The 72,089-nt window shown below is 46.0% G+C and overlaps 2 protein-coding genes and 1 long non-coding RNA gene across 12 annotated transcripts; 1 reads left to right on the top strand and 2 right to left on the bottom strand.

Annotated features, from left to right (window-relative positions):
- The first annotated feature begins 27,479 nt into the window (after positions 1-27,479).
- LOC127299998 (uncharacterized) lies at positions 27,480-31,037 on the top strand. 8 transcript variants are annotated; one of them, XR_007850827.2, is made up of 10 exons: positions 27,480-27,672; positions 27,957-28,201; positions 28,361-28,425; positions 28,530-28,660; positions 28,730-28,828; positions 28,928-29,018; positions 29,085-29,140; positions 29,230-29,343; positions 29,418-30,492; positions 30,576-31,037. It is a non-coding gene; the product is annotated as an uncharacterized lncRNA (long non-coding RNA). The 8 variants fall into 8 exon arrangements; XR_007850834.2 differs by lacking the exons at positions 27,480-27,672; positions 27,957-28,201 and having other exon boundaries at positions 28,248-28,425; positions 29,418-29,762; positions 30,279-30,492; XR_007850838.2 differs by lacking the exons at positions 27,480-27,672; positions 27,957-28,201 and having other exon boundaries at positions 28,280-28,425; positions 29,418-29,456; positions 30,279-30,492.
- A 15,906-nt stretch (positions 31,038-46,943) lies between these two features.
- LOC127299971 (protein unc-13 homolog) lies at positions 46,944-50,620 on the bottom strand. The gene is made up of 5 exons (XM_051330039.1): positions 50,052-50,620; positions 49,077-49,955; positions 48,532-48,996; positions 48,265-48,451; positions 46,944-48,177 (listed from the first exon to the last, which is right to left on the bottom strand). Exons 1-5 carry the CDS (start codon positions 50,547-50,549, stop codon positions 47,189-47,191), a joined length of 3,018 nt encoding a protein of 1,005 aa, XP_051185999.1. The 5' UTR covers positions 50,550-50,620; the 3' UTR covers positions 46,944-47,188.
- A 280-nt stretch (positions 50,621-50,900) lies between these two features.
- On the bottom strand, positions 50,901-55,883 carry LOC127299982 (heterogeneous nuclear ribonucleoprotein 1). Of its 3 annotated transcripts, none has more exons than XR_007850818.1 (4): positions 55,541-55,881; positions 54,140-55,384; positions 53,203-53,395; positions 50,901-51,313 (listed from the first exon to the last, which is right to left on the bottom strand). XR_007850818.1 is itself a non-coding variant. In XM_051330055.1 (2 exons), the coding sequence occupies exons 1-2, from the start codon at positions 55,760-55,762 to the stop codon at positions 54,245-54,247; spliced, it is 1,362 nt and encodes a 453-aa protein (XP_051186015.1). In that variant the 5' UTR covers positions 55,763-55,883; the 3' UTR covers positions 53,889-54,244. The 3 variants fall into 3 exon arrangements, 1 of the variants encoding a protein (XP_051186015.1); XR_007850817.1 differs by having other exon boundaries at positions 50,901-51,263; XM_051330055.1 differs by lacking the exons at positions 50,901-51,313; positions 53,203-53,395 and having other exon boundaries at positions 53,889-55,384; positions 55,541-55,883.
- Positions 55,884-72,089: the final 16,206 nt, after the last annotated feature.

Genomic DNA, 72,089 nt, shown 5'->3' with positions numbered 1-72,089 from the left:
ACACGCTCCGCTGTAGCATATGGACAAGTATGTCCTTAGGCTTTACTCATAGTATTCATGGCGAAGTTTCTTCTTCGTTAAATTGTTATATGGTTGGAATTGGAAAATGATACATGTAGTAAATTGCTATAATGTCTTGGATAATGTGATACTTGGCAATTGTTGTGCTCATGTTTAAGCTCTTGCATCATATACTTTGCACCCATTAATGAAGAAATACATAGAGCATGCTAAAATTTGGTTTGCATATTTGGTCTCTCTAAGGTCTAGATAATTTCTAGTATTGAGTTTGAACAACAAGGAAGACGGTGTAGATTCTTATAATGTTTACAATATGTCTTTTATGTGAGTTTTGCTGCACCGGTTCATCCTTGTGTTTGTTTCAAATAGCCTTGCTAGCCTAAACCTTGTATCGATAGGGATTACTTCTCATGCATCCAAAATACTTGAGCCAACCACTATGCCATTTGTGTCCACCATACCTACCTACTACATGGTATTTCTCCGCCATTCCAAAGTATATTGCTTGAGTGCTACCTTTAAAATTCCATCATTCGCCTTTGCAATATATAGCTCATGGGACAAATAGCTTAAAAACTATTGTGGTATTGAATATGTACTTATGCACTTTATCTCTTATTAAGTTGCTTGTTGTGCGATAACCATGTTTCTGGGGACGCCATCAACTATTCTTTGTTGAATATCATGTGAGTTGCTATGCATGTTCGTCTTGTCTGAAGTAAGAGAGATCTACCACCTTATGGTTAAGCATGCATATTGTTAGAGAAGAACATTGGGCCGCTAACTAAAGCCATGATTCATGGTGGAAGTTTCAGTTTTGGACATATATCCTCAATCTCATATGAGAATAATAATTGTTGCCACATGCTTATGCATTAAAGAGGAGTCCATTATCTGTTGTCCATGTTGTCCCGGTATGGATGTCTAAGTTGAGAATAATCAAAAGCGAGAAATCCAAAATGCGAGCTTTCTCCTTAGACCTTTGTACAGGCGGCATGGAGGTACCCCATTGTGACACTTGGTTAAAACATGTGTATTGCGATGATCCGGTAGTCCAAGCTAATTAGGACAAGGTGCGGGCACTATTAGTATACTATGCATGAGGCTTGCAACTTGTAAGATATAATTTACATAACTCATATGCTTTATTACTACCGTTGACAAAATTGTTTCATGTTTTCAAAATAAAAGCTCTAGCACAAATATAGCAATCGATGCTTTCCTCTTTGAAGGACCATTCTTTTTTACTTTTATGTTGAGTCAGTTCACCTATTTCTCTCCATCTCAAGAAGCAAACACTTGTGTGAACTGTGCATTGATTCCTACATACTTGCATATTGCACTTATTATATTACTCTATGTTGACAATATCCATGAGATATACATGTTATAAGTTGAAAGCAACCGCTGAAACTTCATCTTCCTTTGTGTTGCTTCAATGCTTCTACTATGAATTATTGCTTTATGAGTTAACTCTTATGCAAGACTTATTGATGCTTGTCTTGAAGTACTATTCATGAAAAGTCTTTGCTATATGATTCACTTGTTTACTCATGTCATTTACATTGTTTTGATCGCTGCATTCACTACATATGCTTTACAAATAGTATGATCAAGGTTATGATGGCATGTCACTCCAGAAATTATCTTTGTTTATCGTTTACCTGCTCGGGACGAGCAGAAACTAAGCTTGGGGATGCTGATATGTCTCCGACGTATCGATAATTTCTTATGTTCCATGCCACATTATTGATGATATCTACATGTTATATGCACATTTTATGTCATATTCGTGCATTTTCTGGAACTAACCTATTAACAAGATGCCGAAGTGCCAGTTGCTGTTTTCTGCTGTTTTTGGTTTCAGAAATCCTAGTAAAGAAATATTCTCGGAATTGGACGAAATCAACGCCCAGGTTCCTATTTTGCCCGGAAGCATCCAGAACACACGAGAAGGACTAGAGGGGGGGCACTGGGCCCCCAGACCATAGGCCGGCGCGGCCCAGGCCCTGGCCGCGCCGCCCTATAGTGTCGGCGCCCCTTCGACATTCTGACGCCGCCTCTTCGCCTATTTAAGCCCCCTTGACCTAAAACCTCGATACGAAAAAGCCACGGTACGAGAAACCTTCCAGAGCCGCCGCCATCGCGAAGCCAAGATCTGGGGGACAGGAGTCTCTGTTCCGGCACGCCGTCGGGACGGGGAAGTGCCCCCGGAAGGCTCCTCCATCGACACCACCGCCATCTCCATCAACGCTGCTGTCTCCCATGAGGAGGGAGTAGTTCTCCATCGAGGCTCGGGGCTGTACCGGTAGCTATGTGGTTCATCTCTCTCCTATGTACTTCAATACAATAATCTCATGAGCTGCCTTACATGATTGAGATTCATATGATGATGCTTGTAATCTAGATGTCGTTATGCTAGTCAAGTGAATTTTACTTATGTGATCTCCGGAGACTCCTTGTCCCACGTGTGTAAAGGTGACAGTGTGTGCACCATGTGGGTCTCTTAGGCTATATTTCACAGAATACTTATTCACTGTTATGAATGGCATAGTGAAGTGCTTATTTATATCTCTTTATGATTGCAATGTGTTTTGTATCACAATTTATCTATGTGCTACTCTAGTGATGTTATTAAAGTAGTTTTATTCCTCCTGCACGGTGTAATGGTGACAGTGTGTGCATCCGTGTTAGTACTTGGCGTAGGCTATGATTATGATCTCTTGTAGATTATGAAGTTAACTATTGCTATGATAGTATTGATGTGATCTATGCCTCCTTTCTTAGCATGAAGGTGACAGTGTGCATGCTATGTTAGTACTTGGTTTAGTCATATTGATCTTCATGCACTCTAAGGTTATTTAAATATGAACATTGAATTGTGGAGCTTGTTAACTCCGGCATTGAGGGTTCGTGTAATCCTACGCAATGGTGTTCATCATCCAACAAGAGTGTAGAGTATGCATTTATCTATTCTGTTATGTGATCAATGTTGAGAGTGTCCACTAGCGAAAGTCTAATCCCTAGGCCTTGTTCCTAAATACTGCTATCGCTGCTTGTTTACTGTTTTACTGCGTTACTACTGCTGCGTTACTACTGCTTGTTTACTGTCCTGGGCAAAGCACTTTTCTGGTGCCGTTGCCACTGCTCATATATATTCATACCACCTGTATTTCACTATCTCTTCGCCGAACTAGTGCACCTATTAGGTGTGTTGGGGACACAAGAGACTTCTTGCTTTGTGGTTGCAGGGTTGCATGAGAGGGATATCTTTGACCTCTTCCTCCCTGAGATCGATAAACCTTGGGTGATCCACTTAAGGGAAAACTTGCTGCTGTTCTACAAACCTCTGCTCTTGGAGGCCCAACACTGTCTACAGAAAAAGGAGGAGGCGTAGACATCAGGGTGCAGCCAGAGATCAGTTTCCACCACCACCACCACCCATGACGCAGCAGAATTTCATCCAGTACATGCAGCTGGTAGAGGAGAGACAGCGTGTAACACTGGAGCAGCAGAACAAATTCTTCCAAGAATTGCTGCAGCAGAACAGGGTGGAGAGACCTGAGAACCCGGGAGTCACCTTAGCAGACTTCCAAAACACCAAGCCTATATCTTTCGCATACGCGCCCGAGCCAATGGACGCGGAAGATTGGCTTATGGATACTGAGAGAAAGCTCAATACTGTAGGATGTAACGATCAAGAGAAGGTCCGTTACGCTACCCATCTGCTGTGTGGACCTGCCGCATCATGGTGGGACAATATTGTAGCCGTTTATCCGGCTGGAAAGGTATTTACCTGGGAGGAATTCACGAGGAAGTTCAGGGAATCCAATGTCCCTGAAAGTATTGTGGAACTGAAGCGTCGAGAGTTTGAAAGTCTCGAGCAGAAGGACAAGGCAATCCTGACTTATGTCAGGGAATTTTCAAAGCTGTCCCGGTACGCTGTTGAAGAACTCAACACCGAGGACAAGAAGAAGAAGAGATTTCTGAGGGGGTTAAGTCCCCAGTTCAAGGTTCAGCTCCGTATGATGAGAGCTACGGAGTTTCAAGAGTTGGTGGATGCTGCCATCACTCTGGAAGATGATTTTAAACAACTGCAGGAAGAGAAGAGGAAAAAGGCCAAGTTTGAGCCTAAGAGGTTTGTTAGTAACAAGCCTAATACCAGCTTGAGTTTCAAGCCCAGATACAGCAACAACAACAACAACAACAACAGCAACTACTACGGTAGTAGGAAGAACCAAGCGTTCCAGTCTGCAAATCAAATAGTTTGCAGAAGCTGTGGATTCACAGGGCATTTTGCCAAGGACTGTAAGAAGCCAAAGATTATATGCTTTGGTTGTCGCCAGGAGGGGCACATGCTGAAGGACTGCCCCAAGAAAAATAGTGGAGGAGGTCAGTCAGGAGGAGGAGGAAATCGAGGAGGAAACACCGGAGGGAACTGGAAGAATAAGAAGCCCTTCGGCAAGCTGAACTGTACCAGTCTGGAGGAGGTGGTCAACTCCGATCAGGCGGTGATAGGTACGCTCCAGATACTCACTCATCCTGGCAAAGTACTTTTTGATACTGGTGCAACTACATCATTCATTTCTCAACAATTCATCATCAAACATGGGATTAGTTGCACTAAGTTAGATACACCCATAACCATACTTTCTCAGGGGAACGATAGTAGTAACCCATACCAAACAAAAACAAGTCATCATGATCAATAAGTGCGCGTTTGACGCGGACCTGTTCATTTTACCGATGAAGGACATTGATGTCATTCTTGGTATGAACTGGTTGGAAGCTAATGGAGCATTGATCGACTGTGTGAACAAGACAGTATCTTTGAAAAGCCCCGATGGAAGTAGAATGATCTACCAAGGCGACAAACACACACAAATTGAAGTTGAGCTACAGCTGAACAGCATGAAGGAGGTGAAGTTAGAAGATATACCTGTAGTGAATGAATTCCAGGATGTGTTTCCTGCGGAATTACCTGGTATGCCACCAGATAGGGAGATAGAATTCACTATCGACCTAATCCCAGGAACAGCTCCGATTGCTAAAGCACCATATAAGATGGGGCCCAAGGAGTTGAAAGAACTTAAGGAGCAACTGGATGACTTAGAACAAAAGGGATTCATTCAAGAGAGTGTTTCACCATGGGGATCACCTGTGATCTTCGTGGATAAAAGAGATGGAGGAAGAAGGATGTGCGGAGACTACAGGAATCTGAACAACGTCACAATCAAGAACAAGTACCCACTTCCAAGAATACAAGATCTATTTGATCAAGTTAGAGGTGCGGGAGTCTTTTCCAAGATTGATCTAAGATCCGGTTATCACCAGATAAAGATCAAGAAGGAAGACGTTCCGAAAACTGCCTTTGTCTCAAGGTATGGACATCATGAATACCTTGTAGTGCCTTTTGGATTGACCAATGCCCCAGCAATATTCATGAATCTCATGAATAAGATATTCATGCCATATCTAGACAAGTTTGTCATCGTATTTATCGATGATATCTTGATATATTCCAAGAACAAGGCCGAACATGCTGAACATTTGAGGTTAGTATTGCAAACACTAAGGAAACATCAACTTTATGCCAAACTTAGTAAGTGTGAATTTTGGCTAGATCAAGTGGAATTCCTTGGTCATGTTATTAGTAAAGATGGAATAGCTGTTAACCCGAGTAAGGTAGCAGCAGTTCTAGAATGGGAAGCACCCAAGACTGTCAAGGAAATTCGAGGATTCCTAGGAATGGCAGGATATTATCGGAGATTCATTGAAGGATTCTCTAAGATAGCAGGACCAATGACAAAGCTGTTAAGGAAGAACACACCATTCGTGTGGTCAGAGGAGTGTGAGAAGAGTTTTCAAACTCTGAAAGAGAAACTCACCACGGCACCGGTGTTAGCAGTTCCGGAAGTTGGCAAGGATTACACCGTGTACTGTGACGCATCCAAACATGGATTGGGTTGCGTACTCATGCAAGATCGGAAAGTGATATCTTATGGATCGAGGCAACTCAGACCTCATGAAGTAAACTATCCAACACATGACTTGGAATTAGCAGCAGTCGTATTTGCACTCAAAACTTGGAGACATTTTCTCTATGGAGCTAAGTGTGAGCTCTATACAGACCATAAAAGCCTCAAATATTTCTTCACTCAGAAGGAACTCAACATGAGGCAGAAAAGATGGCTAGAATTGATCAAGGATTATGATTTGACTATCAATTACACTCCAGGGAAGGCCAATGTTGTAGCAGATGCCCTGAGTAGGAAGAGCACCGGAGGAGTGGAACAAGAAATATCACCGGAGTTGAGGAAGGAAATAAGTCAAGCCCAAATACAACTTTGGGAGAAGGAAGCTCATGAAGGACTATCGGCTTTACAAGTAGCCGATGAGCTAAATGTCAACCTGAAGAATGAGATAATGATGGGTCAGTTGGACGATCCATTTATCGTTGAAGAGATGAGAAGAATAGATGAAGGTAGACCATCAGAATTTCACCACGGAGAATCTGGATCTTTATGGTTCCAGAAAAGAATTTGTGTTCCGGATATTGCTGAAATTAAGGAAGTAATACTCCGGGAAGCCCATCAAACACCATATTCCATTCATCCGGGAAGTACAAAGATGTACATGGATCTAAAGGAACTATTCTGGTGGAATAACATGAAGAGAGAGATAGCACAATATGTGGCGGAATGCCATACCTGCCAGAGAGTGAAGGCTGAACACCAGAGTCCGGCAGGAAAGTTACAACCTTTACCTATTCCAGAGTGGAAATGGGAGGAAATAGGGATGGATTTCATCACCGGACTACCCATGACTAATAAAAAGAAGGACATGATATGGGTAATCGTGGACCGGTTGACGAAAAGTGCACACTTCTTAGCGGTAAATCAGCAGGACAAAGGAGAGAAACTCATCGATCTTTACATCAAAGAGATCGTGAGTAAGCATGGAGTGCCTAAGAAGATAGTGTCGGATCGAGGATCCGTGTTCACATCAGCCTTCTGGAAGCAACTACACGAAGCTTTAGGATCCAAGTTGGACTATAGTACCGCTTACCATCCCCAGACAGGTGGACAAACGGAGAGAACTAATCAAATCCTAGAGGATATGCTTAGGGCTTGTGCCCTAGACTTCGGAGGATCATGGGAGGAGCACTTACCACTAGCAGAGTTTTCATACAACAATAGCTATCAAAGTAGTATCAAGATGGCACCATTTGAAGCTCTGTATGGAAGGAAGTGTAGATCACCGATATGTTGGTATGAAGCCGGAGCAAGCAAAGAGTTCAACCCTGATTATGTTAAGGAAAAACAACAAATCATTGACATTATCAGAGATAGGCTCAAGATAGCCCAAAGTCGGCAAAAGAGTTATGCCGATCAGAAGAGGAGGACATGGGAGCCACGAGTTGGAGACATGGTATATCTTAAGGTAAGCCCGATGAAAGGACTCCAGAGGTTTGGAGTAAAAGGAAAGCTCAGTCCTAGATATATAGGACCTTTCAAGATACTGAGTCAGAACCGAGGTTTAGCCTTTGAATTGGATCTACCGGGAAGGCTAGCTCAAGTTCACAATGTATTCCATGTGTCACAACTCCGGAAATGCTTAAAGACCCCAGATGAACCAGTATCACATGATGAGCTTGAGTTACAACCAGACTTGACTTACATCGAGAAGCCAGCCAAGATTCTCGAGGAGAGCTGGAAACAACTCAGAAATAAAGCTATCAAGTATTGCAAGATACAATGGAAGCATCAACCCGAGAGGGAAGCCACCTGGGAAAAGGAGGAAGACCTGAGGAAAACATACCCCGAACTCTTCAGGTATTACAACCACAACTTCGGGACGAAGTTTTCTTTAAGGGGGAAAGGCTGTCATATCCCAGGTTTAGAGACGATCGAGGGGTAGATTTTAGAAAGGGATGTGCATTGCATTGTAATTTACGGGGAAATTTCGCGCTTTTAAACAAAAACTGCATCGAAGGGGAACAAGTTTCTCTCTCGACACCTTACAGGGTTAGGGTTTCGAGAGTGCGACAAACTTGTTTCTCAACTAAATAAACTAGGGTTTTGATTGAATTCTAAATTAAGTGGCATGGTTGAATTCAAAACAAAGTTGAATTTGAATTTCAAATTCAAACATTAAATAATTACCCTAAATATTTGAATTGTGAGGAAATTCATTAAGTAAATAATACATAATACACATTATGAATAATTCAAACAATAAGACAAGCTCATGAGAGAAAACCTTGAGCTTTATTGATATTGACACAAGATACAATGTCAATTACAATATCCAGAATTGAAATATAAATTTACAACACATTACAAGAATTGAAGAAATAGAAAAATAAAAGAAAATAAAAAGAAAAGTACAAGGATGGATCCTATCCTAAATACTACAAGATCATCTTCACTTGATCTTGGATTTGATGACCTCCATATTCATTTTGATCAGTTGTTGATCCCTGCACATAATCACAACAAATAGAAGTTATGCCAAGTGGCATAGCCACTTGGCAGATTAGAAAGAAAGGAAAAATTGAGCAGATATGATCAATTCTGCCGAGCTGATCCTCTCCAAGCCAAGTTCAGAGTATCAGGTGCACACACACACACAGGCAGCTCACACTGCATGTGTGCATGCTGTACAACACACAAGCCAGAGAGGAGTCACCAAGGGTGGCCAGGCCAAGCTGTCGACCAGGGAGCAAAAGAAGGTTCATATAAAACCTTTTTCCACCGCCAGAACTAGCTCATTCATCGACAGGCATCTGGGTAAGTCACCAAGAACACAAGAACACAAGAACACAAGAACACAAGAACACAAGAACAGCTACTGCTGTTCAATCTAACTCCCAATCACCAGAAATTCATCAAGCATCACCAGCAAGTCAGGAGGATCAGGGCAAGCTCATAATCCAACCAGAAGCAAAACCTCTACACCAACACCAATTCTAGGAGCTGGAGTGAGGTATACACATCATCATGAACAAACCAGATGGTTTTGTTCATAAATTGCACAGGCATGATCTCAAGCACACCACAAGGGTAGAAACCCTATATGTGAGTCATCATATGGCTACTAGCCAAATTGGTGCAAGTGAACAAGAGGGAAACCAATAGGAAAGCACCCTGGGAACATTGGCTATGCGAAACCAGTGGCATAATCAAAGAAATCCAACAAGGGATTATCCTATCTAGCTAGCCAGATTCACCTAGCACCTATAGCCACTACACCATCAGACAGATAGACTATCAAGTGTCTATTCATGTTTGTCAACATCAAAGGAAACTAGAAAAATCACAAGAATTCTTCCAGTGAGATATTTCCCAAATCACAGCCAGCCAACACAGGTGGGAGCTACCCTAACAGCAAGGAATTGCTGTCAGGGCCACCTCAACCACTTTACCAAATTCCACAAAGAAGCCATGCACTAATATCATCACCCAGATGGGTTCAAAAAGGAGCCAGGGTTCCCAACAGATGTTGGCATCCCTCTAGCTCAAACCAAATCCACTTATATGATCATCACTGCAAGGCAGCTCACATCAGTTATTCAAATATCAAGGCAAACTAAGCAGATAAATGAAGCAGGTAAGCTAATGATGCACTGGATCTTGCAGATGATCCAAGGGATCATTGCAAGCATCCACTGATGCTTGGACAAGCACCAGCACTCACAGGCTAAGCCTGTATGAAGCACCAACAGCACTGGTGAGCACCAGTGAGTCACAGAGAGGAGCACACACTTGCTCACAAGCAAGTAATGATAAATTGATCACCAGAGCATCACTAGCTCTTGCTACAGGTCACTATAGCCAAGCATAGTATCATCACAAGGCCCAGACAATTAAATTAACCATATAATTGAACAATTGCATCACAGATAAGTGAATAGAGCATTATAATTGTATCCAGAAGCACTCCATCAAGGGATGGAGTTGTTAATGCAACAGTTAGGCTCAATTGAGCATGTCCAGGAATTAGAGCACATATAATAGCACATCAGGAGCACTGGCACTTGCCAAAGGCAAGGATCATCACAGAATGATCAAGCCAAGGGCAATCCATGGCATATACAGGAGAGGAATGTTATACAGAGAATCAGCAGGAGCCACTAAATTACACAGAGCACCACAGCATGCTCATGAGCAATAGTTCATAAGTTGCAACAGTAAGCAATTGAGCAAGAACAGCACAGCACAGCAAGCTAGAACCATGGCAGATGCACAGCAGAGTTAATAACACAAAGATAGCAAAGCATGCGCACAAGCTAGCAAGCCGCAGCAGCGCATCGGCATGGCCAACATCTCCACATGGGGGATGAGGCCAGTAGTCGAGCCAGACGCAAGGGAGAAGAGAACATGAGAGGAGGATGAACTAGCAGTAGAGAAGGAAGAAGGAAGAGGATGGCGGCGCACATACCTGGAGCGGAGCACTACGGCGTCACCATGGCGGTACGGCGGCACAGCCTGGCCACGGCAGCGCCAAGCCATGGCCAAGCCAGGCGGTCGCCGAAGCACGGAGGCTCCAGCGTAGGCACGGCGAGGCACATGGCCTCGGCACCAGGAGCGTCGGCGGCGACGAAATCGCCGCAGCACACCACGGCAGGCGAGCAGAGGCGATGGGGACGAGTCGAGGAAGCGGCGAAACACAAATCGGCGCGGTGGATCTGAAGCACCGTCGAACGGCGGATCAGATGCGCCACATCTCACCGGCGGCGATGGCCGGAGTCGGCCGGAACAATTCGGCAAAGGGGGCGGCGACGCACGCGTCGCCAGAGCGAGTAGGGGATTAGGGTTCGAGAGCGAGGGAGGACGACGAAGCGACTGGGTCGGTTGGACCGAGCCCACTGGGCTGGTCCAACCTAACCAGCTCGGCCACCTGACAGGTGGGTCCGAGGGGTATTTTGGACATTTCCAAAATACCCATTTAAATGAGAATTTCCAAGAATTCTATAAAATAAGATACAGCTCTAAAAAAATAAGTAAAAATATGAAAATTAATCAGCATAAAATTCTCTATCTAAATAAAATATCAAAGAGAATTTTTGAAGACAAATAAGAATAAGTCTTCATTTGATGATTTAAATAATTATTTAAATCACACATATAATTTTCAATAATAAAAATAAGTCCATTAATGCATTTGGACTCTAAAAACACCTTGACAACATTTCAAGGTTGTATATTACTTTAAATCAAGTATCCCCAAATTATTCTTAGTATTAACCTCTTACATGAAATAATAATGACATCGGAAGGGGGCAACAAACCCTAAAAATGGAATCATGCATAATTGCTTCTTTAACCATTGCCCTTATCGGACAATGATGCTATTTTTCAGAACCAGAGGACAAGGGTCAGTCCACACCATCCAACTGCAAAACTTTGCAGTGTTCAGGCAAGTTCATCACTTGCTCATGTCATTTGAGTATTTTTATCAAATTACTTGCAAAGTATTATGGTTATCACTATTGCACAAAAATCAAAACCACTACTTTCATAACTATGAATATGACTATGTGGTGGGCAATGGAACCATGGATTGTGTTGATATGGTGGAGGTTCCATTGCACGGGTTTATATCCATCTAGGATTAAACAACAAATGTCGCCAGTGATTCTTGTGCCATAATACCCGTGTTAACCATAAGATCCGGAGTGGGACGGAGTAGTCAAAAGTGTTTCCACCTCTCGTTCATCAACGGATGCGCTTACCATAGCAGTTGTGTCTGGCGGAACAACCGGAGGGTGGGGATCCCATTCTAATTCCCCACGGTAAAGCATTGCTTGCCGTAGCAGTTGTGTCTTGCGGAACAACCGGAGGGTGGGGATCCCATTCTAATTCCCCACGGTAATGCGGTCTATGATGGGTTGCAGCTACCGGCGTAGGAGTGTATGGTAGAGCCCAGCACTGTCGTCGTGGTCGGGGTCCACCTTGAAATCTACAGGAATAATGGGACCGGCGTGGACCCAGGGTCGGGGCATGCAACAAAGGGTGGGTGTTCGAGGTAGCGGAGGAACATGATTGGCTAGACCTTATACCGGGCCTCACACCAAAGGAAGTGTGGACGGGAAAGCTGCCCGGTTGGCACCAAGGTTAAGATCTCTTATGGGTAAAGCAACACCCCTCTGCAGAGTGTAAAGAACTGTGACCTGTCACTCCCTGTTCCGGGATGAGGAACTGCGAACGCGGCCAGAAAGGAGCTCCATGAAGTTCTAGTAAACCGGTGAAGGCTGACGGACATAGCTCTTTGAAATAAAAGCAATCTCTTGAAGAAATGTTTATCAAAACTTGCATTGGTATTAGACTTTCTGGTCTAATATCGTAGTTAGAGCATTAAACACCTCTTATCTATAATGAACTTGTTGAGTACGCTCGTACTCATACCACTCTTAAATCCCATGCTTAGATTGTCTGAATCGTCTGGAGGAGGACTACGACAACAATGAAGGAGCCGAGATCATCGGCTATGAAGAACCAGACCTCTCAGGAGGTGTTGAAGGCGTAGACTATCTCATAGTCTACGGAACCGGGGAGGCTTCCGGTGGAGATCAAGCCTAGAAGAACCTAGTAGTAGTTGTAGCCGAGCAGCACGAACTCTTAATATTTAGCTGCTCGAGGAAATAAATGTATCACTTAATGAGACTTTTATATTGTAAACTAAGTTGGGTTCGCCTCGAACCCAGGAGTATTCCTCTTAGGACCCAAGAGGAACTCCAAGATGACATGTGTATGATAGTTGTAATAATAAATGAATGAGTTATGGACCTGCTATGTTCTGCTGTACTACTCTGAGGGATGTAATATTTGTGGAATGGTACTTCGTGAATGTTATATCAATGACTGGCATACTACAACATGCAGTGGTATGCAGGGTCACCACAGCTTGTCTGGTGTGATACCGTGGAAGCGCGTGTCAGTTGGTAGTAAATTTTCCAAGGATATGTTCATCTTCCTTAATGTATCCGCGTACATGAGGTTCAAGCTGCTCCCGCCATCAATGAACACTCGTGAAACATCGAATCCTGCGATCACCACTGGTAAGATTAAAGCAGACTGTCCTGGTCATGGAACTTGTTGGGGGTGAATAGCTATAGTGAACCGATGTCTTGCCCTGACCAGTTCAGGTACTCGATTGTTGGTGGAGGCATCTTCTCTGCCATAAAAACTTGCCGCAAGATTACTTTCTGAGCTCTATTGGATGGCCTGCCTTTCTGAATCATTGAGACCGCACCATTGTTGTCGATATAAGGACCTGGTTGTGGAGCTGCCGCTATCTGCAATTGATGGCGATTTTCATCCATGATTGCTGGTGGAGGTGGAAGGTGAATCTCACTCCTTGGTCCCTGAGGGTTTATGTTTACTTCCTGCGTGTTGGTGTGCCCTGCATATCGATGTAGTGCTAGAAACGTTCGGCGGTCCTTCTGTAGATGCCCTGATTGCCTCTTTCCGTTGTTGCCGAGGAAAAAGTGCATTTGGCATGGTCCATTTAAGAGTTCCTCGGGTGATACATATGGCCTCTGAAACCTTGGTCCATTATTTTGCCTGTTGGGACGGAGACCATCCCACTGATCACCTCGTTGCTCGTTACTCCTCTGGTAATCATCTCTATTGTTACTCCCACTAGTTGTTCGAAAACCAGCCGATATTTGGCCAGGAGCATCATAATCAGAAAACTGTCGAGAAAAACGTCGTCTATTTTGATTATTTCGGCTGCGGTCCTCCTCCGGCGACCTGTGTCGCTTGTTATGAACAGCATCTTCTCCATCTGCCCAGCGATTTGCTATTTCCATAAGTGCTGCTATTGTTTTTGGATTGGTTCTTCCCAAATCTTCGACCAAGTCCTTTCTTCGGATTACGGCAACGAACGCATCTATTTCTCTCTCGGCATATATGTTTTCTGCCGAGTTTTTGATGATGTTCCACCGCTGGATATATGCCCTCATAGGTTCATCATACTTTTGTCTACAGGCCCTTAGTTGCTCCAATGATGCGGGCTTCTTGCATGTGGATAAGAAATTCTTCACAAATATCTCCTCGAAAGTCTCTCAGCTGTCGATGGATCCAGGTGGCAGATTTTTTATCCATGATCTTACTTCTCCACTCAGGTGCACCTGGATGCTCTGCATGGCCATCGCTTTAGTTCCTCCTATCAATTTCACCGTCTCCAAGTAGTCGATTAACCAATCCTCATGATCTTGCAGGCCATCGAATTTCTTGTAGTTGTCAGGCAATTTAAACCCAGATGGGACCCGAGTTTTGCGAACTCGTCGGGTGAAACAAGGGAGTCCTCACATATCCTCCTCATCAACCTCAGGTGAATGCCGACGTTCTCTCCTTTCTTGCCGCGCTCTATCAACTCGCGCATGTGTTAATGCATCTCTTGCACCACTTGATCTTGGAGGATCTTGTATGACCACTGTGGGCCGTGGACTATTTTGTCTTGCTGCACCTTCAGGAGGCGTGCTAGTACTTGCGAATGTTGTTCCCATGGCTCCAACTCCTGCCATCTCCATATTGTACAACTCTTCTCTCGGGTCTCCAGGAGGTGGCCTGGATGCCAATATGAAAGCTTCAGTCGCCATATATCCTGCCTCCGGTGTTTTGAGAATGATATTTCCCCTTGTGTCTATTGACATAAATGACATGTCGAGGTTTTGAACTAGGTTCTCCCTCTCAGCTTCAGGTATATGCTGCAACCGAGATCTTGCTCTGTTGCGAGCTGCTCTATGACTGTCTCCTCTCGAAGTACGTGATTGTTGACTTAGCTCAGCCATTCGCCTGCTTGACGCGGAAGCTGCAGCCCTTCTCCTATCAAGCTCGGCTCTCTATTTTTCGAGTTCTCGACCAGCACGGGCGAGTTTATATTGGTACGCCTATAATTCTTCGGCTGCAGCAGTAGTAGTCATTGGCTCCGTGTCGTCGATAGCTTTTGCGGCTCTGTCCCAAGCTGCTTGTGGAAGCTGCACCATCTGACGTGGTGCAGGTCCCGAATATTTGGTGCCTAAACCTCGTGTAAGATCAGCGGGATCGACGTATGGATTAACCACATCATCGAAAGCCTCTGACGCTTCTTGCTGCGCGCGGCTTGTTTCTCCAATTACATAGACCTGGTGATTTTTCAGATTTTGACTTTTGTTGAGGTTGGTGACACCATCGTATAGATCGGCGAAGACCTCCTGAACAGAACTAGATTTGTCGATGAAGTCGAAGCTGTCGATACTATCCAAGTCAATGCTTATACTTGAGTCCGCAGATGACTCGAAGGATATGTTGCCGAAGAGTTTGACGAGTTGTTCGCTTGTTGCAGCCTTGCCGAAGCGTGGCGGTGAGATCTCCTCGGCACCTGACTCGAATGATGACGATGAATCCAAAAGATCGGAATCCACCACCGGCGTTCTCGACGAAACCGGAACCTCGAGACGATGCGATCCTTCTTTCCCGACGCGGAAGTAGAACTTTCCGAACGCCATCTCCATAGGCTCCTCCAGATGTGCATATGCATCCAAACGGGAGGGTGGGTGAGGAACAAAATCGACTAGATCAGTTTCGATTTGTTTACATCTATCCAACGCGTTGCTTGCCACCGAAGACGTCGACAATGTTGAGCGTGCCATCGAGATCAGCTCCTTGTCGCCTCTAATCCCCACAGACGGCGCCAATTGACAAGGTATCGACTTGTCAATGCCTACGGATTGTAGACTATGGTTTAGTCGGAAGTAGAGGGCAAGTAGATCTCGAAGGTTCAGCCGGAAAAGTACTTGACTGCTAGAAAATTAGGGTTGTGTTGACAATGAAATCGATCCTCTCTTTCTCCCTCGACTCCCCCTTATATAGGAGGTGGAGCCGAGGGTTTCGTGATATACAAGTTACAAAGTCCGGGGGACTCTTTGAGTTCGTCCCGTAATCGTTGCAAGTCATTATTCCTATTACAACTCTATCTTTCCAAACTATCTCTTAATTGAGCTTCCGAGCTTCCCAAACATCGGGTCATGGGCCTTCAGTAAATCCCAGGTACCATCTTCGGAAGGTCCATTGGGGATTCCTATGTCACTATTAGAATGGACAACATATCTGCAATAATGTTAAATAACATCGGTGACAGTGGATCCCCCTGGCGAAGACCTTTTCTGGTTTGGAAATAATGACCAATATCATCATTAACCTTGATCCCAACACTTCCTCCCTTGAAAAATTATTCGATGAGTTGACACCACTTTACCTTATCGTATGCCTTCTCAAAGTCAATTTTAAATATCAACCCGTCCATTTTCTTCCGATGAAGTTCATGAATGGTTTCATGTAAGACAACTACTCCTTCAAGAATATGTCGTCCTGGCATGAAAGTCGACTGTGTTGGACTAATGACTGTTTCGACAACTGTATTAGCTCTAATAGTAGAGACTTTCGTGAATATTTTCAAACTAGCATTAAGAAGACAAATTGGCTTGTATTGCTGGATTTGAACCGCATTCTCCTTTTTAGGCAACAGAGTAATAACCCCAAAGTTCAGTTTGAACAACTGAAGTTCCCCTGAATGCAGTTGATGGAACATTGGCATTAAATCACCCTTGATAACTTCCCAGAAGGTTTGGTAGAACTCAGCTGGAAAACCATCGGGTCCTGGAGATTTATTTAACTCCATTTGAAAAATAGCATCCTTGACTTCCTTCTCTGTGAATTAAGAAACAAGGATATTATTCTCCTCTTGGGTTAATTGTGGTATATCATGTGTATACTCCTCACTCAGTGTGAGGGTAGAAGTATCTGGCTCTCCAAACAGCTTCTTATAGTATTCAGAAATGTAGACTTGTAAATTTTCATCACCCACTATGGTTCCTTCCTCTTTTTCTAATTGAATAAAATTCTTTCTTCGATGTTTTCCATTTGCAATTAGATGAAAATATTTGTTATTGTTTCCCCCTTCTTGAATATGTTTTACCTTGGCTCTTTGTGCCCATTTAGATTCCTCATCTCTACGAAGCTTTGTTAAATCATCGTTTGCCTTTCTTAATTTTTCTCTCTCATCGTCATTTAGAGGAATTGACTCAGCTTTGAGATCCAATTCATCTATTAGAAGGAGCAACTTTTCTTTTTCTTTCTTATATTTTCCGCTTAAACATTTTGCCCAACCTTTAAGAAAACGCCTCAAATGTCTGATTTTATTCAACCAAATAGCAATAGGAGAATTCCCTCGAGTCTCAGCTTCCCATTCAGCTTTCACTATCTCAACCATGATGCTTCAAAAGAGAAGTGAGCTTTATTGCCAATATGAGCGTGAGTACTCGAATCAATTAACAAAGGGGCATGGTCCGAACCATTCCTTGTTAACGCTCGAACCGTGACAAGAGGGAATTTGTGTTCCCACTCAACAGTTGAGAGAATCCTGTCAAGCTTCTCATATGTTGGCCCTTCTCTTCGATTAGCCCATGTGAATTGCCTCCTTGAGAGAGCAATCTCTCTCAAGTTTAGGCTCTCAATTATGGCATTAAAAACAAAAGGCCAATGTGGCTTGAAGTTATCATTATTCTTATCCTCTCTTCTCCTTAATATATTAAAATCCCCACCAATAAGGGGAGGTGTGGATCCATTGTCACCCATCCTGGCAAGTTCAGCGAGAAATTCTGCTTTATGAGCATCTTGAGCAGCACCATAAACTGGCACTAATACCCACTCAAATCCATCATGTTTACATCTAACATGCAATTTAACACAGAAATCCCCAGCCTGAACTGTACCAACTTGTAACGATGTATTATTTATACCAACTACAATACCTCCAGACCTCCCATGAGGTGGAAGACAAAACCAAGAGAAGTCTAGCCCATTAGCCAGATTTTTTAGAAAAGGTACAGAAAAATTAGATCTCCCCGTCACTAAGGCGGTAAAATCTAATTTCTCCTCTCTTAATTGTTCTTTGACAAACAAATGTTTCGCAATATCACCAAACCCATCAGAGTTCCAAAATAATCATTTTAATGAACCCATTTTAAGAATTAGATTTGTTTTTGAATCTAGCGCTTCTCCGAACCCCAGACATGTCAAAATCTCTCTTCTTTCTAGGTTTTTTAAGTTTAATTAACGGCATAAGAAGGTCATCCTGTTCCATTGACTCTTGTGCCTCCTCTATTGTCAAATCTCCAGTAAGATTTGAAAACTTGGAGATTAGCAAGCTATTTTGTCCTTCTTCATTGTCTAGACTAAACTCTAAAGATCATCAGAGTTCTACTGACATCTACCTCCTTAATTGAAGCTGTAGCTTCCAAAGCTTCCTTTTTATTTTTTCCTAAAGATATCTCTATGCTACTTGCTCTACTCAAAATATCCTCAGCAGTCAAAGATGCAAAAGAATGCTTGAGTGACATATTACCTGGCGAAGGAAGATCATGCCTGAGGTTAACATTTTGCATTGCCCTCTCCAACTGCGTGGCATCTGCATTCGGTTGTGCTCGTATCCTCGAACAGACAGCGAAGGAGCTGCAATACCTCCAAAAGTCACCACCTTGTTCACCAGAGAATTCTGCTTTGTTGTCCCTTCAAGGTGTACTGTAGTAGCTATTGGAGAACCTGAAAATTGTCGCGTTACCATAGTTGGCGGCGGAGAATTTTCTATGTCAACAACAATACTAATACATGTTTTTCCCTGAAGCAACACCGTAGTCCATATTGAGGCAATGCGCAGAAGATCCTAGGCCAGTGGCCACACTTGACCCGTGCTGCAACTTTCCGTGTTGGTCAGCATACGCCTTGTCATGCCCCCCGGTCGATAGCGCATCTGGGCGAGCGGCAGGTGCCAACGGAGAAGCAGCAACCGGCGTGGCAGCTGCCAAAGCCGACTCGGAAACAGCGCAGGTGGGAGCAGCCTCCAACCCCTGAACGCCGTGTGTCTGGTCGGGCCCCACAGCAGCTGCAGCTGTTGCAGCTTTGGACAGCGGCGAGCGCTCCGACGCCACAGCGGCCCACAGGCACGAAGCACCAGGTACCAGGTCTCCTTGCATAGACGCTGCCCCCAGTGGAGTGTCGCCATGTGTAGGAGCCTGCACAGCTGCAGATTCCCTCGCCGTGGGGTCCACCGCGTGGTGGTCCGCTGCAGTACCTGTAGCCAATGGAAGCTCCCGAGCTGGCTGTGTGCCAGGAGACCATAGCCGCGTCATCCGGGCCGGCAGCGCAGCTGCCCGAGGCGGCTCGGTTTTCAGCGCCATGCGCTCGATTGGTGTCACGCCATGCAGCGCCTGGCTGTCCAGTGACAGTTTAGAAGTTGCCGTTGTAGACTGCATGGATCCCGGCGCAGCCCCTGACTGGATCATCATAGATCCCGGTGCAGCATCTTCCTGGAAAAACGTGCGCTCACAGATTCCTCATGTTTCCACATGCGGTAAAGGTATAGTGTCAAAAGAATTGCAATTTTCACCCGAATACAAAGATGATGATGAACAATGTTGTAATAAATGAGTAGATTCGGAAATATTAGATATAGTACCTTTGTTCAACAAAGCCTTATTAAGAGTACCAAACACCATTGGAACCTCAATTAGATGTTGAACTTGGTTGGCAACAAAACTCTTTGTGCTATTGACATTCTTCACCAACCCCTGCTGATTATTAGCATTACCAAGATGGTCATTGTTCATAGTCCTCTCAATATCCATATCTTTTAAACCATCAACATTATCTCCATGTGCTCCACTATCACCCCTCCATCATTATTGTCACCATTGTTACCCATGTCATCATTATCAATTTGAGTGACTGTTACCTGTTCTACCTCAAAATGGAGTTTAAAAAAAAACCTCTGGATAAAAACATCATAATCCTCTGGAATGAGGGTGTGATCCAGACAACCAATTCTAATCCTCAACACCTTGTGCTTTCTAGTGTGCACCATATCCACTTCATTTTTCATGACAAAGAGAGAGCCCACCGCCCACAAAGACAAAAAGTCAGTTCTCACATCTGCTGGTATCCCTCTGACCCGCAGCCAAACCTCAGGTAACATATATAAGGGATCCTCTAGAGCTGACCAATCCTCAAAGATGAGATCGGAAGCTTTATCAGGAACAGGATAAGTGCGGAAAGATTTCATCCTATGAGCTTCAGACTTGTTTGGAAATTTGACCCTAAACACATTGTTTTGAAAATTGTATATCTCCCATTGGAAATTCTCCACAGGTACAATCCTCCGCAAACATTCCGCGATCTCCGGTATAGTCATGGGGTCACCTTCAACACTAAATTTCACAAGCTTCACATTATCAACCTTAGGTTTATATGCACCCCCAGTAGGCACCTGAAAGAACATAAGCTGCTCAGCTGCAAACCCTTACCTGATGTGACCCTGTAGCCACAGGCTGAGACTGTTGCCCCATCGGAGTGGCAGACTGTGTTTGCCACCGAGACTGTGATACGTCTCCGACGTATCAATAATTTCTTATGTTCCATGTCATATTATTGATGATATCTACATGTTTTATGCATACTTTATGTCATATTTATGCATTTTCTGGAACTAACCTATTAACAAGATGCCGAAGAGCCAGTTGTTGTTTTCTGCTGTTTTTGGTTTCAGAAATCCTAGTAAGGAAATATTCTCGAAATTGGACGAAATCAACGCCCAGGGGCCTATTTTCACACGAAGCTTCCAGAAGACCGAAGAGTCAACGAAGTGGGGCCACGAGGTGGCCAGGAGGTAGGGCGGCGCGGCCCAAGCCCTGGCCACGCCGGCCTGTCTCCTGGGCCCCTCGTGACGCCCCTTGACCTGCCCTTCCGCCTACAAATAGCCTTCGTCGCGAAACCCCTAGTACCGAGAGCCACGATACGGAAAACCTTCCAGAGACGCCGCCGCCGCCAATCCCATCTCGGGGGATCCAGGAGATCGCCTCCGGCACCCTGCCGGAGAGGGGATTCATCTCCCGGAGGACTCTACGCCGCCATGGTCGCCTCCGGAGTGATGTGTGAGTAGTTCACCCCTGGACTATGGGTCCATAGCAGTAGCTAGATGGTTGTCTTCTCCTCATTATGCTTCATTGTCAGATCTTGTGAGCTGCCGAACATGATCAAGATCATCTATCTGTAATGCTATATGTTGTGTTTGTTGGGATCCGATGGATAGAGAATACTATGTTATGTTGATTATCAATTCATGTCTATGTGTTGTTTATGATCTTGCATGCTCTCCGTTATTAGTAGAGGCTCTGGCCAAGTTTTTACTCTTAACTCCAAGAGGGAGTATTTATGCTCGATAGTGGGTTCATGTCTCCGTGAATCTGGGGGAGTGACAGAAACCTCTAAGGTTATGGATGTGCTGTTGCCACTAGGGATAAAACATTGATGCTATGTCCGAGGATGTAGTTATTGATTACATTACGCGCAATACTTAATGCAATTGTCTGTTGTTAGCAACTTAATACTGGAAGGGGTTCGGATGATAACCTGAAGGTGGACTTTTTAGGCATAGATGCATGCTGGATAGCGGTCTATGTACTTTGTCGTAATGCCCAATTAAATCTCACAATACTCATCATAATATGTATGTGCATGGTCATGCCCTCTCTATTTGTCAATTGCCCAACTGTAATTTGTTCACCCAACATGCTATTTATCTTATGGGAGAGACACCTCTAGTGAACTGTGGACCCCGGTCCAATTCTCTATACTGAAATACAATCTACTGCAATACTTGTTCTACTATTTTCTGTAAACAATCATCTTCCACACTATACATCTAATCCTTTGTTACAGCAAGCCAGTGAGATTGACAACCTCGCTGTTTCGTTGGGGCAAAGTACTTGGTTTGTGTTGTGCAGGTTCCACGTTGGCGCCGGAATCCCTGGTGTTGCGCCGCACTACATCTCGCTGCCATCAACCTTCACGTGCTTCTTGATTCCTACTGGTTCGATAAACCTTGGTTTCTTACTGAGGGAAACTTGCCGCTGTACGCATCACACCTTCCTCTTGGGGTTCCCAACGGACGCGTGTCGAACGGAAAGACAATACGTCAACCACGCGCATCAGACTGCATCACCCAAAACTGAAGCAGACAACCCTTCAGCCCCTCCTTTCTGAACTGCTGCAGTCAAAGCCGCAACTACCCCTTGCATAGCTTCTTTAATCAACTCAGGAGTAATGCCAGCTAGGTTGGTGCCACTTTGAATCCCTGCATCATTATTAGTCGCAACATTGTTCTTGAATTGATTATAATTTGCCCTACCACCATTGTATCCATAACGGTTGTTGCCACTAAAACTATTGTTTCATACTGCCTAGGTCGATACTGCTCCATTACGGTGGTAGCTGTTGTAATTCATACCTCTATTGAACTGACTAAATTCACCTCCAAACTCCATATTGGAGTATTGCCCGTGTCCAGCATCACGGGAGTCACCAGCCATACCGCTGGCCTCGCCAACAGCGAACGTTCCTTGCCGACCAGCATTGTTGAAACCAACACCATGGCCAACATTGGCGCCCGATGCTCCGTTGAAGCCAGTACCCTGGCCTTCCAAAGCAGCACCACCACGACCACCGTGGCCATCAAAAGCAGCACCACCATGACCACTGTGACCATCGAAGCGAGCACCGTGGCCGTTTCCATGGTGTCCGCCCCGTTCTCCGCCAGGGCCATGGTGACCGCGGTCACCGCGCCCGCCACGGTCACCGCGTCCTCGCCCTGGACCACTTCCACGACCCGGACCGAATCCCGCACCGCCATGATTCATCCTCGGTCGACCCCTCTCCGCGCCGCCCACAGTTTCTCCGCCGCCAGTACGTGTCGAGGTCGTCCGTAGCCGCAAAACCCTAGAGTTCGTTGCCAAATATGCCCAGTAGCGTTTTCAGCGTTGACAGAGAGTTTTTGTGGCGTTGTTTGGATGGGTTGGGCCTTGGCACGGCGGGCTTCACGACGAGCAGCATTATGTGCAGGAGGCCGACCAGGAGCCCGAGATGGAGTCGGATTCGAAACCAAGCCCAGTAGCTTGTGTTTTGAATTCCGCAAATTATGTGAATCAGAAACGGAAACTTCCAAAAAAACGCCGATCTGTTCCGACGCCGGACCACCGTCCACCCCGCGACATCATCGGCGGCGAGGGGGAATGTGGTGGGCTCTAACACCGGCAACTTAGAGCATGCCGGGGAAGAACTACAGGCCGGCGAGAGGGATGAGGATCATACCATGCCGACTGCAGAATCGAACTCACGAGCTGCCAGACGTTGCCGATGTTGTCGGTCCCAGAGCTTCTGAGCTCACCGGAGTAGGCCAGATTGAGATTCGATCAAATCCCTTGTGTTGTCCGGCGTAGGCGATCGACAGAGGTAGTCCGACGCCAGCACCGAACACCCAGCCTCCTCTTCTTCCTCCGAACTGGAAGGACAATCTTCAGCAGATATCGCCAAAAACGCCCGAGATCGACCCTTGCCGACGATAACGATCGTAGCAGAGGCTCCTCACCGCCAGAACCGCCCACACAGACGGCAGATGGCAGTGTCGGGAGCTCATCGCCGCAGTCGCCCACGCCGGATGGCCGCGACGGAGGTTCACCTCCGCAGTCGCCAGAAGGCCTAACGGTCATAAAACTGCCAAAGAATTCTAGCAATTCACCATGTTTATGGTGTGTTGTTGTTTGTTTGTAGATTGTGATTGTGCCGACTGCAACGTGTGTTCTTGTGAAGATTGTGCCAACTGTCCATCTCATCAAGGCAAGTGACACACCAATCACAAATGTCTCAGTTTTTATCTGTGCACTCTAGTACTTTTTGTAGTATACATGTATATGGTTTCATGCTTCCTTTTCACTCCCAGTAGTTTAGCTACCCCCACTTGACTTCTTCATCGTTATTAAATTTATTTGTTGCTTAGATATGCTATAAAATGATTTTGTTAGTGAGATATGGAAAACAACTAAGTTTAATAAACTACCTTGGTGGAATTGGCTTTGCTTGGTTTATGTTGAGTGGTTACACTATGGTCATGTCTATGAACCGCCGTGTGTATCGCACTTGTGAACGGCCACCCAGGAACAAAGAGATTGTAGACAACCTTAATCATTAACTTATCGTACAGCCACATGCTAATATGGGCTCTGGTTTAACATTGTACGTTGTGAGACCTGAGCCCTGCATGATAGATGATGTAGGGAAATGTAGGTTGGCACGGGTCCGTAGAGAAAGATCTGGGGATCACTTCGGAAAATTCTCGTCCTAGTTAACATCTGTCCATGGAGAAAAATGTGCATCATGGAAGAAGAACATACTAGGTCATGTGGGTAAATTTGCACAATCTCTGCAGAGTGTTAAATCTAAGTACTTAGCCATGTCCCTGGTTACGGACAATTTGAGCGAACTGACAAGGGTTCTGCTCGCAAGTCACCTCATCCAAAATTCTTAAATTAAAATTTGATACAACTTGATTAGGTGGGCATGAAGGATTCACCGGGGTTTTACTGGTAGTTTCCAGGATTTCATCAGGGTTTTACCGATGGATTCCAGATTCATGTGTAAGAGGTTTCACCGGGGTTTTACCGGTAGTTTCCAGGATTTCATCGAGGTTTTACTGATGGATTCCAAGTTTAGTATTAAAGAAAATGATTTAAAAAAGATAGGAGAAAACTGGCTTTATGAAAATTATGCCTAAGCTCTACGAACCAAATGAACACGTATGTGTCAGGTTGCCATTTAAGTCCACCACAGTGTCATCTTGCCAATACAATTCTAAATGTACTGACCTTCGGACTATAACATTTTATGTTGCAAGTTACTCTTCTAGCTGAAGTTTGATAGTTTAGGTTCACGAGTCTTTGCTCAACATGTCTGCCTGTGGCGCCATGAAGAAAGAGGGCTCCATGCTTGAAGTTTTATGCTGCTATGAACTCTGAATTAAAGCTAGCTTGAGGGCTATGCAATTTGTAATGAACTATTTATTATTTCCGCTGGATCAAATGTTGTAATAATAAACTTTTCTACTCGATATTTCATCCGAGACTAGCACTGTAACACATTATACCCTATATAATTTTCAATCAATTTAGCACCCCTCATAGCGTTTTGGTCACTGTAGATGAGCTATTTATTCACTCTTACATCTGCCCATTAGATGACACGTAGCCTCATCTGTCAATGTTTCTTTACCTTGACCGATCAGTTATTTTATAATCTTTTTTTCTTTGGTTAAATGGGCTACCGGCAACCGGTTGTAAGGCGGTTAGGCGTTTTATCCTTGCGTGCCCCTTCCGGTTAGATGTGCAAAAAAAGAAAATATCAATGCGTAGTCCCCATCTTTCACCGCTTAGAGCATCTCCAGTCGCGTCCCCCAAAGGGATTTGGGGCGCGCCGGACAGAAAATGCGTTCCAGCCGCGTCCCCCAAAACCCTTTTTTGTCCGGCGCGCCCCCATTCGGTGTCCGGCGCCCCGAGCCCGTCCCCGTCCCACAGGGGACGCACCGGGGACGCCGGACACAACGAAAAGCGAGGTGGGCTCCCACATGTCGGCGACTATTTGCATAAACCGTTGGTTCGCGCCTCTTTTCTCGTCGCTCCTTCCTTCCCGCGCCTCTTTTCTCGTCGCTCCTTCCTTCCCACCCCACCGCCGCCGCTGGATTTCCCGGCCGTTTGGGCGTCTGATCTGTGCTGAGAGTCGGCACCGTTGTCGCGGCTGGGCTCCCGCCGGTCGTGGTGCCGCCGCCGCGTCGCCAGCGCGTCCCAGAACGCGCCGTCAAATCCGCCCCACCTCCGCGCACAGAAGGTGCTCGACGACTTGCCAGGTAGGCGCGATTGGCCGCTGTTTGTTGCGTCGTCTGCCTCGGCGCAATTTTAACCATTGATTTTGCTTTAGCCATGGACAGCGACGATGAGCTGGTTGCCCTGCTGCTGGAGGACGAGCAAGCCTTCAACGACGACCTGCGGGAGCATTTGCTGATCATCGCGTCCCTGCAGGACATGCTTGACGCTGAGACGGAGAAGAGGAAGAGGCCGCGCCGCGGAGGATCAAGGCCGGGAAGAAGGAAGTCCAAGCCCCGGCAGAGGATGGAGGGGCATGCCATGCTGCACAACGACTACTTCGCCGACGAGGCAACACATGCCGACAATTTTCGGCGCCGGTACAGGATGAGCAAGGGGATGTTCATGAATATCCTCCATGGCATTCGAGAGTTCGACCCCTACTTCAAGCTCAAGCTCGACGCTGTAGGCGTCCTCGGGTTCTCGTCGATTCAGAAGTGCACCGCCGCCATGAGGATGCTTGCATACGGAGCACCTGCCGATACACAGGACGACTAACTTCGCATGAGTGAGTCTACTGTCATTGAGTGCATGTACAAGTTTTGCCGAGCTGTGGTGGGAAAGTTTGGCAAATACTACTTGAGAGGGCCAACTGCGGAAGAGACTGCAAGGATCATGGCACAAAATGCTGCCAGAGGATTTCCTGGAATGCTTGAAAGCATCGATTGCATGCACTGGGCATGGAAGAACTGCCCGTTTGCTTGGCAAGGTATATATACAAAGTCCGTCATGGATATTGCAGTGTGGTGCTTGAAGCTGTGGCAGATTATGACCTGTGGATTTGGCATTCTTTCTTTGGCATGGCGGGATCACACAATGACATCAACGTGTTGCAGCGGTCTCCGGTGTTCAGCAGACTAGTGGAAGGGCATGCTCCACCATGCAACTATGAGATCAATGGCCACCAATATACCAAAGGCTATTATCTAGCCGATGGTATATATCAAAAATGGGCCACTTTTGTCAAAACAATCTCGAATCCATCAGGTCTGAAGAATTCCCACTTTGCTACACGACAGGAGGCTTGCAGGAAGGATGTCGAGCGGGCATTTGGTGTGCTTCAAGCACAATTTGCCATTGTCCGGTACCCTGCTCTAAGCTGGTCTCACGACCAAATGTGGGAGGTGATGCAGGCTTGTGTGATCATGCACAACATGATCATCGAGGATGACCGCAAGAATCATGTTAGGTCACATGTTGGTCCCTATGAGTGTCAATGCCCTCTTGCGGAGGTTGATCATGAGTTGCCTGCAGATTTTGATGATTTTCTCGCCATGCACGCAGAGATCCGTGACAGCAATGTGCATGAGCAACTTCAAGCTGATCTCGTTGAGCATTTGTGGAGGATCAAAGGAAATACTGTGGCACCTTGATGTAGCATCTAGCCCTATTTATTATATTTGATTACTTGTTTTATTATTTGTTGTAATTTAATTTGAAAACAATCCTCGCAAACATTTTTATTCATATGCTACATTTGATAAATGGTTTATATGTTAAAAAAAAGTAATTTAAATGTTTGGGGGCAGCGTTTAGGGGACGCGGCTGGGGAGCGACGTCCCCCAAAAACGGCACGAACAAAACACGTCCCCCAAACGCTCGATCCGACGCGCTTTGGGGGACGCTTTGGGGACACGACTGGAGATGCTCTTAGACTGATTCTTCCATGAAATTGCCGCAACGCTTTGGCCGAACTGTCGAGAAGGAGAGGAGCAGACCTCGCAGGTCATCCCCACTCTCCACCCACGCCGCGTGGGTGTACCCCGCCGAAGTTGTACTCCTCCACGTCTCGCATGGCCGGAGTAGTAGCACCAGAGGAAATCGGCAGGGAAGGAGCGCCTCTGACGGAGATATGCAGGCAGGTAGTTCTCAACGTGCCCTTGCCTCTCCCTTGCCCGATCTCTTTTTCTCCAATCTGCTCACTGCCCTAATCTTCCAAGTCCGAGCCCCCCTCCCCTCTCTCCCATGGCCGTCAGCCTTCTTTCTCTCCTTCTTTTCTCTCTCTCCGATATTGGACCTGTAGTACCGGCGGCTGACTGACGGCCGGAGAGGGCTTGGCGTATGGGGTCCTTCCCCATCTTCTCATTCCGATTTGGTTTTGTTTTTGATTTTCTTGCATCTTTTCGTTCATCCTATGTCCTTGCAGGTTATTGGATTTTGGTCGCCCTCTCTGCTCCGTCGGGAGGATGTGTGCTAGCTGACCGTATTAACCTGTTCAGAGACCGACTGAAAGAAGGTTCAGTTTACACCTTTGAAATGTTCATCGTCCCTAATCGCACGGAGGTAAAAAAGTAACTGATCATCCTTATAGAATTAGGATTACTCTGCTCACAAAGATAGAGGAGATTACTTCAGAGAGTTTCCAAATAGGAAACAATACACTCTTATCAGGTGCTCACTTTATCAAGCTCTATTGCTGGTATTAAATCTGCTAAACCTCATTGTCTTTTTATTTTACCTACTTTTCGGCTCCTATAAGATTTTTGTATACTATACTTAATATTTATCCTTTTTCATATGGTGTAAGACGTTGGCTTGGTGACAATGCAGACATATATTATTCCATCAAGGACATGTCAAGACTCAAGGAGAAATATTTACCTCAAAGATGCAAGGTATAATTTCACCACCTATGCCAGCAAATGATTTTAGCACCTATGCCAGCAATTTTTAAATTTATTGAGAGTTAACTAGACTAATATTATGTAATTACTGTAAGTGGTGAACAAGCTATCGTCACCTTATGGGGAGAACACGCAGAAGCTTTTGATGCTGCCTTGCTGCACGAGTCATCTTTTCAAGACAGTATTGTTGTACTTTTTGTTGGCATGGCCATTGCCCAGTATTTAGGTACGTCGCTTCATATGACCATGAAGGCAATATTCATCAATTGAATCCATACTTATCAAGCTACTACAGTGTGGATACTATCACAGGAAAGTTGGCCTTCAAGAGCACATCCCAAACTCGCTGGCATGTCAATATACCAATTCCAGAAATGTCAGACATACAGAAAAGGTAAGATACAGTAAACAGTAGAATTAATGTGATGCTATATAATTCATGCTTCCTGCAAAAAGTAACTCTTATTACGGTATCCATGATCACCCACACAAGATAAAGTTGGCAAGGTTAAGGAAATACAAGAGCTGAGCCAACCGAGACAACGCTTTATGATCTGGCTAAGAAACCAAGAGATGACATTGTGGTACGTACTCGCGTGTCACCTGAAAAAACCATCAGAAACAGCTAACTCAAGTATATTAGTTCTCAGGCCGCGCACCGTCTCAACCATTGGCAAAATAATTAATCCCTGACTGCACTTACCCGGTAAGCTTGCAGGTGTCCCTTAAACTCTTCCGCTATCGTTGCGTGATTGTATCTTTTCAATAATTTGTTCTCACTACATTGTTTCGTAGGTTCTATTCCTAGCACTGAAGACATTAAACAGATCAATGAGGTTGTGAATGGCTTGCATTATTTTTTTGGCTTTTGCTAAATCAGGATCTAGAGTTATAGATCATCTCCTTTCGGTACGAACTCCTGAATATTGATAATACCATAGTTTTTCGTTAACTTTGTGCTTATTAATCACACCTTCGAGCAGATAGGAGATGATGCAGCTCTAGGCACACTTCCTAAAATGGTGAGATTTAGTAAAAAGGTGGAACTTCAAAGCTCTCCTTTTTATTGCTGTATTTTCTTAAAGTAAATCATAAAATAGAACAAGACACAACAAAACTGTTGTGCCCAATGAGCACTAAAGAGCAGCCTTAACTTAAAGCCCCTCTATTCCGTATACGAATTTTAGATATAACCTTACAGTGTGAATTACAGAATGTTGCCACAGTCTACTGCTTGACTCAAATGTCTGATGTGCTGTGTCTACTGACTTTTGATGGACACATGGAATGGCCTGATTTAGAAAGTTCAGCATCAATATGATTATTCGGTAAGATAAATATGTTTGAATACAAAAGGTTGGATTGGCTAAAAAAATAGAAAAAAATCTGTTTCTCACCAGAATATATGCTTGAATTGGTAAGTGTCCTATGCATATCTCTTTCCTTCATAAATATTCTTGCTACAGGTTTTGTGTGAAACCGTGTTGTTCTCTTGGTCTATGAACCTGCCGTGTTAGGTGTTATGTCTTGCTTTCTCTAACAATGGTTCTACAGACATAGTTTCAGGCAGATAGCATTATTGAAGCATGTTTTCGTACAAAAAGTTAAAGAAATAATCGATGTGCTATTTTCTTCTTAGTATCTAATTCTTCCAATTTGCTTGCTTTCCGATGACTAATTTAGGGTTTGTTTCCTGCTTCTTTTTTTAAGAACAAACCATGCTTTTACTTTTCTTTTGGTCATAAGTTTAAGTACTGCTATGGTAATCTGTCAGAATCTATTTTCTTTGGGCATTTCTACTGAAATACATATTCTCATAGCTAACCACATAGCGGCAATTGCAGGTCCAAGATTCCAAGGACGTGTTCAGACACTTAGCCAAACTTATTTGCAGCTGGTGGTGGTAATTACTCGGTTCAGAAGCTGAATACAAGACCTCGTGAGCTAAAGTCACTTGATGCATTTAGTTTAAATAGAAGAGGAAGCAACGAGCAGAGGGCATGCTGACCAGTAACCTGATGCGCCGCTGCTCTCGTGACGGTCACCTCCGTCCCCAATGTATGCCCCCGTACAGGGGATTCTCACCATCTTCCTCCCCTAGATTACTCACTTCTGTTTTTCTCTTTCTGTCATACCCCCAGCTTCTGGTGCTTCGCAGCTCGCTGATGCATAACTGCTTTCCGCTGAGCAAAGGCTCCAGGGCGGACAAGAGTGCACAGACTATGATGTGCGCGTATGGCAGAAGCAAGAGAAGGACATGGAGCAGGCGACGAATCGGCAGTAGAGTTCATGGGAGCATGATAGGCTGCTCGCAGCTCGCCTGTGTCGATAGGCTGAATTGGGGAGCAGAGCTGGTGGGACTTGGGAGTAGTAGTAGAGATGGCAAAAGGGAACCGGATTATCAGGGCGAGAAACGCTGGGAATGCATGCGCTGTCACTCTTGCCATGCATTTAGTCAACCAATATAGAAATTTAAATTTATCTCTAGCAGTTAGTTGATAATGATTAATATCACAAAATTGGTTTCTCCTAAAATTACACTATCAATTTGATTGTAAGCTTTTCAACAATTGATATTCAGATAATATGCTTTCTTTTTTTCCTTTCTCTAACTTCACTAAACAGTGGAAATCTCAAGCAACTTAATCAAAAGTGTAGAACTCTCAACTCATAGATTCAGCTGCAGAAATCCATTATGCAAATTGAATCTTCAAGTAAACAAACAAATCTCGAGATTTCTGCAGCTGAATACAGCGTGTCTACAAGTAAATTTACTTTGCCGTTTGCCCCTTCTATAGCTCAAGATTTCGGACATTCAAACAATCAATTCGAGGTTTCGGCACCTGCTGCCTGCACTCTTCCAGTACTCGGACTACTTATAGTATATGGTTAACTTGAATTTTTTTCGATAAAGAGATGGTTCACTTGCATACCAACCTATAGTTTTGTGTGCTCGAATTTTACACTACACACATACTGAGTGCAGTCTTCAGAGAGCTAAACTAACTGGCAGTTAGGTTCAGATTGACACGAATTTAGTTATTTAATACTCCCTCCGTTCCTTTCTATAGTGCCTATAGATTTTTGGCATTTGTTTCAGAATATAAGGTTTTAGCTTAGATTTTTTTCAATTACTCCCTCCCCGTTCAGCTCTCAAATCGTTCAGCTCCCAAATGTGTTATGGTAAGTTAGAAAGATATGGATTTCCCAAATTTTACGTTGATCTCAAATCGTTCAACTAGGGGTCTTGTGTAAAAAATACTCTTACGCTAATTTCCGTGCCAAAAAACTATAGGCACTATAGAATGAAACAGAGGGAGTAACTGAAACACACTAAAAATATGCATCCAAATAGGGATTGTTTACTTCTAGCAAATCAGTACAGAAAAACGTACCGATTATCAGCAAATCGACTGAATTTACTTGCTACTGCTCCCCGCACAACGACGGTATCTGCTCCCCACCGCATCCGCTCTGCCAAAATATGGGACCTGTCTGTGAAATCAATGATCACATATAGCACCATGTACGCAGATCGCACCGCATCGGTCCAACTCCACCGCCACAGCCGGAACACCACTTCCCGCTCTTGCCAACGCAGCACCTGCAGCCCACACTAGCAGCTCCGGTACCAGCAAAAATTGCCGCCGCCACGGCATCCACGGCAACGCATATCACCTCTCCTTCCGCCGTAACGGCGTATACCTCCATTTCTATCAGCTCCGCCATACCAACCCCCACACCAGTGGAGAGAAGCTCCTTACGCCACTGTCAACGAAATAGAGCAGAAAAAAAAACTCTACAGCGAGAAAGCCTTAGGCAATCTAAAATGCCACCTAACTAATGAAACTTTTAAGTCAGCCCAAACGGAAATACAGGCCGAATCGTGCTTACTGGGCCGGTGGTCGGTTTAGGCTTTTTTTTTTCGCCATAGCGACAGTTCCAAGGTCACCCAGGAAGGTGAGCTTTCCAAATCTATGTGTGGTTCTCTTCCTTTTGTGTTGTTCTTTTTTGTCAATCTACACTGCTGGTTGCTCCTTCTTTATCTCCTTTCCGCAGCAGATGTGGCTCTCCTATACGTTTTTCTATCCTTGTTTACCCTCTTTGCCTTCAGGTTATGTCTCTTCTTGCACTGTTATCCTTTTTTTTCATATCAGTAGTTTTAAAAGTAGGTTAAAAAGAAAATGATACGGCTCCTTTTGAGTTTAAGAATATACGGCATTTACGAATAGTTCCAATTTGAGAACCCACTGGGTTACATTGTTAGAAGATTTGTCCTTTGCCAACTACCTATGTTTTGGGAAGCATTTAATCAACTTGATGCATATGTGTTTTTTTTTTTTGCTTGCCATTGAGAGTAAAGGAGTGTGCTTAAATGTTTTAGTCATGGTCTTTTTTTTTTGCACGTCCATTTTCGACCTCATTAGTTTTCTACAATGTATTCTTGCACGTACACGTGAATGCATTATCTTCAAGCATTTATTGGGGCATGGTTTCATGTACTTTTTATAACTAATACCAGTGTATGCTTGTGTTTCTTCTCAATTGATTAGTCTGAGCATGTTTATTTTTTTTTCTGTTAATGTTACCGTCAACCTGGTTTGAATGATAAGATGACATGTGTACCTTTTTCTAGCTAGGTGATGTGTTTGTACCAAGATGATCCAAAACCAGTTCTATGTTACAGCTGCCAGAGTAGGGCATAATGTATACTCCAGTGTTTATCTGATTTTTTAAAAGTTCTGCAGCACTGATGGTGGAAAATCTGGTTGAACCTTCCGTGTTTTATTCAAACTGGTCAATGAAGCAGTCTACTCACAGCTTAAAATCATTTCTACCATTATTACAGGTGTTCATTAGATTTTCAATATTATATCTCCCTAATTTGCGTAAATAATGTCAAACCTTGGTATATATTTTTTCCAAACTGAAGAATACAAATGATTACATATACCTTTATGCATGGAAATTCAGCCAAAGTGTTCCGTCTATTTTATTTTTATTTTATTTTTAATTTCTTACCTATCAAGGATAGCAGAAAATAAATTCATATATGGATGAGCCTTCCCAATAAATCAACCTACGGATAATTTTGTGCAAGTCAATGCTTTGCCATCACCAACACCAAACGGCCACAGCGTGGAAAGAATAAATTCATATATGGATATGCCTTTCCAATGAATTAAACCTACAAATAATTTTGTGCACGATCAGCGCAACGCCATCACCATCACCAAAAGGGCGTGCGGCGTTGCAAGTGCTTAAACAATTAGCACTAATTCAGGCTTAATAACATTTTGCATACAAAAGGCCACGGGCGCGGCGTGCGCCGCGCCACTACCTCCTAGTTGATTATCACTTTTCAAGGTGAGGTCACTACAACTTTTCATTAGTGTTTAGTAATGCTGAAATCAAGATTTGTTGTTTTTGTTGAGCCCAAAATACAACATACTTCAATCTGGAAATTTACACACCAATAGATTTCAACATTCTCTACATCAATATATTTTTTTCAAAAAAATTTGAAATGTTTAATATGAAATTTTCGTGAGTTCAAAAAGTGTCCTACATGTAGCCCGAGCTACAAAAATCCATTCTCGAGTAAGATATGTCAATCGATATAGGAAGCGTAACCCTAGCTTAGGGTCCGCGGTGCTTATATATTGTAGACATACAGTGGGCCACCTCGTGTATATGCGAGGGGTTACAATACGGATACAAATACAGGGGATATACAGAAATACATGTACAACTAGAGATATAACTTAACACACACCCCCCCCCCCCCCCCCCCTCAATCATAACTTGTCTAAGTTAAGATTGCGACGAAATGTCTCTAGTTGCCTTATAGAAAGTGGCTTTGTAAATCCATCTGCAAATTGATCTCCAGAAGGAACGAACCGTATGTCTAGAAGTCTCCGAGCAACTCTCTCATGAACAAAGTGATAATCCACTTCAATATGCTTTGTCCTAGCATGAAACACAGGATTAGCAAAGAGATACGTTGCACCAATATTATCGCACCAAAACACAACCGCTCGAGTCTATGATACTCCCAACTCACGAAGCAGTGATTGCACCCAAATTATCCCAGATGTAGCATTAGCTAGATACTTATACTCAGCCTCCGTACTGGACCATGATACTATGGCTTGCTTACGAGCAGTCCAAGAAATCAGATTCGATCCCAAGAACACAGCAAACCCACCAGTTGATCTTCTATCATCAGGACACCCAGCCCAGTCAGCATCAGAGAATGCACTGACCAAAGTAGAAGAAGACCTGCTCAATCTCAATCCAAGAGCAATAGTACGACGCAAATATCGCAAGATTCTCTTGACTGTTGTCCAATGTACTGTAGTTGGCGCATGCAAAAAATAACACACCTTGTTGACTGAAAAAGAGATATCTAGCCGTGTCAAAGTAATGTACGGCAAGGCTCCAACAATACTCATGTAAGAATCCTCACTACTCAAAAGTTCACCATCAGTCAAGGATAGTTTTTCAGACACTGACAAAGGAGTATCAACAGTCTTACACGGCTGCATATTTACTCAGCCAATCAACTCATTTGCATACTTCTCTTGAGACAGAATAATACCATCACGCACTAACCTCAATACCAAGGAAGTAATGGAGCTCACCCAAGTCTTTCAGGGCAAAGTCAAGCCCCAAATTATGAAGAAGAACATCCACAGCCTTCTATGATGAGCTAGCAACAACAATGTCATCAACATAGATCGACATAAAGATGGATACACCCCCTTTGTTGCAGAAAAAATAGGAAGTAGAAAAACCGAGATCCCTCCTGCTCCGACATTGCGGCAGAGCTGGCCCCAGACGGGGACCCAACGGAGGAGGCGGGCGAACCCGGGGCTGCAACGCGAGGAGGGAACGACGCGACAGCGGGGGACCAGCTAGGGGCAACAGGACGCAGCTGCGCTGCAGGCGGATCGCGCGCCGATCCCGATGGTGATCGCCTAGGCTGTTGTGCCAATGATTGGCCAGCAGAACATGTCAGTAGAATCCTCTCCAGGATCCGTGCCAGGAACTGAAACCATCACCAGGTACAAAAAATTCACCAGATTCATGTAAAACCAACTCATCAACAACATCATTAGCATGATTAGCGTCAGATGGTCCCTGTAATTCATTCCCCACGCGACCATGCAAATTAAGTGGTTGCAAATTTAGGGGAAGAAGATTGACTTCAGCACGCAAACGCGCACCCGCATTAGAATGAAGACTGGCAAAAGGAAACATTGTCTCGTCAAACACAATGTCGCGAGAAATATACACACGACCACTAGAGATATCGAGACACTTGTAACCTTTATGAAGACTTCTATAGCCAAGAAAAGCACATTGTTTGGAGAGAAATTCTAACTTGTGGCGATTATAGGGGCGAAGATTGGGCCAACAGGCACACCCAAATATGCGTAGAAAGGAGTAGTCCCCCTTTTTTCCGAAGAGGCGCTCCATGGGATTTTGAGAATTGATGACCTTGCTAGGTAGACGGTTGATAAGATAGACAGCGGTTAGAAAGGCGTCATCCCGAAATTTCAACGGCATGGATGCATATGCAAGAAGAGAGAGGCCAACCTCAACAATATGTCGATGTTTACACTCAGCTGGGCCATTCTGCTGATGCGCATGGGGACGAGATACAAGATGGGATATGCCAACATGCTGAAAAAAGGAATTGAGTTTTTGATATTCTCCTCCCTAATCAGCTTGCATGCCTATGATTTTTCGGTCAAACAATATCTCAACATGATGTTGAAAATCACGAAATTTTTGAAACACGTCAGAATTATTTTCCAGGAGATAGATCCATGTAAACTTGCTATAGTCATCAATAAAACTCATTTTGTATCGAAAACGACCAAAAGAATCAGAGGTTGGGCCCCAAACATCCGAAAACACAAGTTCAAGAGGAAACTTCGATACACTTGATGACTTAGGATAAGGAAGTTGATGACTCTTGGCCATTTGACAAGCATCACACACAGACTCTTTATTTAACTCACTAAATGGGATATCATTATCACGAAGAACTTGATGAACCACAACCGACGACGGATGTCCTAGACGCCTATGCCAAAGCGATGAAGAAGACTTGACGACACCATGAGCTTGATGACCAAGAGGAGATGTGGTTGACGATGGAAGTGGATAAAGCCCATCCACACATCTACCTTGGAGCAGAACCTCCATCGTGTCCTGATCCTTAAGAAAGAAAGAATTAGGCCAATACTCAACAAAGCATGATTATCACGAGTTAGATGACTTGTGGAGAGAAGACTTTTAGTAGCTTTTGGAACATGGAGGATATTATTAAGATGCAAGTCATGACTAGGGGTATGAAAAACAGAAGAACCAACATGACATATATCCATACCTGCACCACTAGCCGTGTGAATTTGATCATTGCCATTATATCGATCCCTCACATGTAGCTTGTCCAGCTCTCCCGTGATGTGATCAGTTGCTCCAGTATCGGAGTACCAGTTGGTGTCAATACCATATTGTCCAACAACAACACCTGCAGACTTCTCCGGGCCACGATAATTTTTCTGAAACCTCTTCCAGCAAGCCAGAGCAGTGTATCCTTCCTTGCCACAGACCTGACAAACAGGCCTAGGACCATCACCATATTGTTGCCGAGGTCCTTGATTGCCACGACCACCATTGCCGCCTTTGTTGCCACGTGACTGGTAGCCCGCGTTGTTCATAGCGATGTTGCTGCTCATATCTTGGTTTCTGCTCATATGGACGCTGATCAGGGTAGCCTCCACGACCACCACGGTAGTCACCACGACCACCTCTTGTTGATGCATTCACTGACGAATCTCCAGTCGGGCTCTGGCTCTCAAGCCGTGCTTCATAGGATATAAGCTGAGCATAAAGATCGCTCATACTGATGTATTTGTCCGCCTTAATCAAGGCAGTAATTGCAGCAACAAACCCATTGTAGGGCTCATCATCGAGACCAGCGAGCACATATGATATCACATCTTCGTTGTCAAGCGGTTTTCCTGCCGTAGCCATCTCATCAACAAGATTCTTGATCTGATTGAAATAGACTACAACTGTCTTGTCCTCCTTACGGCACTTGTTCAGCTGGAATTTGACCGAGTCAGAGGTGGGCCGCGATCAAGATGGGCTTGAAGAATATACATGGAAGAATATATGAGAATCGGCCTTATATACAAAGTTTGGGCTAGTTTGCCCGTGTATCTGTAATATAGTAGGATACGTGTCGGTTAGTTAGAATTTGGCTCGTGCACGGTTGGGATTATTCCCACGTTAGAAAGTCTACGGACTATAAATATGTATCTAGGGTTTATGAAATAAACAACAATCACGTTCACCACAAATCAATCTAGGCGCATCGCCAACTCCCTTGTCTCGAGGGTTTCTTCCGGGTAAGCATCATGCTGCCTAGATCGCATCTTGCGATCTAGGCAGTACAAGTTTATTCGTTGTTCATGCGTTGCTCGTACTGAAGCCTTTTTGATGGCGGGCAACGTAGTTATCTTAGATGTGTTAGGGTTAGCATTGTTCTTCGTATCATATGATGTCGTAGTGCAACCCTTAGACATCTAGCCGCCCTTACACCTATCTTAGGTGTAGGGGCGGCACCCCGCTTGATCATTATTTAGTAGATCCGATCCGTTATGGTTGCTCCTTGTTCTTCAAGGATTAGTTTAATATCTGCATAGTTAGGCCTTACAAAGGGTTGGAGGATCCAGCGACGTGTAGGGTGTAGTTTGCTAGCCCTAGACAGGATGTTCCGAGGATCAACCTCGTGTTGGTTTTTAGGCCTTGTCTAGGATCGGCTTACGATCACCGTGCGCGGCCGCGAGGCCCAATCACGAGTAGGACGTTCCGATTATGCGGTGAAAACCCTAAATCGTCGTAGATCGTTTTAGCTTTATCTTGATCAAGCAGGACCACCATATATTCGTACACCTCGTACGAATCATGGGTGGATCGGCTCTTTGAGCCGATTCACAGGACAACCTGAGAGCCGATCGAGGCTCGTATTTAATGTTTACGTGTATGCCATGCAGGAAACTAAGCGAGGCATCTCCATCACCTTCCTGACCAGGTATAGGTCAGGTGGCACGCCCTTGCACCAGCATCGGACGTGCGTGCCGGAGTCTTTGCGGGCCGTCGCTCGGAGGGACCAGGGCCAGCCGCAGCCCTAAGTTGCTCCCGGCTCTCTGTGTGCCCGTCGCTGCTCGCCGGTGGGTTTCTGACCGCAACACATTCTGGCACGCCCGGTGGGACAATCTTCGACATCAACCACATCGCCATCTACATCTGAGATGGCGGACGGCACTCCAGTCACATACGAGGATCTGACCGAGGAGCTCAAGAAGAAGTATGACGAGGTCAAAGCGATCCTCGAAGCCGACCTCATCGGCTCTTTTCACAGAACCCGTTCACATGGCATCAGGTGGAAAGGGTTCTCGCCTGAAGGTGCGCTCGATGGGATAGACCTGTCCGCCCCGTCAGAAGAACGCACCAGGTCCCTGCGTCAGGAGATTAACTACATGGTGGCTCACTCGCTGCACCGCCACTCGAGAACCTGGTGAACACTTTGGAGCGTGTTGCTCTTCGGGTGATCCAGGAAATCATGAGGCACCAGTACTCTCCGTCAGGACCAGCTCTCGGGACATACCAAGGAGAGATGCCACTCCAGTCCCGTCCACCGTTGCCATTTGTGTTGGCAGCACCAGAAGTGCCGAATTCACCGGCATTCGTCGTCTACAAGATCGGTGGTGACCCTAGTGACTGCCAGTTCTTGCATGAGGCGCCTAAGGAGATCCCTCACGGGTACACGTGCACATACGTGCCAGACTGCGGTGGCTGGCGCTCACAAACCAGGCCGCAACGGAGGACTTCTCGGAACAACAGGAGGAACTTCGGGAACAGATCTTGAGAAGCAGACGTGGCTAGCTAAGTATGCCACTCCGACAAACCTCCAGAGCTCAGCTCCTGCAGTTGGCTCAGAGTTGGAAAAATAAGCATGGCTGGCTAAGTATGCCACTCCGGCGAATCTTCAGAGTTCGACTCCTGCAGCCAGCACCGCGGATCAAATCAGTACGATCCTGAGAGACCAGTTCGGCATGGTGCCGAAAAGGAGGACAATCGGCTATTCCAAGCCGTACCCCAACGAGTACGAGTTGGTCCCGCTACCACCCAAATATCGGCTCCCTGATTTCTCCAAATTCAATGGATCAGATGGTTCCAGCTCCATCGAGCATGTGAGCCGATATTTGGCGCAGCTAGGAACGGCCTCAGCATCGGATCCACTACGCGTGAGGTTCTTCGCACAGTCCCTCACGGGATCGGCTTTCGGGTGGTACACTTCATTGCCACCGGACTCGATCCGGACTTGGAAGCAGTTGGAAGAACAGCTCCACATGCAGTATCACTCAGAGGCTTCCGAGTCTGGCCTTGCCGATCTGGCACAAATACGTCAGAAGCGTGGAGAAACTGTGGCAGAATACGTCCAGCGCTTCAGAAATCTTAGGAACCGATGTTATTCGGCTCGTGTGACTGAAAAGGAAGCAGTCGAGTTGGCAGTGGTGGGCCTTGCGTCATCAATCAAGGACATGGCCTCCCAAGCAGACTACCCTTCACTGGCGCACATGTTCAGAAACTGTCGGCATATGAACAGCGCCACCCGGACTTGTATCAGGACAAATTCAAGCGTGCGGTAGTCCTGGTTGAGGCAGATGAAGACGAAGGCTCTGCGGGAGATCAAGAGGTAGCAGTGGCTGAATGGACTCGGGGGGCAACCCCCCGTGTCCTGCAAATGGGTTAAGCCACCAGGTCCGCCCAGAGGGTTTGATTTTGACGTGACTAAAACTGAGCAAATCTTCGACCTCTTACTCAAAGAGAAGCAGTTGAAGTTACCCGAAGGCCTCAAAATTCCCACGGTACAGGAGCTGAACGGAAAGCCATACTGCAAATGGCATAACTCGTTCTCCCATGCCACCAACGACTGCAGGGTGTGGCGTCAGCAGATCCAAATGGCGATAGAACAAGGACGTCTGATTTTTAACCAGTGCGCCATGAAGGTCGACACCCACCCCTTCCCCGCCGTTAACATGGTGGAGTGCACTTACCTTGGAGGTTGCCAGCCAGGATTCTCGTTCAACATCAACATGGTAGGACCTGGACACCACTCTGGCAAGGATGGAGACGAGGGCAGCTGCTCTCGTAGCAAGGACACAGAGGAGGCCGCTCCACGCGATCGGCTCCGGCACGATGGCAAGCGCTACATCACAGAGGGAGAAGTGGGGAATGTAAGATATCAGCGACCTCTCTCCGATCACCTCCTCAACAAGTACGTGAGTCAATATAGCCAACGCCGACGATCCAGCGACGATGATGATAGAGACCGTCTGGCTAGGGACGCTAGGAGACATCGTCGGCATGATCGCGATGAGGAGGAGTACGAGCGCCGTGCCAAGGAAGAATCGAGGAAGCAAGACGACGAGGATAGGCACTGGGACTGCCCCTTCTTCAGACACTGCTGAGATTCAGGAATGAGCCGATTGCCTACAATCGGCAACTGCCCAGAATGTAGACAGAAGAGGAAGGATGCAGCTAACGTGTCCGTGTTCAAACGTCTAGGGCCTCTCCCACTTCGGAACAAGCACGCTGAGTCCCCTCGGGTGGAAGATCTCGAGGATTTGGAAGACGATGAAGAAGAAGAAGAAGACAGGTACCACCGGCCAAGGTGGTGCCCTGATGGACTCAGCCGTTCCCAAAAGCGTAGGGTTCAGCGATTGCGCGGCTTGGAGGAAGCCGAAAGGTTATACCTGCACACGCTAAGGAAGGCGCGGCCTGATCTGGCCGCGAAAATTCAGCGGACCCTGGATGAAGAGGGTCGACCACAAAAAATGGAGTGGCGCCCCAAGCAAAGGAAAGCCGATGATGAAACATCGGCTGGCACAAACATGGTGTTCATCCTTCCTACGGAGTTCAGTGCTCCAGGATTAGACGAGGCACCTGTGGCACAACTTGACTGCGGCCCACGGCCGGTCATCTTTGAGAAGCCACGAGAAAGAAGCTACAGACATCTGAAGGCCCTGTACTTGCGAGGTTATATCGATGGGAGGCCTGTCAACAAGATGCTGGTGGACACCGGAGCGGCAGTCAACATTATGCCATACTCTATGCTACGTCGGTTGGGACGCTCTAGCTCGGATCTGATCAAGACCAACGTAACATTGAGCGATTTCAACGGCCAGGCGTCTGACGCACAAGGTGTTCTGAACGCGGATCTGACCGTAGGAAGGAAAACTATCCCTACGACGTTCTTCATCATCGATAGCAAGAGCACCTATGTTGTTCTGCTAGGAAGAGATTGGATCCACGCCAATTGTTGCATTCCCTCCACGATGCACCAATGCGTAATACAGTGGGATGGAGATGAGGTAGAGGTCGTCCAGGCCGATGACTCAGTCGAGATTTCAACGGCTGGCATGAACGCTTGGGAAACAGCAGGCCAAGAGCCACTCTCAGGTATCAATTTGGACGACTGCGAGCGCATCGACGTGACGAAGGGCAGGGTCAGGCTGGTCTTATCCACCGGCCTGACCGTGTAGCAAGAACAAACCGATGAGCAAACATGGTGAGGCCGATCCTTGGGATCGGCCCCAAAGATCTATGGAGGAACATTACAAAACCTTCATTGAGCAATTCGATCAACATGGAGGCCGATTCCAGCAATCGGCCAAAATTATCTTCACCACCCATTCTGCCTGTGTTCAACATCGATCTGATGGGCAGCGTTTTTACGTCGGCTGATGAGAGCCAACATTAGTCCTAACGGAGCCGACGTTCAAATACAGTGCCTTGGCTAACTACAGAGCCGATATCCGCAGTTACCTGGTAGATTCGGCTCGGGGCGACACTCAGTCAGATGAACATGTGCAGATGAACATGTGTGCAGTGAAATATTGGGGGCCGATAGAAAAATCGGCCAGTAAAAAAAATTTCATGATATACAGCCGATGCAAGGACATCGACTTTAGAACTAAGAAACTAAGCCGATGCACAGTCATCGACTCTAGTACAATTACACAGGATCTACCTGCTGCGTGTTCAAGACGCGGATTTTCACCAAGTCCAGTTCATCTGTGAGGCCCTCTACTTCCTCGAGGGGGCAAACAGTGAGAGCTTCCTCAGCTGCAATGAGCCGATTGCAGCAGGACTGTCAGAAGTCAGTTTTGGCATACAAGGCGGCCTTTTGCTCGTTAAGCCGTTGGTGTTTCGTCTGCAATATCGGCTTTCAACGGAGGAAGAGGCAATCGATGGGGTCAAGAGCGGCTGAATCGGCAGGGTGGCTGTCTCAGAATTACCTGAGTTCAAAGCCTTTTGTCTGATCTGTGCATCCTCACCAGTATTCTCGCCTTGGCTGAGGCTCGGGGGGCAGCTGGCCCGGTAGATGCTCTGTTTTAGAAGCCGATTGAGGCGTCATCGGCTGATCCTTCATTGCAACCTTCTTCAAAAATGGTGAGTTCTTGCAGAAGAAGATCATTGGGCCTGGTGGGAAGAATTTAAAGGCTCTCTTGAAGACTCCACATTATCCACCAGATCTCAAGGTCATCAGTTGAAGAATTGAAGGATGGATTGTAAAGGACCGATGCGTTGCTATCGGCTCATTAAGCATTGGCTAAGTGGACAAATCGGCAAAATCAGTATGAGGGAAAATCGGCTAAATTGGCTCAAGGGAAATCGGCAAAATCAAATTGGGGAAGTTCTTCATTGATAAGCAAGATTTCTTACATAAAGAGCTGATTGCTCCCAAAAGGAAGTACTAGGGGATACATTGCCCCGTCTACTACTACTGATCCTATGCTAATGGTCCTATCTATGGACCGTCGCTGCCCTCGTCGTCGCCGTCGTCGCCGCTGTCGGCGCTACTCCCGGCGGGCTCGTCGTCGCTGCTCCAGCGGCCGCCGACCGGGCCCTCATTGTCCTCATCCTCCTCGTCAGCGTCGTCGTCGTCGCTGTCGAAGTCGCTGAGGTTCCCCGGCCAGGGACAGAAGCGTTTGGCCGACGGCTCGTCGGAGGAGGTGTCGTCCTCCTCCTCCTCCTTCTCCTCCTCCTCCTCCTCGGGAGAGGTGAAGTCGTCGCAGGAGAAGCGAACGTCATCGCTCTCCTCCTCCATTTCCCCGTCGGCGAGGAAGCGGAGGTCACTTTCCCCGTCGGTCAAGGACTTGTCGTCCTCAGACCAGACGGAGAAATCATGGCTGGATTCCTCCCCGGCCTCGATGGCGCGGCGGGTGTTGGCCGCATGGACCTCCTCCGGGTTCTGCTCCGGCGTCGGCTCGCGGGAAGAGGAGGACTGGGTGGAAAGATCCGATGAAGCAGAGGAGGAAGAAGACATGGTGGCGCGGGAGGGCTTTTGGAGTGCTAATGCGAAGGGGATGTGGAAGCGAACTGTTTGGAGCGGTTAAATAAAAGGGGATATAGTGGAAATTCAATGCCACAGCAGTTTCCGAGGAAGTGATGCTTAACAAAAGAAAAAACTGCCAGGTCACGCGGAGAAGTTGAGAAGGCAAGGCATCATGATGAAGGATACTGCGACGGTTCTGCCACGACATGACCCGACGAAGAAAAGCAGAGTGATTTTGGAATTATCAATTCCAAAACCAGAGGGGGCATGTGTTATCACCAGAATTTGACCGAGTCAGAGGTGGGCCGCGATCAAGATGGGCTTGAAGAATATACATGAAAGAATATATGAGAATCGGCCTTATATACAAAGTTTGGGCTAGTTTGCCCGTGTATCTGTAATATAGTAGGATACGTGTCGGTTAGTTAGAATTTGGCTCGTGCACGGTTGGGATTATTCCCACGTTAGAAAGTCTACGGACTATAAATATGTATCTAGGGTTTATGAAATAAACAACAATCACGTTCACCACAAATCAATCTAGGCGCATCGCCAACTCCCTTGTCTCGAGGGTTTCTTCCGGGTAAGCATCATGCTGCCTAGATCGCATCTTGCGATCTAGGCAGTACAAGTTTATTCGTTGTTCATGCGTTGCTCGTACTGAAGCCTTTTTTATGGCGGGCAACGTAGTTATCTTAGATGTGTTAGGGTTAGCATTGTTCTTCGTATCATATGCTGTCGTAGTGCAACCCTTAGACATCTAGCCGCCCTTACACCTATCTTAGGTGTAGGGGCGGCACCCCGCTTGATCATTATTTAGTAGATCCGATCCGTTATGGTTGCTCCTTGTTCTTCAAGGATTAGTTTAATATCTGCATAGTTAGGCCTTACAAAGGGTTGGAGGATCCAGCGACGTGTAGGGTGTAGTTTGCTAGCCCTAGACAGGATGTTCCGAGGATCAACCTCGTGTTGGTTTTTAGGCCTTGTCTAGGATCGGCTTACGATCACCGTGCGCGGCCGCGAGGCCCAATCACGAGTAGGACGTTCCGATTATGCGGTGAAAACCCTAAATCGTCGTAGATCGTTTTAGCTTTATCTTGATCAAGCAGGACCACCATATATTCGTACACCTCGTACGAATCATGGGTGGATTGGCTCTTTGAGCCGATTCACAGGACAACCTGAGAGCCGATCGAGGCTCGTATTTAATGTTTACGTGTATGCCATGCAGAAAACTAAGCGAGGCATCTCCATCACCTTCCTGACCAGGTATAGGTCAGGTGGCACGCCCTTGCACCAGCATCGGACGTGCGTGCCGGAGTCTTTGCGGGCCGTCGCTCGGAGGGACCAGGGCCAGCCGCAGCCCTAAGTTGCTCCCGGCTCTCCTGTGTTGCCCGTCGCTGCTCGCCGGTGGGTTTCTGACCGCAACAGTGTGCGAAGTTGAACTACACGCGCTTTGGACTGTGATGAAAACATCTCCATCACCGACGCCCACACACCCGCAGAACTGGTTAGGCCAACCATCTAGGTGAGAACCTCCCGTGACATGTTTCGCACGAGGTAGGCGAGCACGGTCTGATCTGCTGCGATCCACCGCGAGTACTCAGGGTTTGGGATCGACACATCTTTCCCATCCTTGTCTTTGGTCTTCAGCTCCTTCTCATGCTCCGGCATCGATCCGTCCAGGAGACCGAATAGTTGGGCTCCACGGATGTCCGGCAGCACCTGGGCTTAACAAAGCAGGAAATTATCCCTGGTGAGCTTCTCTGATATGTTGCCGTTGAGGGAGCCACCAGCCGGCGCCGCTGGAGAGGAAGAGGAAGAAGCCTGAAACGCCATGGCCGTCTTGGCTCAGCGAGGATGGCGAGCGATCAGGGAAACGGCAGTGGCGGTGAAACTTAGACGTAATATTGGAAGAGTTGCTCTGATACCATGTCAATCAATATGGGAAACGTAACCCTAGCTTAGGGTCTGCGGTGCTTATATATTGTAGACATATAGTGGGCCACCTCGTGTATATGCGAGGGGTTACAATACGGATACAAATACATGAGATATACAGAAATACATGTACAACTAGAGATATAACTTAACAAGATACACTACACTACATCACAAATGGCAACAATAAAATTATGCATGTACGAATAAAATTAATGATCTAAAAGAGCTCACCTTAATTTGGTTGTGTTCTGTGAGCTCTCATACGAGAAAAAAAGAGGAGGAGAGCAGGCGCACGTATAAGAACAATGGTCTGGGCAACTACTCCTTTTAAACCATGTGAAGCTAGCACTTTCGGTGGTCACGTTCCTATATCAGCGGTTCATCTTTGGAAATCATAAAATCAGATTTATGTACAATCACAGTGTCTAGCAAAACTAAAAGTGCAAAAACTAGTACCAAATAGGGTGAAACCGAATACATTTCTTGCCAAATAATAGCCTGAGAATCAGAGGCAAGGCAATGACACCCATCACTCTACCGTCGTGGGAATCTGAGGCACTCACTACGTCGGAGTCAGGCCCAGGCACGCAGGCCGAAGCCACTCATCAGAGTATGCCGCCACAGCCGGTGGTGGCACCCTGCCACGTAGATGTGCCACCAGTGGCAACGGCGGCAGGTCCCACAGGCGGACGTCGACGCTAACAACTAACCTGGCTACCCAAGGGCATGTACAATGGTGATATCTTAGCAATACCACGTAGGATAAATGCTGATGTGGAGAAAAGAGAAAGTGAAAAAAAGACTTTGTCTTCTCTTAGCTAAGAGATGATCTCTTAGCACAATTTGTCTCACCACATATTTAGGATGTCTAGTTACTAAAGATAAAACTAAAAAATAACTCATTGTACATCATGTTTTAGTGTTATATCTAGATTACGTGACACAATTAAGATAAGACGGTCTTATCAACCATTGCACATGCCCTAACATGCCGCCACCGCACAACCAATGGCGGTCACGTGTCACCTGGCCAACGTGCCCGCCACGGTAGATTTACAATTTGCAAGATTTACAATTTGCACTTATAGGTGTTCCTTTTTGGCATTTTATTAAGGCAGGGTGATCCAATATGTCAAGATTTCGAATCCAACGGACAACAACATATACGAGACATGTCGTGCACGAGAGAATCGCCGCGAGTTCATATACCACTCAAATAGAGTGATCGCTGGTGCACTTTACTCTTCTTTTTAAATATGCTAATGAGCTTACACTGCGAACTTACTAAATGACGAGGACTGCCAGGGGGCTTTCGAACTGCAAAAATAACGGACTAAGAAAAAGTAGAGCTTAACTCATTCCGTCGAGCAATTGGCCTCTGCATCACCGCCGCTTGGCGAGCTGGAAGGTCCGCTTCAAGAATTGGTTGGCGACCTCGTCGTCGCGGTGGCACAGCACTCGAAGGATTGTGTTCGGGTCGGCGGGATTCCACTGCCTCGACGCCGACGGCACGGGTGTCCCACCGCCGCCACCATCGTCGTATTCACGTGCGCCGGCGATGGACTCGGACGTGGCGGCGCCGAACGCGCCGATGAGGTGCTCCGTAGACCGTGCCATGAGCTCAACGACGCCCTCCGAGGTCTCCGCTTCCCGCGCAACCACCTCCTCCGGGACCAGTCCCTCCCCGCACGTGCAGAAGGCGCGCTTTAGGCTCCGAAAGTCCTCGTCCACCATGCCGTGGTCCGCCCTCGTGAAGCTCCGGTCGTTGCCGCCGGCGAGGAGGACCATCAGAAACGCCTGGAACGAGGCCTTCATCACCTCCCGCACCGCAACCGGCTGCGCATGGTCGGCCAGCACGGACACGAGGAACGACAGGTTCTGTTTCAGCGCCCGCAGCGCCGGCCGGATGCGCGTGTCGGCGACGTTGCGGACGTAGAGGCCGTGGTAGAAGGTGTGGCGAGAGTCCAGGAAGATGAGCCGGTACGCGGCCACCTCCGCGACGTGGGACACCGCCGACTGCGCCGCGGCGCGGGTGCGGTCGAAGTGGACGGACGCCGCGACGCGGTTGCCGCCGGGGGCAGCTGCCGGCGAGGCGCCCCCGCCGCTGCGCGCGCAGGACGCCGAGGAGAGCGACTTGTCGATGGCCTGGACGTGGGTGAGGACGTGGTGGAGCGTGTTGAGGCGGACGTAGAGGCGCTGCGTGCCGCGGCTGATGGACGGCCGTGGCGTGTGCTGCGAGGCGCCGGCGCGCGGGCTGCCCTCCGGTGCCTGGCACGTCGGCAGCACCGCCTTCTTCCACAGCCTGAAGAAGCCTGAGTCCTGGTTGCACCTCGTCAGCGCCGGGAGGGGAGGGACGTAGCTCTGCTTCGACCCTGCATTCCGATTGTTGAAACAATATAATCAGCAACATCATGGCGCACGAAGTGATAGCCTGAGAGTTACCGTTTGCATCTGTTTACCGCATGATGCGACGAAGGAGATATACTCCTGAAAGATTGACTCGAGGCCGTCGACGAGCTGCTGGAGTACGTCGTCTTTCGCGGTTGCCGGGATATCTGAGAATTCGTCGATGGTGGCACCCGCGAGCTTCATCAGCTCTATAGCCGACCCGGGGAAGGGCTCCTCCTTGGACTTGGGTATCCAGCTCTATATAAACATAATTCTTGTCAGATGGACATTTTGAGCTTGACATCATCCATCAAGTAGCTCAAGAAGATTAGTACTACCTCGGTTTCTTTGGCTCGGAGGAGGCAGTCCCTGCCGATCCTAAGCCTGTCGTCCATCCAAGCCTTGAGCAAGCCCATGACGACGGACTCCACCTCGTAGGGTTCCATGTCGCCGACAACGGCCTTGGCCCGGTCGTCGTGGCAGTCCGCGGCGTCCTCGGCGGTCATCTGCGCCAGAGCCTTCTCCAGCCGGCTCGCCGAGTGAAGCACGCGGACGAGCTCCTCCGTGAGGATGGTGACCTTGCCCAGGTACCGTCTGAGCACCACGCCGAAGCAACCGTGCAGGGTGACCGCGGCGACAGCTACCGGTGCCGGGTGCAGCCGCCTCAGCAGTGGGCTGAAGCTCCTGCGCTCGAACGTGGCCAGCTGCTCCGTGTCCTTGGCCAGCCGAGTCAGCACCACGCCGGCGTCGTTGTCACGGTCGGCTATCAAGCTGTCGGACACGCCCATGCCGTTCTCGAGAATCTGGAACCAGACATCTCGTATCAAATTCTGCGAGACTAGGTACTCCTAAATGGAGTTGTAATGTTGAAGCACGAGCTCACTTTGGTGAAGGCGTTCTTCATCGAACACCTGATGTAGTAATCGACGCGGTCGGCGGGGAAGTTCCCGGTGCCGATGTATTCGCGGTCGGCGACGATCTTGCCGGCGCCAAGCGCCACAGACAGCAGGATCTCCATGCCCTCCATAGCGCTGCTGCTGCCGCCAATGTCTTTCTCGTACCTGTCGTGGTAGTCCAGCAGCCGCTTCTCGGACCAGTCCTGCATCTTCCCGAGCGCGCCCAGGAGCACCTTGGCGTACACCGGGTCACGGGACTGGGACTCGCGGCTCCCCTGCTTGGCGTCGGCGGCCACATCGGCGAGCAAGGTGAGCGCCGCGGCCACGAGGTCCGGCTCGACCTGGCCGGTCACCACGTACTGCTGGAAGAAGACCCATGCGAAGCACACGTTGTGCACCGCCCTGCCGACGCCGAGAATCGGCCACGTCTTCTTGATGAGCTCCAGCAGCTCGTCCACCTCATCGAGCACCACGGTGGGCTCCCTGTGGTCGAAGACGCTCTGGAGGAGGGAGACGTAGAGGAGGACGTTGAGCGGGTAGCCGTCGGCCCAGTGGCACGCGTCGCTGCCGCTGCCGGGGCGCCAGGCGAGGGCGTGCACGGCGTTGGTGAGCGCGCGCATCGCCTCGGAGCCCTTGCCCGTGTCGATGGCGCGGATCTCGGTGGCGCGCATGACCTCGCGGAACCGGAGCACGGCGGCGTGCAGACGGTCGAGCGGGAGGGAGGGGTGCAGGATGAGGCCCGCCTCCAGGAGCTTGATCTGCCGGAACTGCCACTGGTGGTACTCCTCCGCGTCGGAGAACTCGGACGGCTTCAGCTGCCGGAGGAGCTCCAGTGGGAGGACGATGGAATCGGGCCTCTTTCCTACCTGTGCAAGTCAATCAACCAGCAAAATCAATCGCATCGATCAGGGCATGAGGGTGACTGAAAATCGTGCATGTGTAGTAGACGCATGCGTACCGACCTGGCCGACGACGGCGCGCATGAGCGTCCGGCGAAGACGCGCGTCGCTGTGCTCGGTGACCCGCATCTGCTGCCGCATGATCTCCGCCGACGTCATCGGCCGCCGTGCCCGTCCAGGCGAGGACGGGCCTGACGACTGGCTCAGAGTGCGCATCATCGTCGGCGCGGACCGCCTAGGCTTGAGCCCTAGAGCCTTCTTGACCCTGCTGCTCATGACGCCACTCCCGCCCCTCGACCCAGCCACCGGCGAGGACACCTCCATCTCCGACGAGCCACCGCCACGCGCGCTGGTGCTTGACGCGGCACCGCCGGAGGAGCGGCAGGACATGAAGAAGATCTCGTAGGCGGTCTCGCGAAGCTCCACGAGGCCGAGGGCGTCGATGCCGCCGAAAGGGCAGTCTAGGTCGGCTGCAGCAAAGTCGAGCTCGGTGGCGTCAGACGACCGCGTCGCCGAGGAGCTCGCGGAGCGCGACCGCTGGTGACGCCCCATTGTCCCCATGGTCACGCCTCCGCTGTGTTCCGGTCGGCCGAGCCAAGCGAGCTAGCTCAAAGCTCCGGCTGGCGACGTCCAACTCCCGGCCACTCGATGGACAGGCCGGAGACACGCCCGGACTAGGCAAGAATGGGAAGACCCAGGAAGCTATTTTTGTGCCGTGATTAGAGGGGAACCGCGAGGAGCAGGAGCTCGTTTTGCACGTGATTTTGTAGCGTTTGTGTCCATTGTTCAACCATGTACCATGCTGGCATGCTCTATTCCAGCATCGGCTCCACCCCTACACGTCTACACCGCCTTCAGTTTTCCCAGTTACCACTAATGGCAAACTTGTAAAATTCAAACGCAAGCCTTGAATATCGCAAATGAGTCACTTCAAGATAAAATTTTATTTTAGAGATGTTTGACATCAAAGCTTTCTAAACGACACATCATGGAAAATCATTAACCGATGTGTCCTTCCTTGACAGGAGAACATAAATTTGACTCATGGCATGCAGAGCCTGGTTGCTTGTTCTGAGAAGTACAGCTTGTATGGGAGAATTGAGATCTGAATTTCAAGGAAACAAATCCACATGTAAGGAGGACCCACTGACATCCTCCAAATCTCGTGTTACTGACCAATAACTGGAATATACTGATGTCTTCTCATGAAATGAACTCTGATACCTTCAGCAACATCTCCAGCTTAACATACTTTCAAACAGTGCACCTGTTGACCTGTCCAGCAATCATATTGTCAGGCAGTATTACACTCGAAGTGAACGATCCTGCAATACACAACAACCACCCTGGGATTTCCAACAACTAGATATGCACAATGGACATAGCAAAGATGAGAAATCAATTTAGTAATACTACTTAGAATGCCAAGCAGGAACCGTCACTGGATTTCACAAATAAAAATTCATCAAAGAAGTTTGGACATCTGCAACTGGACTAAAATCTGCTATATACATGGATAAACACTATCTTCTGTCAAGATTGAGTTTGCGTATGTGACCTAACTATGTGTTGTACATTGGCTTTACCAGTATACTACAAAGGACAAATAACAGTCAATGATGGATGCAAAATTACGAGGAAATATCCATGAGGAAAGCCAAAAGGTGGGATCTCTAATTTTCTATAGTTAGAAGCTTCAATGTGGTTTTGAGCAAATATGAAAATTACATCAACAATCATTGTAATCAATATGCATGTTATTTTTTTGTTACAAATACATAACTAAGACACAAAGTTATGCTTGTGGCACAACAGCCCAATTTTCAATGAAGTAAAAGGAGGACAGGCATGGCAGCACATTATGACTCGTGCTGTACTACAAAAACGCCCCAACCATGGTTCTGGAATACTTTGGTTTTACAAAAATCAAGCTGCCAAGCAGAGCCTTAACTTTTAGGTGACTAAACCAGGTATGTATTGGTGCTAACGCCCCTAGAGCGAAATCTGGCCTTAAACCCCTGAATGTGCAACACCTCAGATGCTAGTTATACTAGTTACCAAGTCCATGTTAAAAAAACTGTGATCATAAATTAGAAACCATGCTGGTTTTGAGAAGGCTGTGATTTACTCCATTAAAAATAGTGATGAAGTTACGATTACGTGATCTCATACTATGTAATAAAAGTGTAGCCATCACAAGCAGACATATACGGAGCTAATAAAGCAAGTAAGCTTCGCTAACAAGGCATATGGTCACATAAGAAAAAATTGTATAATATATTCATGCAAGGCATGTTATATTCATCATGGCTACGAAGGGAGGCCTCTAGACACTAAAACATTAACCTATACATGCAATGCTTCACTAAATAGGATTCTGGTGTGATGGAGCATGATTTGAGTTTATTTTCATGAACACAGGCACTATATGTTACCGTGTGAAACGTATACTACAGATAAACCAATAACTAGGCTACAATGTTGGTAAGTATATTCATAAACAGATTTCCTACTTTCTATGTATCCTCATTACATCAAAATCAGTAGCTGGGCAGTGAATAGTCAACCAGTAAATCACCAATGATTTCTATGTCGGCATGTAAGGCAATTGGAGTGCTATTCCGGGCAAGGAATCAATTTGACACATAAAACGACAGCATGACTTGGTGTGCAGGTAGGGGTAGAGCTTAAATCCTAAAAATAAACAAGGGGCTTTCTCAGAAAATAAATAAATAGATAAGGGCAAGAAAGGTATGGATAATGTTGAACCTTTTGTGTAAGGGTGTAAGGTTGATTCTCTTGAGCCAGGAACTCGATAGTGCCGTGAATTCAGTAATAGAACAGCAGAAACGGTTTTTAAAACCATTGCTAGCGCTGGAAAAAGGATAGTGTTTTTTGCTCCTTTTTTTATCGTGCAACTTACTAGATTTCCAAATGTTATAAATGTGTGAGGAAGGTAAATAAATACATGGTGTAAGACAGGAATCGTCACTTTCAAATCAACATGTTTGTTAGTTACTACAGGGTCAAGCTATACCTTCAGGAAGGTATTGGTGGCCAAAGTAGAGAAGGCTTTATTTCAGTGTTCCCATAGTGAAACTGGTGAACATTTTTTAGGACCAGGGTATATCAAAGCGCTCCCGCTAGGAAAAACGACGTTGAAAAAGAATTCCCAAACAAAACTGAAAGAAAATGAATCTTTATTTCCACGTACCATCTTGTAGCACAGCACAAGATCCTCAAGAAAATGAAGCACATAAAAAGCTAGTGGCTTGCATTCTGTGCCTGTGTCAATGCTCCAAAATTGCAACTTCTCATCAGCTCATCAAGCAAAATCAGCGGGTTTCTGATGCCCATTCTCACTCTCACTTGGACATGATTAAAAAAGGAATAGCATCCTGTGCCACCTGTACAGAAAGGAAACGAAGGAGGAAGGAAAATTATTTTACTTGCCAAATGCCTCGCTACTTTACTCTAGGGATTCTACCTGTACATCATTCATCAAGTAGCATCACAGACTTCTCTGCATCTACACTACCTTAGAAGTTGCTGCTACCATCTTGATGCTAATAAGCTTTTTATTGCTGCTCAGGTAATATCAAAATTTAAGGCCAAAAGGCTTGAAGGATTACGGTTCCCTCTACTATGCCGAGCAAATATTAGAAGCATACTTACAGCTTCATACAAAGGGTGTAACATACCAGTTACATACAGAAGCATACTACACTTGAACATCTGTTGGAATCAGCTATAGTATCAAACCTCTATCAGTGCATACTTTCAGGTTTCGCATCAAGCACAGCACCACATATCAACACAACCACCAAGGATAAAATTTCTGATTTAGATAGATAGATAGAGAGAGAGAGAGAGAGAGAGAGAGAGAGTACCAAGCATAAATACTACAGTCAAACACAAATATATGATTCTGCCGAATAGAGATACAACTAGATAATTTGGTCCATACGCAGTGAAGCTACTCTAGCTTTAAACTAGAGATTAAGCAACCTGAAACTCCACTCATGACAAGGCACACCGAAGGATAAGCTAAACTTAAATAAAGCATTATAAAGATACAGCTACTCGACATAATAGCTACTTATTGACTAGAAGTTCTAGTAGTAAGCCACGAGAGGATCAAGCATTCCAACCAGGAGAAATGCTGATGCAACCAGCAGAATGGACGATCTTCAGGAGGACGAGAGCAAAGCCCAAATGCGCTGGTTCACTTGATAGACATTATAATGGCCTCCCTCTTACTGAGCAACCCTAGGCTGCATACCACCATAACCGCTGCCATAATTTGATTGGCCTTCAGAAGCTCCATTGACTGAAGCACCAAATCCTCCGCCCTGTGAAGGATCAGCCCATGCATTTGGATATCCAGAGTTGCCATTCGCACTTCCATATCCAGCACCATACCCAGATGCTGCAGCAGCAGCAGGATTGCCAGCACCATCTCCCCGTGCACCATAAGCACCATATCCTCCATGATTACCATATGATGCATCCCCTCCGTATCCACCATAACCATAGCCCTGGTTTCCATAACCTGCAGCTCCACCAGGTGCCTGACTAGTGGGTGCATTTCCACCAGCAGAAGAAGTGTTCCATGCACCATACCCTGCATTGCCAGCATAGCCCCCAGTGCCATAACCAGACGGGGCTTGACTGCCCCAGGGTCCTCTGTTAGTCCCTGGGGGGCCTCCCTGGTAAGCAGAAGCAGCAGAACTTGGATTGCCATAGGCACCAGCATACGCAGAAGGAACGCCTCCATATCCTGCAGACCCATAGTTTCCATATGTGGTTCCAGGATTAGCAGGTCCATATCCATATCCAGTTGGAGCAGCACCATAACCTCCAGCACCATAGCCCGGATAGCCACCACTGCCCTGCTGCGCCTGAGCATACCTGCTAGCATCACCTCTGCCATCGTAGCTGCTAGCGTTGGAGTTAGGACCACTGTTACTATGAAAACCCCCACCTCCCATGGATCGCCCGCCGCCGCCAGAGCCAGGGTTTGCCTCTCGTGGCAGCGCGCGCTTCACCTCTACCATCTTTCCACCGAGATCATGGAAGGTCTTGTGCAGCACACGGTCAACGGCATCCTCCGAGTCAAAGGTGATGAAGCCAAACCCCCGGGGACGCTGTGTGGTCTGGTCATACATCACCACAACATCAGTGACAGAGCCAAAGGTCTGGAAGTACTGGCGGAACTCTTCATCTGTGAGAGTGGAGGGCAGTCCACCCACGAAGATCTTCTTCGTCCGAGCACCACCGGCGTCACCGCCACCACCTCCTCCTCCTCCTCCACCCCCAGCGTTCCTTCCGGCGCTAGGGTTCACCGCCTTGGAAGCCTGCTGCTCCTCACGGGAGAGCGCACGCTTGACATCGACCTGAAACAACAAAATCACAACGCCCACGACGCTTGAGCACTTGAGAGATTAGGCCGCAGCGGCTGGGTAGATCGGAAGGCGGCCCAAGGGAATATTCGACACGAATATCCCGCTAGGGTTTGGGTGGGGGAAAACCAAGGGAGGGAGAGTAGGTACCGTGCGGCCGTCGAGGGTGTGGGGCTCTAGGAGAGCGGCGTCGACGGAGGCGGGGTCGGTGTAAACTACGAAACCGAAGCCCCGGGGGCGGCCGGTGAGCTTGTCGCGCATGACGGCGGCCTGCGAGACCTCGCCGAAGGTGGAGAAGTGCTCCTGCAGCTTCTCCTCCGTCGTCTCCCAGGAGATGCCGCCGATGAAGAGCTTGCCCTGGTCCGACTCCATCTCCGCCTCCTCGCGCCGCTGCCTGGATTCGCTAGCGCTCGGGTGCGGGAGGGAGACGATGGGGGAGAGAGAGAGAGGGGAATTGGGGATTTCGGCTCCGTGTGTAGATTTGGGAGGGGGGCGGGTTTGGGGATATTTTAGGGCGCCTGCGGGGTGTGGGGGGCCCTGGACGAATCGGTGGGCGTAGGGTTTCTACTTTCTTTCTACTTGGGGCTTTGGAGTCATGTTCTTCTATGGGCCGAATTGTGAAGTTTGGACAAGTTCTTAAGCATCTCCATTTGCCCCCCTAAACCAAGGCCCCCAAATGGGCTTTTGGGAGGGCCGGCGCCGAATTTTGCGCGCCCAGATGCCCCCTCCTCACCAAAATAGTTTTGGCGTCGGCGCGCGCACTATTCACCCGGTGTCTCCAAGCTGAACCCAATCCGGAGGGATGGTCTTAATGATCCATGTGTATTATACGAATATATAAAGTTGTTGAATCGCAAACGTCGATTCATATTCCCTTTGTTACTTCCATATGAAATCTTTCCGAGATGTGATAATCAGTTTCATCATACCTAGTTCAATCGCCTTACCGTAAAAACTATTCAACTCGTTCATGTGTGATTCATCATCATGACCTATTCATATGTTGCAATGTTATGGATGTAATCTCACCGAGTGGGCCCAAGTATCTTCCGTCACGCGGATGAACAAATCCCGCTCTTGATACATACGACTCAAACCCATCCCTTCGTCATACCCAACGTACACATTTATGATCGTCATGTTATGGTGTGACAGTTGATGTAATCAAAGCGGCATAAGATGATAGTAATTAGATATGATCTCACGGTCTAAGAATTAGGTTACTACGCTTTTAACTATCACAACGATGAACTCGTGTGGTAATACTTATATTGGGGATGTTCATCATATTATTTACCCAATTATACAATCCCATTGCCAATTGACATATGTGTCCATGACCGGGAACCTCGATCATATGTTGGCCACAATGAGCTAATTCGCATAAAACTTCTTGACCCTGATTTGTTTACATACCACACATGTACCAATTGTTCTGATTGATACAGTTATAGCATTGTATACAACTTATTATGAACCAAACTAGAAATATAGATTTAATAGATAGTGCATTGCATGCTACTTCGATGTCTATCCATGTTTCTTTCAATTTTTGGCTTTTTATCAGTGTGAGATTTCCAATCTTCTAGGTCAACACAATTTGCACCATCTAAACAACTTATGGTCAAGTTTACCGTCCTTTACGGATTTAGGAAAAATATTCCTAGTTCTCACCAGACACTGAAAACACAAACTTAAAACTATGTTTAGTGATTAACTCGGAAATCACTTCAGAACATGTTCATTTGGCCAAGAACTTGGATCACATTATGTCGTGTATACAATGTGGTTTAATGATAGAACCTTAGGACTCATGCATAAGGGGATGTAACGCATCATTTTTCTCTCATGTAACCAATTATAGTACCACCGAGATCAACTCAATGCTTCACCTAGTTATACAAGTATGAACCCCTTGTTAGCTTGTTCTATTCTGAACTTCTTCAGAATCTAAACTAGGGAACTATCTCGACTTAATGTTTTTTAAACATATTGGTCCATCTTGATAGACCTTTTAATGTTTTAATTTCCAACTTCATTGATAGAATATTATTTAGAATGTTATGAAGCTCCCACTCATATATGCCAGCCACATATATAACTATATAAGATCAGGGAAAACACGCTCAGCTCCCACTCAAAATATGTCAGTCACATATGAGCACAGGAAACTCATCACTTAGCTCCCACTCAACTTGTGTCATCTCCAAATGATGATTGGGAAAAGCTACATAGCTCCCACTCAAAGTATTGCAAATGCATGTCTTCTCGATATCTCGCGTGATCCCAAAGTCTTCTTTAATAGAGATATTGAAGGAGATGCAAGTTTTGACAAACTTTTATCAATTCACGAATTGTATTAATTGCTAGTTAAAATCCTAATGACTCAAGCATCCCTACATTTTAACCTTTTGAATTTGCCAAAACATCCTTTGTGACAAATCGAGTTTTATGTCTTTCTTAAAGTTTCATTTATTCTAAGGAAGATCAAGTAGCATATTTACTTAATAAGATAAAGTATCAAAATACCTTGGTAATCTTAAATGTAACTCATTTTAGGATTTCATGACTTCTAAGTCATTTCTCGTATTTAGGTCCATCATCGCTTCTTTGTAGTTCGTAGGTATGTCTTATTCCAAGACAAGTGAATCATGAATATACTTCCGCAAAGAGGCAGAATGTATTCTTGAACCCTACTCACTTCAGTAAAACTTTAATTCAAATGTCATGATCATTATCATTTTGTATTTCCTCTATTAGTAGAGCTTGCTTCCCGGAACACATTTTGTTGCGCCACTCTAGCATATGGAGGTACGGTCAACTACCTCGGTTTAGTTTTACTTTCTTTCATCAACATCCTTAACGAGAACCTCTTTATCGGGAAGGTACCACATTTGACAATATAAGCTTTGACCCTTTGGTTTTGTGGAATATGTCACGTAGGATCTCGCCGCCATTGTGAGATCCGAAGCTGCGTAACTCTTGTGACCCCGTCCCGGTGACTCTTCGCCCTATGTCTCCCCCTCTCTCTCCCCTTGATGTCTACGTTCCCCCTCCTTTCCTGTAGACAGTGTTGGGCCTCCAAGAGCAGAGGTTTGTAGAACAGCAGCAAGTTTTCCCTTAAGTGGATCACCCAAGGTTTATCGAACTCAGGGAGGAAGAGGTCAAAGATATCCCTCTCATGCAACCCTGCAACCACAAAGCAAGAAGTCTCTTGTGTCCCCAACACACCAAATAGGTGCACTAGTTCGGCGAAGAGATAGTGAAATACAGGTGGTATGAATAAGTATGAGCAAGAGTAACGGTGCAGGAAAATAGCTTGTGGCGTGTAGTTGATGGTGGTAGTATTGCAGCAGTAGTAACGCAAAGAAACAAGAAACAAGCAATGATAGCAGATTTAGGAACAAGGCCTAGGGATTACACTTTCACTAGTGGACACTCTCAACATTGATCACATAACAGAATAGATAAATGCATACTCTACACTCTTGTTGGATGATGAACACATTGCGTAGGATTACACGAACCCTCAATGCCGGAGTTAACAAGCTCCACAATAATGCTCATATTTTAGTAACCTTTAGTGTAAGATAGATCAAAAGACTAAACCAAGTACTAGCATAGCATGCACACTGTCACCTTCATGCATATGTAGGAGGAATAGATCACATCAATATTATCATAGCAATAGTTAACTTCGCAATCTACAAGAGATCATGATCATAGCATAAACCAAGTACTAACACGGTGCACACACTGTCACCTTTACACACGTGCAGGAGGAATAGAACTACTTTAATAACTTTGCTAGAGTAGCACATAGATAGTAGTGATACAAAACTCATATGAATCTCAATCATGTAAAGCAGCTCATGAGATCATTATATTGAGGTACATAGGAGAGAGATTAACCACATAGCTACCGGTACAGCCCCGAGCCTCGATGGAGAACTACTCCCTCCTCATGGGAGCAGCAGCGGTGATGAAGATGGCGGTGGAGATGGCAGCGGTGTCGATGGAGAAGCCTTCCGGGGGCACTTCCCCGCTCCGGCAGCGTGCGGAACAGAGATCCGTCCCCGGATCTTGGCGTCGCGATGGCGGCGGCTCTGGAAGGTTTCTGTGGTTTTCGCCAATCGTCATAGGGTTTTCGCGACGGAGGCTTTAAATAGGCGGAAGGGCAGCCTCGGAGGGGGCCTGGGGCCACCACACCATAGGGCGGCGCGGCCCCCCCCTCTGGCCGCGCCAGGGTGTGGTGTGGGGCCCCCAGGGCTTCCCTCTGGCGGCTCTCGGGTGTTCTGGATGGTTCCGGGAAAAATAGGAACCTGGGCGTTGATTTCGTCCGATTTCGAGAATATTTCGTTACTAGGATTTCTGAAACCAAAAACAGCAGAAAACAGGAACTGGCACTTCGGCATCTTGTTAATAGGTTAGTTCCAGAAAATGCATGAATATGACATAAAGTGTGCATAAAACATGTAGATAACATCAATAATGTGGCATGGAACATAAGAAATTATCGATACGTCGGAGACGTATCAGCATCCCCAAGCTTAGTTCTGCTCGTCCCGAGCAGGTAAAACGATAACACAGATAATTTCTGGAGTGACATGCCATCATAACCTTGATCATACTATTTGTAAAGCATATGTAGTGAATGCAGCAATCCAAGACAATGTATATGACATGAGTAAACAAGTGAATCATAAAGCAAAGACTTTTCATGAATAGCACTTCAAGACAAGCATCAATAAGTCTTGCATAAGAGTTAACTCATAAAGCAATAATTCAAAGTAAAGGCATTGAAGCAACACAAAAGAAGATTAAGTTTCAGCGGTTGCTTTCAACTTGTAACATGTATATCTCATGGATATTGTCAACATAGAGTAATATAATAAGTGCAATATGCAAGTATGTAGGAATCAATGCACAGTTCACACAAGTGTTTGCTTCTTGAGGTGGAGAGAAATAGGTGAACTGACTCAACATTGAAAGTAAAAGAATGGTCCTCCATAGAGGAAAAGCATCGATTGCTATATTTGTGCTAGAGCTTTGATTTTGAAAACATGAAACAATTTTGTCAACGGTAGTAATAAAGCATATGTATCATGTAAATTATATCTTATAAGTTGCAAGCCTCATGCATAGTGTACTAATAGTGCCCGCACCTTGTCCTAATTAGCTTGGACTACCGGATCATCACAATGCACATGTTTTGACCAAGTGTCACAAAGGGGTACCTCTATGCCGCCTGTACAAAGGTCTAAGGAGAAAGCTCGCATTGGATTTCTCGCTATTGATTATTCTTCAACTTAGACATCCATACCGGGACAACATAGACAACAGATAATGGACTCCTCTTTTATGCATAAGCATGTAACAATAATTAATAATTTTCTCATTTGAGATTTGAGGATATATGTCCAAAACTGAAACTTCCACCATGGATCATGGCTTTAGTTAGCGGCCCAATGTTCTTCTCTAACAATATGCATGCTTAACTATAAGGTGGTAGATCGCTCTTACTTCAGACAAGACGAACATGCATAGCAACTCACATGAAATTCAACAATGGATAGTTGATGGCGTCCCCAGTAAACATGGTTATAGCACAACAAGCAACTTATTAAGAGATAAAGTGCATAATTACATATTCAATACCACAATAGTTTTTAAGCTATTTGTCCCATGAGCTATATATTGCAAAGGCGAATGATGGAATTTTAAAGGTAGCACTCAAGCAATTTACTTTGGAATGGCGGAAAATACCATGTAGTAGGTAGGTATGGTGGACACAAATGGCATAGTGGTTGGCTCAAGTATTTTGGATGCATGAGAAGTATTCCCTCTCGATACAAGGTTTAGGCTAGCAAGGCTTATTTGAAACAAACACAAGGATGAACCGGTGCAGCAAAACTCACATAAAAGACATATTGAAAACATTATAAGACTCTACACCGTCTTCCTTGTTGTTCAAACTCAATACTAGAAATTATCTAGACCTTAGAGAAACCAAATATGCAAACCAAATTTAGCATGCTCTATGTATTTCTTCATTAATGGGTGCAAAGCATATGATGCAAGAGCTTAATCATGAGCACAACAATTGCCAAGTATCACATTACCCAAGACATTAATAGCAATTACTACATGTATCATTTTCCAATTCCAACCATATAACAATTTAACGAAGAAGAAAACTTCGCCATGAATATCATGAGCTAAGAACACATGTGTTCATACGAACCAGCGGAGCGTGTCTCTCTCCCACACAAGCATGATGTAATCCGATTTATTCAAACACAAACAAAAACAAAAACAAACCGACGCTCCAAGAAAAGCACATAAGATGTGATGGAATAAAAATATAGTTTCAGGGGAGGAACCTGATAATTTGTCGATGAAGAAGGGGATGCCTTGGGCATCCCCAAGCTTAGATGCTTGAGTCTTCTTGAAATATGCAGGGGTGAACCACCAGGGCATCCCCAAGCTTAGAGCTTTCACTCTTCTTGATCGTAGTATATCATCCTCCTCTCTTGACCCTTGAAAACTTCCTTCACACCAAACTTCTCATAAACTTCATTAGAGGGGTTAGTACATAATCAAAAACTCACATGTTCAGAGGTGACACAATCATTCTTAACACTTCTGGACATTGCTCAAAGCTACTGGAAGGTAATGGAACAAAGAAATCCACCCAACACAGCGAAAGAAGCAATGCGAAATAAAAGGCAGAATCTGTCAAAACAGAACAGTCCGTAAAGACGAATTTTTAATAAATACTTCCGTTGCTCAGATCAGAAAACTCAAAACTAATGAAAGTTGCGTACATATCTGAGGAACACGCACGTAAATTGGCATATTTTTCTGATTTTTCTACAGAGAGAAAATCCCAGATTCGTGACAGATAGAAATCTGTTTCTGCGCAGAAATCCAAATCTAGTATCAACCTTCGATTAGAGGCTTCACTTGGCACAACAAAACACAAAACTAAGATAAGGAGAGGTTGCTACAGTAGTAAACAACTTCCAAGACACAAATATAAAACAAAGTACTGTAGCAAAATAACACATGGGTTATCTCCCAAGAAGTTCTTTCTTTATAGCCATTAAGATGGGCTCAGCAGTTTTAATGATGCACTCGCAAGAAATAGTATTTGAAGCAAAAGAGAGCATCAAGAGGCAAATACAAAACACTTTTAAGTCTAACATGCTTCCTATGAAAAGGAATCTTGTAAATAAACAAGTTCAAGAAGCATAATGCAACAAGCATAGAAAGATAAAACAAGTGTAGCTTCAAAAATTTCAGCACATAGAGAGGTGTTTTAGTAACATGAAAATTTCTACAACCATATTTTCCTCTCTCATAATAACTTTCAGTAGCATCATGAGCAAACTCAACAATATAACTATCAAATGAAACATACTTATCATGAGTCTCATGCATAAAATTATTACTCTCCACATAAGCATAATCAATTTTATTAGTAATAGCGGGAGCAAATTCAACAAAGTAGCTATCATTATTATTCTCATCAAGTGTAGGAGGCATAGTATAATCACAACAAAATTTACTCTCCATAGTAGGTGGCACCAAAAGACTAATATCATTATAATCATCATAAATAGGAGGCAAAGTATCATCAAAGAAAATTTTCTCCTCAATGCTTGGTGGACTAAAAAGATCATGCTCATCAAAACCAGCTTCCCCAAGCTTAGAATTTTCCATATCATTAGCAACAATGGTATTCAAAGTGTTCATACTAACATGTTCCATGGGTTTTTTAATTTTCGGATCAAACCATCCATGTCTTAAATCAGGAAATAGAGTAAAAAGCTCATTGTTGTCCATTATGCCTTACTAGTGTAAACAAGAAACAAAAAGTTGCAATTGCAGGATCTAAAGGAAATAGCTTCGAGTACTTACAATGGCGGAAAATAGCTTGGTAGCCGAGGTCCGGAGTGTGAGTACCTTTTACCTTTCCTCCCCGGCAACGGTGCCAGAAAATAGCTTGATGTCTACGTTCCCCCTCCTTTCCTGTAGACAGTGTTGGGCCTCCAAGAGCAGAGGTTTGTAGAACAGCAGCAAGTTTTCCCATACACCCCGTTTGGATGCACAGTATTGGAGCACAGAATTGGGAATTGGAATTGGCTTCACGGATTCTCTTGTTTGGTTGGCTTTGGAATTGAAGACTAGAATTGGCAGCCCAATACCACAGAATCGGACTACAACTAAAAAAACCCTTCACCAATACGGAGCCTCATCCCTCCGTATTGTGTGGAATTGGCTCTCCTTCTCGTCAACAACAATTTTTCAGAGACCACCGGAGCTTCGCATCTGGCCACCGCCACAGGATGTTCGCTGCCGACCGCCGCTGCCGCCGGATGTTCTTCGCCGATCGCTGCCGCCAGAGGTTCGCGCCGCCGCTAGAGGTTCGCCGCCGACCGCTGGCGCCGGATGTTCGTCGCCGACCGCCGGCGCCGGATGTTCGTCGCCGACCACCGCCGCTAGAGATTCTCCGCCGAACACAGCTGCCAGTGGTCCGCCCCCGACCATAGCCGCCAGCAAGTTCCTTTTACCATGAAGCTCATCGGCGGGGATGGCTAGCTATTGTCCGGCGACCTTTAGCCATTCGGCGGCGACGCCTTTGCAGAGTACTCATCGGCGGTGTTCATGAAGCTCGCCCTCTGGCTGGGTGCTGATGGGTGCTGCACCATGGGAACAATTGATTGGGAGGCAGGCGCCATAGTGGAGATGTATGGTGGACGCGGTGGATCGGAGAAGATGGGTCAATGATTCAATTACCGTGGCATGTACATCCAAACACAAATTTGGTATTGCTATCTTATCAGATTCCATGTAGCAATATTTTGCAGAACCAAACATTAGAATTGGTATTTGTGCCCATTTCAATACGGAGTCTGATTTGGTATTACACACAATTCAATTCCAAGGCTCCAATACTTTACATCCAAACGAAGCGTTAAGTGGATCACCCAAGGTTTATCGAACTCAGGGAGGAAGAGGTCAAAGATATCCCTCTCATGCAACCCTGCAACCACAAAGCAAGAAGTCTCTTGTGTCCCCAACACACCAAATAGGTGCACTAGTTCGGCGAAGAGATAGTGAAATACAGGTGGTATGAATAAGTATGAGCAGTAGCAACGGTGCCAGAAAATAGCTTGCTGGCGTGTAGTTGATGGTGGTAGTATTGCAAAGAGTAACGCAAGTAAAACAGTAAACAAGCAGCGATAGCAGTATTTAGGAACAAGGCCTAGGGATTACACTTTCACTAGTGGACACTCTCAACATTGATCACATAACAGAATAGATAAATGCATACTCTACACTCTTGTTGGATGATGAACACATTGCGTAGGATTACACGAACCCTCAATGCCGGAGTTAACAAGCTCCACAATAATGCTCATATTTTAGTAACCTTTAGTGTAAGATAGATCAAAAGACTAAACCAAGTACTAGCATAGCATGCACACTGTCACCTTCATGCATATGTAGGAGGAATAGATCATATCAATATTATCATAGCAATAGTTAACTTCGCAATCTACAAGAGATCATGATCATAGCATAAACCAAGTACTAACACGGTGCACACACTGTCACCTTTACACACGTGCAGGAGGAATAGAACTACTTTAATAACTTTGCTAGAGTAGCACATAGATAGTAGTGATACAAAACTCATATGAATCTCAATCATGTAAAGCAGCTCATGAGATCATTGTATTGAGGTACATAGGAGAGAGATTAACCACATAGCTACCGGTACAGCCCCGAGCCTCGATGGAGAACTACTCCCTCCTCATGGGAGCAGCAGCGGTGATGAAGATGGCGGTGGAGATGGCAGCGGTGTCGATGGAGAAGCCTTCCGGGGGCACTTCCCCGCTCCGGCAGCGTGCCGGAACAGAGATCCTGTCCCCCAGATCTTGGCGTCGCGATGGCGGCGGCTCTGGAAGGTTTCTGTGGTTTTCGCCAATCGTCATAGGGTTTTCGCGACGGAGGCTTTAAATAGGCGGAAGGGCAGCCTCGGAGGGGGCCTGGGGCCACCACACCATAGGGTGGCGCGGCCCCCTACGGCCGCGCCAGTGTGGTGTGGGGCCCCAGGGCTTCCCTCCGGCGGCTCTCGGGTGTTACGGATGGTTCCGGGAAAATAGGAACCTGGGCGTTGATTTCGTCCGATTCCGAGAATATTTCGTTACTAGGATTTCTGAAACCAAAAACAGCAGAAAACAGGAACTGGCACTTCGGCATCTTGTTAATAGGTTAGTTCCAGAAAATGCATGAATATGACATAAAGTGTGCATAAAACATGTAGATAACATCAATAATGTGGCATGGAACATAAGAAATTATCGATACGTCGGAGACGTATCACCCCTCCGTGAGGATCCCCTCGCCGAAGTACCGTCGAATATGCAACGGCACTTTGAAAAGTGCCCTAGGCAGTGTAGGGGTTCGTAGCATAGACAATAAAAAAATTCTACCGGAAGAACGAATAAAACCAAGATCCAATCTAGGCAAAAGCCAAGATCTGATCAACTAGATCTATGCAATGACATAGATCGGATCTACATACCCTTGAAGATCCAAAGAGGTAACGAGATCAGATCTTGTGGATGATGTAGTCGTACTCTTGCTGAACTCAAGTTCGAGATGAAGTCCTTCTAGTGCTGCAAGCGGGCAACACTTCCGTACTCGGTCACACGTACAATGTCGATGAAGACGTCCTCTCCCCGTTCCAGCGAGCAGCGGATGTAGTAGATCCTTCTCGGAATGCTAGCAACACGACGGCGTGGTGGTGGTGGAGAATAATTCCTGCAAGGCTTCCCCAAGCTGGTGCAGGAGTAAGGAAGGAGAGAGGGTGGCGGCTAGGGTTTCAAGGGAAGGAGTGGATTATGCACCCTTGCCCCCTCCCCTCTTTATATAGGGGGGGTGTGTCTAGGGCTGCCTTGGCCCCTACTCCACCTCCTAGGGCTGGCCCACAAAGAGAGGGGAAACTTGCCCCTCAAGTTTGGGAAATTAACTTGCCCCTCAAGTTTGCTTTTGATTTTAGGGATCTTCTTTATCCTTGGGGGGTTGGCTGGCTGGGCCTTTTAGGGCATGGTGCGCCCAACCCATTAAGGCTAGGGAGCACCCCTTTGGCCCATGTGGCCCCTCTCAGGGTGGTAAGCCCACCAGCGGCTGTCTAGAACCTTCTATAAGTTCTAGTTAAAATACTGAAACTTTCCCAAACCCCAGAAAGTGACTTTCCTTATATGAATTTTATTCTCCGGACTATTCCGGACCACCTCGTGATGTCCTGGATCCAATCCGAGACTCCGAACGACATTCGGCCTCCATCTCATATTACATATCTACTTAAACAACATTGAACCTTAAGTGTGTCACCCTACGGTTCGTGAATGATGTGGACATGATCGAGACTCCTCTCTGATCAATAACCATCAACGGGAACTGGAGATCCATAATGGCTCCTACATATTCAATGATTACTTTGTGATCGAAATAACCATAAGCCATAGTTAGTAATTCCCTTTGTCGCATGATAATGTACTTATCCGAAATTCGATCGTCGGTATCTCTATACCTAGTTCAATCTTGTTACTGATAAGTACTCTTTACTCGTTTCATGATATGACATACCTTGTGACCTAGTCACATGATTGAAAGCTAATCGAATGTCATTTCACTGAAAGGGCCTATAGTATATCTATTCAACATTTGGATGGACAAATCTCACTCTTGATTCATGAGCTTCAACTCTCACTTTCAGAGTACCCAATGCCACCTTTATAACCACCCAGTTACGAAGTGGCATTCGATGTCATCAAAGTATTCCTACGGTGTTAGTGATTAACATGATCTCATGGTCGAAGGATTAAGTTACAATGCACTTGAGAGCTACAGCTGAAAGAACATCTCTCTACCATTATGGTTTTGTGTGGTAGATGACAACATGTGTGATACTCTAATGTGTATTAAATGGTACAGATATGATCTCTGTTGTATACATGTTAAAAAGAAAGAAAAAGGAAGAAGTACATCTTGAAAATCAAGAAAAAGGAAGAAGCAGTTTTGCCCCAAGGCCGGACAATCTGGGGCCAAATATTTGCAAATATCCGGCCCCTCAAAACCGGCTAAGGACTTAAGGGTGTGGGATTTTTCCGCCCCATTGAGGGACACGTTATGGCGACTCGGGAAGGGCTATGCTCTACTATTGTGGAGACCTCGTCCTCACAACACCAACAAGCTCCAAATCTTGAAGCCAATTATGCACCAACCCAAGAACAAGCATAAGACCCTCCCTCTAGTGAGCAAGATCAAGGACAAGATCAAACAAGAAATGATGATGATTCGCCAAATGATGATGGTGGTTCACCAAGTGATGTCCAAGACCAAGCTAGTGATGGCGAACAAACTCAAGAAATTGATCAAGCTCATGATGGTGAGCAGACTCAAGAAATTGAGCAAGCTCAAGTTGATGGTCAAGACGGGGAATCAAACGATCAAGTTGATCAAGTGATCCCTCATAGGACTAGAAGATCCAGGGAAGAGATTGAAGCTTGTCATCTTGCTAGAAGAGAAAGAACTTTGGAACTTCTTGAACACACTCACGAGAAGGTTCTTGGTGTTGTAAGAGCAAAAGTTTCAACAAGGAGGCTATTGGATAACTTTACCAATCATCATGCTTATATCTCCTTTGGTGGAACCAAAGATCTTGAAGATCCAAAATGGTTGGATGCTACGTACGATGAACTCAAGAACTTCAAGCGCACCAAAGTATGGACCTTAGTAGAGAAGCCAAAGGAGTGCCAGAATGTTATAGACACTAAATGGATATTCAAGAACAAGCAAGGTTAGAATGGAATTATTGTGAGGAACAAGGCAAGATTGGTTGCTCAAGGTTTCTCCCAAATTGAAGGAATTGAATTTGGTGAAACTTATGCTCCCATGGCTCGCCTTGAGTTCGTCTGTATCCTTCTTGCATATGCCTCACATCATAACTTTAATTTGCAACAAATGGATGTGAAAAGTGCTTTTCTTAATGGTCCTTTGCATGAAGAGGTTTATGTTAAGCAACACCCGGGGTTTGAGGATCCCAACTTCCCTAACCATGTTAAAGCACTTTATGGTCTCAAACAAGCTCCTAGAGCTTGGTACGGGCACCTTAAAGAATTGTTGTTAGACTGTGGGTTTGATGTTGGGCTAATCGATCCCACTCTTTTTACGAAGAGGGTCAACGGGGAGCTTTTTTGTTTGCCAATTATATGTTGGTGATACTATCTTTGGCTCTACTAATCAAGTTTTCAATGATGAATTTTCAAAGCTTACGACCGATAGGTTTGCGATGTCTGTGATGGGAGAGATGAGGTTCTTTCTTGGTTTTGATATCAAGCAATTGAGAGAAGGGACTTTCACCAATCAAGCAAAATATCTCCAAGACATGCTCAAAAGGTTCAAGATGAAGGACATGAAGGGAGTAGCCACTACAATGGTTACAAAATGTCATCTTGCACTAGATCCCAATGGTAAAGAGGTGGATCAAAAGGTATATCGCTCCATGATTGGATCCTCACTTTACCTTTGTGCATCTAGGTCGGATATAGTGTTGAGTGTTGGTATGTGTGAAAGGTATCAAGCTTCTCCTGAAGAGAGCCACATGATGGCTCTCAAAAGAATCTTTTGATATTTGGTTGATACCCCAAGATATGGTCTTTGGTATCCTAAAGGCTCAAGTTTCTATCTTAGTGGATACACAGATGCGGATTTGGCAGGGGATAAGGATGATAGGAAATCAACCCCGGGGCATGCCAATTTCTTGGTAGGTCCTTGATGTGTTGGTCTTCTAAGAAGCAAAATTGTATATCTCTCTCCGCCGTTGAAGCCGAATATGTTGCCGCCGCAAGTGGATGCACTCAATTGTTATGGATGAGGCAAACTTTAAAGGAATATGGTGTCACTTGTGACAAAGTGCCTCTTTTATGTGACAATGAAAGTGCCATCAAGATTGCCTATAATCCGGTGCAACATTCAAGAACGAAGCATATTAAGGTCCGGAATCATTTCATAAGGGATCAGGTTGCCCGTGGTGATATTGAGCTATGCTATGTTCCAAAACTCTATTTCGTTTAGATGTGGGAATGGAGATAGGGGAGTGCGGTTCAAATTATTGAGCTATCCCTCCCCCCATAATGCCAATAGTAAGAAATCATTCTCTTTATATCATGTGTTGATATGTGAGCTTCATTGACAAGTATTGGTTTTGGATCCAAGATATATATTCGCGGTACCATACCATAACACTCATACATGGTGGTCTAGGCCACCGCCCTCTTCTTTGTGATGAGTTGGTGTTATTTGGATTTTATCGGGCATTATTTGTCATCTTTGTGTTCTTATGGGAATCACTCATGTTTGGCCTTTATTTTCTATTCTTGCAAACTTGAGTGATCATGTACCATCTATAGTTTGAGCCTTCTAAACTCAAGCCTTTCCTCATCTATAACCATCTCCGTCTTGCACACAAGTCTTTTTTGCTAAAACTTGGTTCGGAAGGCGTTGGACGGATATTGTTGGCTTCCCCATCTAGTTAGTCAATTTTCCACCTATACATGATATGATACCATTGTATTGTCTCATATATGGGCATGTTCAAATAACTAACTTGATGGGTCAGATATTTCGATATTTTTTATTCAGAAAACTAGAATATTCGGCCATGTTGGAGGCCGGAATATCCGCTCCCACCGGAATATCCGGCCTGGGCGTGCTGCGAGGATATCTTTAGGGCACGTGGGGTGGGAAGTTCAACAGGAACCAGTTCCCACCCCCGCGCCCCTCTCTAAGCTGCAGCCACTGGTGCTGTCTCCCTGCCTCGCCGAAGCTCTTCTAGCCGCCCCCTTATGCGGTTGTGGGCCGAATCTCCTTCCCCTCCTCCCTAGGCACCTTCTCCTCCAAGCCAATCCTTGAATGGATGAGGGTAACACTTGAAATCCCTATCTCTAGGTGTTGCATTTTTGTGCTTGTTTCTAGGAGGAATTGGTTCTCTAGTGGTTGTTCACGATTGTAGTATATAGTAGCATCAATCTAGTGTGCCGATCTGGTTATAGACCTAGCTTTGTTTCGATCTGAGTGTTGTTCATCAGACTGGATTATCTGGCCCTGGAACGTACTAGAATATCTGGCCTCGGACTATTTTCTGATGCATTCTTTTTGAAATGCCATGTCTACAACAGTTTCGAACCTAGCTTGTTATTACTGTATACTGTATATCTTTGCTTTGACTTGTGTGCTTACTCTCATATGTTCTATCTCTCTATATCTTATCACAGGTGGTTCACGCTTGAGACGTCGCCCTCGCAATGCTCATTCGAGTGAGGATGTTGATTAGTCTACTCCAAGGAAGTCCGCCTCCTTGCGGCGCAAAGGCAAGGAAACAAGGCCTAACTAGAAGGAGATGGACTCAGTTGCCTATGCTGCTCTTAGGCAAAAGGATTGGTATGAGGAGTGATACGTCTCCAACGTATCGATAATTTCTTATGTTCCATGCCTACTTTATTGATGATACTTACATGTTTTATACATACTTTCTGTCATATTTATGCATTTTCCGGCACTAACCTATTAACGAGATGTCGAAGAGCCAGTTGTTATTTTCTGCTGTTTTTGGTTTCAGAAATCCTAGTAAGGAAATATTCTCGGAATTGGACGAAATCAACGCCCAGGATCTTATTTTTCCACGAAGCTTCCAGAACACCGGGGGAGATACGAAGTGGGGCGACGAGGCGACGCCACACTAGGGCGGCGCGGCCCAGCCCCTGGCCGTGCGGCCCTGTGGTGTGGGCCCCTCGTGGCGCCCCCTGACCTACCCTTCCGCCTACTTAAGCCTTCGTCGAGAATAACTCCAGTACCGAGAGCCACGATACGGAAAACCTTCCAGAGACGCCGCCGCCGCCAATCCCATCTCAGGGGATTCAGGAGATCGCCTCCGGCACCCTGCCGGAGAAGGGAATCATCTCCCGGAGGACTCCTCACCGCCATGGTCGCCTCCGGAGTGATGTGTGAGTAGTTCACCCCTGGACTATGGGTCCATAGCAGTAGTTAGATGGTCATCTTCTCCTAATTGTGCTATCATTGTTGGATCTTGTGAGCTGCCTAACATGATCAAGATCATCTATCTGTAATGCTACATGTTGCGTTTGTTGGGATCCGATGAATAGTGAATACTATGCTATGTTGATTATCAATCTATTATCTATGTGTTGTTTATGATCTTGCATGCTCTCCGTTGCTAGTAGAGGCTCTGGCCAAGTTTTTGCTTGTAACTCCAAGAGGGAGTATTTATGCTCGATAGTGGGTTCATATCTCCATTAAATCTGGGGGAGTGACAGCAACCTCTAAGGTTGTGGATGTGCTGTTGCCACTAGGGATAAAACATCAATGCTATGTCTAAGGATATATTTATTGATTATATTACGCACCATACTTAATGCAATTGTCTGTTGTTTGCAACTTAATACTGGAGGGGGTTCGGATGATAACCTGAAGGTGGACTTTTTAGGCATAGATGCATGCTGGATAGCGGTCTATGTACTTTGTCGTAATGCCCAATTAAATCTCACAATACTCATCGTAACATGTATGTGCATGGTCATGCCCTCTTTATTTGTCAATTGCC

The sequence above is a fragment of the Lolium perenne genome, chromosome 1 (assembly GCF_019359855.2).
Source record: "Lolium perenne isolate Kyuss_39 chromosome 1, Kyuss_2.0, whole genome shotgun sequence".
Lineage (NCBI taxonomy): Eukaryota > Viridiplantae > Streptophyta > Magnoliopsida > Poales > Poaceae > Lolium > Lolium perenne.
The sequence above is the reverse complement of the archived record's forward strand: the minus strand, read 5'-3'. Positions and strand labels throughout refer to the sequence as shown.

What these genes read in the sequence shown, in the direction of transcription:
- LOC127299971 (XM_051330039.1), bottom strand. Translation starts at nt 50,549, where the DNA reads ATGGGGACAATGGGGCGTCACCAGCGGTCGCGCTCCGCGAGCTCCTCG. An exon ending in TGAAGAACGCCTTCACCAAA is followed by an intron (nt 48,997 to 49,076) that starts GTGAGCTCGTGC and finishes GTCTGGTTCCAG; the next exon opens with ATTCTCGAGAACGGCATGGG. An exon ending in CTCCTTCGTCGCATCATGCG is followed by an intron (nt 48,178 to 48,264) that starts GTAAACAGATGC and finishes ATCGGAATGCAG; the next exon opens with GGTCGAAGCAGAGCTACGTC.
- LOC127299982 (XM_051330055.1), bottom strand. Translation starts at nt 55,762, where the DNA reads ATGGAGTCGGACCAGGGCAAGCTCTTCATCGGCGGCATCTCCTGGGAG. An exon ending in ACACCCTCGACGGCCGCACG is followed by an intron (nt 55,385 to 55,540) that starts GTACCTACTCTC and finishes TTGTTGTTTCAG; the next exon opens with GTCGATGTCAAGCGTGCGCT.